The sequence below is a fragment of the Ixodes scapularis genome, unplaced genomic scaffold (assembly GCF_016920785.2).
Source record: "Ixodes scapularis isolate PalLabHiFi unplaced genomic scaffold, ASM1692078v2 PGA_scaffold13__105_contigs__length_92229423, whole genome shotgun sequence".
Taxonomy (NCBI): domain Eukaryota; kingdom Metazoa; phylum Arthropoda; class Arachnida; order Ixodida; family Ixodidae; genus Ixodes; species Ixodes scapularis.
In genome coordinates, this window is record NW_024609839.1 from 77,938,802 (window position 1) to 78,009,544 (window position 70,743).

The 70,743-nt window shown below is 48.0% G+C and overlaps 5 protein-coding genes and 1 pseudogene across 5 annotated transcripts in view; 3 read left to right on the forward strand and 3 right to left on the reverse strand.

Annotated features, from left to right (window-relative positions):
* LOC8036938 (protein Fe65 homolog) overlaps positions 1-226 on the forward strand; it is an 18,239-nt gene extending 18,013 nt beyond the window's left edge. The window contains exon 11 of the mRNA XM_029984352.4: positions 1-226. This exon is cut by the window's left edge and continues 1,094 nt beyond it. The gene's annotated coding sequence lies outside the window, so the exon portion shown is untranslated.
* Positions 227-9,487: 9,261 nt separating this feature from the next.
* LOC8036936 (ankyrin repeat domain-containing protein 37) lies at positions 9,488-22,195 on the reverse strand. The gene is made up of 5 exons (XM_029984350.4): positions 22,006-22,195; positions 16,200-16,296; positions 14,618-14,709; positions 12,552-12,751; positions 9,488-9,773 (listed from the first exon to the last, which is right to left on the reverse strand). Exons 2-5 carry the CDS (start codon positions 16,287-16,289, stop codon positions 9,628-9,630), a joined length of 528 nt encoding a protein of 175 aa, XP_029840210.3. The 5' UTR covers positions 16,290-16,296; positions 22,006-22,195; the 3' UTR covers positions 9,488-9,627.
* A 633-nt stretch (positions 22,196-22,828) lies between these two features.
* On the forward strand, positions 22,829-24,410 carry LOC8027209 (NIF3-like protein 1). Its single transcript, XM_002407525.5, has one exon. The coding sequence runs from the start codon at positions 23,422-23,424 to the stop codon at positions 24,304-24,306; it is 885 nt and encodes a 294-aa protein (XP_002407569.4). The 5' UTR covers positions 22,829-23,421; the 3' UTR covers positions 24,307-24,410.
* A 23,750-nt stretch (positions 24,411-48,160) lies between these two features.
* Positions 48,161-49,728, reverse strand: LOC121045683. The gene is made up of 2 exons (XM_042289688.1): positions 49,021-49,728; positions 48,161-48,322 (listed from the first exon to the last, which is right to left on the reverse strand). The coding sequence occupies exons 1-2, from the start codon at positions 49,726-49,728 to the stop codon at positions 48,161-48,163; spliced, it is 870 nt and encodes a 289-aa protein (XP_042145622.1).
* Positions 49,729-52,486: 2,758 nt separating this feature from the next.
* Positions 52,487-53,439, reverse strand: LOC120850671 (annotated as a pseudogene).
* Positions 53,440-60,949: 7,510 nt separating this feature from the next.
* Positions 60,950-62,473, forward strand: LOC121835571 (piggyBac transposable element-derived protein 4-like). Its single transcript, XM_042289982.1, has one exon. It carries the CDS (start codon positions 61,102-61,104, stop codon positions 62,458-62,460), a length of 1,359 nt encoding a protein of 452 aa, XP_042145916.1. The 5' UTR covers positions 60,950-61,101; the 3' UTR covers positions 62,461-62,473.
* Positions 62,474-70,743: the final 8,270 nt, after the last annotated feature.

The following is a 70,743-nucleotide window of genomic DNA, read 5'->3' on the forward strand; positions in this document are numbered from 1 at the left end:
CTTCCCAATGTCGGCGCACGCCGACGAACCCTTTGGCGGCCCAGTGACGGGTCCCACGATTTGTCGCTCGCCGTCTCTCGCAATGAGTGTCTTGAATGACATGTTTGCTAAACGTTACAGGCTTTGACGAAAAAGCGTGTTGGTAACTGGACTCGGTGAATTTTATCGTGGACGCCAGTGCAACCGCTGACAAAGAAAGTGTTTTCGTGCTTTCGTGGTTCCGCCCGGGCTTACCCCGGAAGCAACGCGTCACTAACTATTTATTACCGTTTGCGCCGAACCCGCGTCGTCCGCTGCTGGACTTGCGTCGTCTTCGTCGTCCCGGTGCGTGCAAACGACCGACGGCTGCTTAAACTGTCCGTGTGTACCTCTTAGGTTGCGACTTGAGCGCAAGGTTGTTTCTCATGTTGTTGTAAAGACAGATTATTTTGTTAAACGGAGACATTTGTTGCTGTTTCCCCGGTCACAGCTGCGAATTGGAATGAACCATATTTATGCGAGTCATGGATGCGCCGTTTGTGAACGACGCCTGCCCGTGGGATTTTTTTTTTTTGAGACTATGAGGGTGGCCAGTCGTGGTTGACAGAACGACATTTTTGCAACAATTTACTTGACAGAAAAGAATGTCAACTCGTAAAAGTCGCATGTACAAATCGCATTAAAGGGGTTATGACACGAAAATTAAACGGATAGATTATTCTTGAAATGGAATGCTCATAGGCTACTTAGTATATACACCAAGTTACGCAATTTTTCGAGCTCTGATAATTGCAAAATTCAATTTACAAATTTTTATAATTTTCATCTGGCGACCAGGCAACACTGCTCAAGTTAGTCACACCATGGTGTCCATAAACCACGTGACCATGAACACTCTCTCATTCTAGGCGCCCCATGATCGCCCAAGCTCTTTTCGTCGCGGTACGAACAAGACCGCTCAAACAGCTCGGTAAACTGAAAGCTATTCTCGTACTCGCCCCCTGGCCGGTTGACCTTCCACCCTGCATGCGCCTGCGAGATATTCCCGCACGACGGTGACCACGGCGAACTCGTCGTCGTTGGAGCTCTTCGCCAGTGGGTCGCAGTCAAAATGAACAGCTTCCAACATCTCTGGATAGCAATCACTCTCATCGCTGCTGCGATCAATGTCGAACACTTCGACAAGGCGATCGATGCCGTAGACGTAATCGTCACAGACCGGATGCTGGAAACGTGGAAGGTAAACAAGGGAGCTGAGAGTTGATATGCCAAGAAGAGCCGAGTCTGTGAGTGCGTGCAAGTAGACACCACGCTGGAGGCCGGCTACGTCATCAGCCTCCAGGTCCGCCTGGATCTGCCCCTCCGAGGGGCCCGCATATAAATCGATTTATCCACGAAATTATCGCGCCTTTTTTAAAACAAATTTAGCAGGATTATAGGAACATACAATGGGTCCTAGCTGAATAGTTATGTAATATTTTATTTTTGGCATGTCGTAACCCCTTTAATGCCGAATTGCATTTTTACGGCAGCTATCTCAAATTTTATGACCGTCGCATAGATGCGTGCTGCGGCAACATTGAGAGTGAAGTCGTAGTGTAGCATGATGTCATGATGTCACGTGACACTGCCACAAGATGCAATGTTGCTTGATGAATCAGTGTGCCGCTTCAAAATTAAAACTCGCCGTTTCTCATACATTGCAGCTCCACATATGACAGTCTGATCGATACATCAAAATACGGCTGCTAGTTTGTTTGTTACAGAGTATCCATTCTTAGCCTTCATTGTGCGCTACGATTTTTACATTGAGCGTGGTGATTGTCTGTACGTGTGTTTTGTGGAAGGTGTAGATGCACGGGCCTTGTCTCCAAACGGTGCGTCCACTACTCGACTAAGTACGGTATGGCACGCCCCGATCGACACTGTATGGGACGGCAGGTTGGGGCGTCTTGGATGCACTTCTACTCGTTCGTCGGGGTTTCTAAGTTTGCACTGTCCGGTCGAAGGCGTTGAAGTGCAATAACGTTTTGGTGGCCTTACGAGCAAGTTCCCACTCGAAATCTTATCCAGGCTGGTGGCAAGCACCCTTGGCATCGGTGCGACTACTTCCATCTACGGGTGGCAGAAGACCAATTGTCCCATATTTGTCTTCTTTCTGTTTGCACCTAATCACTTTTAAAACGGGTCGTTCGTGCCATCGCCGACGACCCTGGGGTCCGATTTTAACCAAGGTCAATGTGGCCAACTGCGTCAGAATCCCACCATGTATATGCAAAATCCCTAGTGTGCGTTGGCAGTCCCAGGTTAGCAGTTGTACTGTACTGGCCATGCTGTCTGTGTACAATGGGAAATCGAGCCAGAGCTCTTTAACAATGTTATATTTCTGCAAAGTCCATATTCCAGTCGTTAATACTATCCTCGTAAAACGTTTGACCTCGTTTTGTTTTAAAGAATTGTCTGCAAATGTTTGAAAGCAGAATGTTTGAAAACTATGCTGTGCTCGCCATTTAATTGCAAAGATTTTTTTCTTTTTTTTGTATCGGTGTTTTAGACATCCGGAAAAATTCTGTTTCGTAACACAAAATGAATGCGCATGTGCGGTATGCGCGCGGATAAATTGAGAAGAAAGAACAACAATTCGAGCGTTTCCCAAGGGGAACTGAACCTAGGACCTTGGTGCTGCGGGTCCGACCCTCAACCAGTGCGAGAGGGGATAGACCAAGGGCCAAGTAATAAACAATGTTTGTCTCAATTTAATCGGCGGAATATGGTCTTCGTAGAAGAGACGTTGAAATGCAATAGCAGCGAAGCACCGCAGAATTGCAGCCCCGGTTTCTCTTAGATTTCTCTCGCCAACAGTTAGATTCCGAGCTCCACGCGCCACTTTCAAAACAACGGGACAGTTGAAATTGCCACTTACCGCTTATCAACGGAGGAAGTCGCCGCCGTGCCGTTAAGAGTGGTGTCTTGCCATTTGTTCCTGGTTTTACGTGCAACAAGATCTGAGCAGAGCTAAAATGCCAATAATTGCGAGTACTGCAGGCATATGCATAATTTTTGTCTCTGCTTGGTCTCTTTTATGTCGGTGATGTTTTAATGCCTCGTCATCTTGTCCGACTTCTGTTGGGACCCTCGAGTGACATTAATTTCATGTGGCTGCTGACGTAGGCAATGGTAGAGGCGTCAAACAAACTGTGTAAATATGCCCTCATTTATAGTGGCTTTGTGTTTCCCTGTCTGTTTGCTGTTCCCTGTGTCCTGCTCCTTGCATGTCAAACGTTCACCGAAACATTTCCAGTGGCTCGTTCATTTTGTTTTATTCGTAATGTGCTTGACCAGATCTTTTTATGCTTGACCAGAACCATGTTAACTCTTACTAAACGTGTCTTTTGTCTACGGACTCTTTTTAAAGAAGAACAAAAAAAGCAGAATGAAAAATGTACTCCCTCCGGAAAGTGATTTTTTTAGGTTTCTTCATTGTCCTTCCGCATGCCTGGCAATTCTCAATGTCGGACTTTTAAACATTGATATTAGTCTGGTGATCCCACTCATGTATCTTTCATCTAGCGACTCTTTGTAAAGATAAACAAAAAAATGCATAATGAAAAATGTACTGTCTCTGGAAAGGGAAATTTTATGTTCTTTTTTTTGTTCCGCGTGCCTGTAAAATCTCCATTTGGGACTTCTAAATAATGCTATTAGTCTGGTGAAGTGTGTTGTAGTTAATTATTTACCATAATTTTCAACTTTTTCATTCCTTTTTAAATATCCAGTCAAGTTGTCTTTTTTTTTTTTTTTTTATAAGAAGGTTTCGTTTTTTCTTTTGTTTATCGCAGTTCACTTTCCACAATCTTCACATGACAAAAAAACATGCCCTGCCAAAGTGCAGCCAGTTGGATGCAAACCAGCTGGAGACCTTCCTCAGTGGCTCCATTTGTTGAAGCGAGCACACAATCAGGATATGTAAGGGGTGTATCACATTCACAGAAATGTGTCGCTCACTACAAATATCCGAGGCAGAAATAACGCAAGATCAGGTGAACGGGTGAGCTTGCAACACTGTGGAAACCCGACACCAAAGAAAAGCACAAAGAAACGACACGTTAGTGGAACCGGGAATTGTTTTGAGGTGGTGCTTCAGGTTGACACCTGTTCGTCGGGAAGGCACACATTATTGCCAGATCAACTGATCCCAAACTGACGGGAACCTAACTCTTCTGGAATCGACTTTGGTGCCTCCCTCATTCGAACGGTCTATTTTTGCTGTCAAACAGTCGTTGTCACCGGCTAAGTCTGCGCGCAAAGATTGACAGGCCCCGTGATTGGCTGACTGAGCGTCACCTAGCCCCGTGGTTTTCTCCTTCCGAAATGCATTGTCGCGACTAACGGCACCATACACATCTTTTAAACTGTTTTTAGGTCTTGTCGGTTTACTTCTGTTGCGGTTCACTCTCCACTAGACCACTTCAGCCTGCGCATGCACATATTCATTTTTAAAAGGGAAAATGGGAAGTGACCTGGCAGCCGAAGCTTGGTCTACCACCATGTTTTCTCGGCCCCGTGCGCCCGCGTGGCAGTCTCATCCGATTTTCTCACCTTACTTCCCTATCCGCCGACTCCAAGTCCGCCGACGTCTGCTTCGTGCGAACGCAGCTGCCGTCGCGTTCCGCAGACTAGGTCACGCCCGTTAACGGTGTGGTCTCGTAATTCGTAGTCGTACCGCTAGTTCGAACGATGATACCCAAAAACTCCGCGTCGTCCGCGCTTTTGTCGCCTTGAAGCTCGCCGTTGAGATCCCGATGCCACTGTATGTGTCGCCGTAACTCGTGACTTCGCAACCTGACTCGGCTTGCCGGGTTCGTGCGACTACCATATCGCTCCGTGTGTTTTGAATCCAGCCTTTCGGAACCCTGCATCCTGTCGGCCGCCGTAGATAGGAAAAGCCCGGGCTCGCTACGTCGCATGCCACCATCGCCGGCACGAGCATGTGTTGCACGTCGTAGGGTAGCCACCAATATTTTGGCAGACGGTCGAAATGCGAAGTATAGTACGCGCTCGGCGACGAGGTAGAGGCGCTTGGAGCAATAAACTAGCAGCGGAAAGTGACCCCCACTGGCCACTGCTATGTTGCACATTTTTGACCCACTAGACACATGACCTTAAAGTTTTATGTCTAGACTTCAACAAAATACCACGCACAGATAATTGCTTATTGATGTTCCGTAAGGGTACCAACGAGATAAGTTATGTTTTGTTTGTTTTATGTCCAAATGTGGTTTTACGACAAAAACTGGCAGCTTCGCATTGTCTCCACTAGATGCCGTCAGCCGCGGTGCTGTATTTTGGGTTCTTATCGGAGCTAGGCGCTGATCTCTGAGGCTAACAGTATTGAAAAATAGCTTAACATGTTTTTTCACGGCGATCGCAACACAAATCTTGGCTCAGTTTTGCGTAAAACCCTCAGGATTTGGTACAGTCACGTGTCCAGTGGTCAAAATTGTGCAACATGGTGGCAGCCAGGTGGGGGGCACTTTTGACTAAATGAAACGGGATACCAGTTTATCGCTCTAAGCCCACCCTACCTCGTTGGCGCTCGGCCGGTGCTCTTGAGGTCGTTCACGTTGTGGCCATGTCAGGCGTGGAAGGTTTCGCCGTTGTCTGTACACTGTTAAAGGAAGACTGAACTCCACAAAATTGTGTTTTTCGAGCTTCTGGGATAAGATATGTGTAGTGAAATGCACCCTACCCCACTCTAAAAATTGATGGATGTATTCACTGGATGCCATATTTGAGGTGACTGCTCGCAGCGCATGCGAAACTACTTACTAGGACTTTCTTTTGTGTGTCCCAGACTTTCCCAGTCGTCGCTATTTTCCTTCTAGAGGATTATAGAAGATTAATCCGTCACCCAAAATTCATACCAAAGAGTTTTCCCTATTTCTCTTCTGTTGTAGTGCGGCAACAGTGCAAGGCATGTGGGCGTGTTGGCAGCATTGGGGAAGCTTGCCACCGACGCATGCTCAGCAGCAGCGAGCTAGTCTGTGGCTGCCAGTGAATACCGCCTGTTAATACAATATTTTTGCCAAGAGGCGCCATTTTACAGAGCCGTGCGAGTGAGTACTCCTATCCGTTCTCGTAGCTACTCTTCTACCACGCCCTCTCCCACCAAAGTGGCTTTTGTTCCGATTTTACTGCGACATCAGAACTTCTAAATAGGTGCCACCTTTGTGCCAGCATGCGTTAGCAGACGAAATCGCTGCGACCCGAAAATTGGTCTCGCAAAGTGAGTACCGCATTAGTAAAAAAAATATTTCTTCTGGGGAAGTGCATTTTTTTTACACGTGGCCTATCCAGGCTGTTTTTAAAATAAGACCTTTTGGGAGTGGTGTCCCTTTAGAAGGATAGCAGCGTTTGCCCGCACAGCTACGGTGCTTAGAACACGTCTAGGTGCCGTATTTTAACTGCGGCTCTCATGGCTTGTTTCGTTCTCAATAAAGGACCCTGCATGTCACTGTCAGGGGGTCGTGGTAGCGCCGCCGGGGCCTGCTCCTAGAAGTGGTGCAAACCGAGGAGGGTCCGACGTATACGCGAGCAGCGTCTGCTCCGGCGACAGTGCAGTCGTTCTCGCTGTCTGTCGCAGAAAGAGTGCCGTCGTAAGGCGGAGGCATTGGAGGAGGTTGTGTACTAGCAGGTTGCTCTGCTTGCGTCTCAGGACGTTTCGTTTATGCTTTCGGGAGCGGTCGACGAGTTTTTGGGAGGCTTATCTCAATGTGCAAGTCGATCAGTTGGGCCTTACCATAATTATTTCTTCACTCGAAAGTCTTCAAATCTTCCCCAGAAACTCCGCCGAATGGCGGGCACACGTTTATTGAGTTTAGGCACACGCAGTTCTCTGGGTGAAGATATCAAAATACTAAGTCGTTACATTTCCTACAGGCAAGTCCTCTCGGAATAAGCAAAAATGGTGCCTGGGCTGGAGTAGCAATTGCGGGTATGGCCCACGTTTCCACGGTCCTTCAGCCCTATAGATACCCGAGACTTGTTTTAGTTATACTGGAAGTAGGCTTAGCTGGGAACAGGAAACTGTCTATTTTTGTTTTGTTTCCATCGTCTGACCAAGCTAAATGCGTGCGCCAAACTTTAACGAATGTGTAATCCCCTGTTATTAAAGGGACATTTTTTTTTATCTCAAGCTAGGCAGCACTTCTAATAAACGCTTGGGGTGCATAAAGCATTGGACCAATGTTGGCGTCCTTTCGTTCGTGGCAGTTTTTGCAACGCGCATCTTTAGTGAGCACTGAACTATCAAAAGTTGGGGTGTAGCAAAGCATCGCTGAAGTGTGCTCGTGTAAAACTGGCGAAAACCTAGGAGGGTACGCGTGGCTTGCGCCGACGTCGCAATGGTGGCCATTCTGGCGGCCTTGCTGCCGAGCACGTACATTCTGAAGAACAAGTTGGAGTGACCACCGTCGTGCTGCGATGACGTCATGTGCAAACCACGTACCGATACTGCAGAGATGCTAAATTTAGTGAGGACCCTTTTTCTATAGCTTCTTTTACGGTCCCTCCTCGGAGAAAACGAAAACAAGCGCAACGACTCGCGCCGTCCGACGAATTGATGGCACACTGAAGTGACCCTCCCCCCAGCTGCCACGTGTCTTCTGTTTGCATTCCACCATGCCTGCGTTTTTGAAGTGTCCTTCGCTGTGCCGACACGACCGCCCTACCGCAAACGGCTGGAACTCTCGACTCAAGCTTTTGCTGATGCTTTTAATGTTCAGGTTAGTTTAGTGCGGGTCCGTGGCTGTGCAAAGAATAGGGTTGTCTTTCCCGACCGGTTTTGTGATTGCTGCGTTTTCTACTCGATTTAATTGTGCTGCCTCGGTTTTCAAATTCAGTTTGTGACTAAAGTTTAGAGCTGTGGATTGGTGTGCAAGATTTGCAGCCCATTGTTGCAAAATGCAACAATGGGCCAGTCGTTACTTTTGTGCTGGACACACTTTTTTTTTTGCTCCTAAAAACTATTTGTTGCAGCCTCAGAAGGCGAAACATTACGTAAATTAATAAAGCTTAAAAAAAACCGATGGCAGCAGACTCATTTGCCCATATATTTAGCCTAGCTGCATTTGACTGGAACTGAATGCCGATAAAACGAAGGGCTCGTTTTCCTATTTTGTCCGACATGTTTGTAGCAGATCCCTTGCCGCTGTCATTGCTTTCATTTCCAATTTTTCTGGTCGGCGAGCCATCGGATTGGTTCGTGATGCAGACAACAGAGCTGATGTGACCATACTTGTTGGCCTGGGTTTGAATCGAAGCCACTTAGTGCAAGAAGGAAAGCTTGTTTGCTACATGTTCGAGTGAGATTAGTGAGCTTTCACTGGTTTATACAAACACTGCGACGTCTATAGTAGCAAGTGCTGCGGAACTCCGAGGTTGCCGCAGGCTGGTTCATGTGCACGCCCTATCGTCGCCTCTTTTTTCTCTGTTTGAACATACATGTAGGAGTGTGCAGATGTTCAAAACTTTCAATAAATATTGAAATACACGAGCACAAAGTATAGATGCTCTTTTTTGGGATGCCTTCGACACAGTACTGAAGATGAGTTCTGTAGTCTTCAAGCGGTTGCTTATGGCCATCGTGTGTCTGTGTTAACTTGTTTTGAAACTAGTTCTTTTCTTGGGTAGCACTGCACGGTACTTACGGTGAAAGCTTAATGCAGTCGTGCGAGTCTCGTTGAATTGTGGAACACCATTTTCTTGAACTGTGAAGTTTGTAGTTTATTTATAATACCGAGTAGCTGGTTTGAGGGAAGCCTCTAATGTTTGTTGTCGCCAAAAGATTAATTGTAAAGTCAAAATGAGAAACGTTGCGCAGAAAAATGGCTTCGCAGGCAAGATGGCGTATAGTGCCGACTTGCTTTCTATTGCAATCTGATATTTTAAGATGAGCAATAGAAACATGGCTTGGCTGCCGGCTTAATCACCGATCAACATTCGCTGGTAAGGCAAATTTGAAGTCGGTTGAAGGCCAGAACATCTGCTTCCCGACCCTTGCTAGTTGCAAGTGGGACTGCTACAGTTTGTTTACAAGAATCGCAATCTTTCAATGGCCTTGGCACTTTTCACGGCTGCTGTTATAATGGGGTTTGACTAATGTACTCTTACGGTCGATCAAAGTAGTCTTGACCTTGTGGATGTAAGTCCTCTCCTAATTTCATTTTCTTCAATTATAAATACAATATAAATATCCTACGACAGTCGACATTATGTGGTGCCAGCGCCGGGCAAGTCACTGAAGAATGGTGGTCCCCTAAATTTGTAAATGCAAAAACAAGATCAGATTCTAAGTAGAAGTAAGTGCCAGAGATAGAATTGCTGCAATATCCTGCGAAAGCTCCAATTTTCCCCTCTCTTGGGCACCTCTGAGAAGAATTTCAGGAATGGACACTAGCAAGTCTGGTAGGCATATACAGGTAACAGAAAACAGACTAGAGGCAGTGTGTATAACGTAACCAATAGATAACAGCAACATTTATTTGATTTGTAAGACCGCCCCGTAGTCATTATGTACAAAGTGTGCGCCAACAGCAGCCATGCACCACCGCTGAATTCTTCAGCGACCCTGCACCTCCGCTGAATCCTTCAGCAGCCGTGCACCTCGCTGAGCCAGCTCTCGATGAAGACTCGGTTGTAGCCCTGCTCCACCCGGTGGAGCAGCGTCTCCTCGCCGTGGAGCAGAGGCACGGGCTTGCAGTCCAGAAGGCAGTCCTCGCTCATGGCCTCATCGTCTGCGGGCAACATTGGGCACGGTGAGTAATCGGCCTGGGGTCGCTGCGCCGACTGCAATGCGCCGAAGAACGGCCGTCGTCGCCGATGCAACGAAACAGCCACAAAAGCTCCGTCGCTCTTGCACCGACTATATGGCAAGCAAATTCGTCTGCTCCTTGTACAAAGGGTACGACGAACTTCACGGTGCTGAGCTTCGGTCGGAGGATGTGCTGGCGGATTTCGCAAACACGTCGCCTACTATTATTCGTTTCAACATAACTTGGTGAAGAGCACCCTACGGCCTCTCGAGTCAATCAGCGCGACTGAGCCAAAGCATGTGACAGCCCATAAGGAGGGCACAGGGGCAAGAGCATAATCAAGCAGTTGAGCAAGGGGGAACAAGAAACTCCCCGCTTATTCGGACCCTCTTTTGTCTCTTCTAGATGTTGCTTCTGTCCCCCTTGAAGATTAGCCCATCGCTCAAAATTCGTAAAAAGGCAGCTCTCTCCTTAGGTTGTGTAGGGGGAGGGGGGGGGGAGATATTGGAGATTGAACTGGTAAAAAGAAAGACGCAGGGTTGACAGCCTTAATTGATACAGAGATGCAGTTTACTTTGACATGAGTTTTCCAAAGTGAAATCCATGAACAAAGATCTATTAATAGCGCATGTAAGTATGTACACAATAGTGAACTCAATAACATACATAAATGTGTACCATTTATTTAAAATTAAACCTTCAAAATCAAATCTTGCACACTCATCCTGTGTAGCAGGTGGAGAACCGATCATTGCTGTTTACATAAAAATGGCTGCGAATGAAATGCCGCTTCAAGTAAAAATGGCCCCAAGACACTGAGCATGATACTCGGCGAGCAGATTTCGAACGTAAATTTATTGTTTTAAAAAATTGCTGGTTCTGGACGTTTTGGTAGTGAACGCGGTTTTAGATCACAAGCACAGGCACGAGCCTATGGCTTGAAAGTTCATGGTCACTTGTTAATTCATGTAATGCGAGCATGTTTGCATACATCTTGAATTGCAAAAGGATTGTGCCCTCGAACCCAAAGTGATGTCTTGCTCGCCACTCTCTGATCCCTTTCGGTAAATCGCAGACTCTACGTGCCACACTGAATCATAAACATGCGAGCTTTTTACCAAAAATTGCGTCTTTGCGGCCAAGTAAACAATTTCAGAGACCAGGCCATTTTATACGAAATTAGCTTAAAAATAGACAATGCATATGCCCATATGCCCAATAACGTTGATGGTATATGCTGTAATTAAAAATGCCTTCCTCCCCCGCAAGGAAAAAAAAAAATAAGACAGAAAATTCTGCTAAGGGAGTTGGAAAAACCGGCAAATGACAGCCGGTTTTAGATACAGACCAGCAACCAGCCTTTTATCCGAAAAACCGACCGTGCTGGTCAAGAACCGGGCAGGTAACAACCCTAATCAGAATTGACGAAAAATCTACCGGCAAGTGTTTATTAAATTTTTTTAGATTTATCCGACAACGCAGAACCCTACTTAAGTGCGATATAAGCTTCTTTGTAAGCTACTGAAGCGGACATTTCTTTTAAGGTGTACTTTGTATTAGAAGCTCTTTATGCATGGACTTTGCACCAGGTGCAAACCAGGGCCGTTACCAGGGGGGGGGGGGGGGGGGGGGGGGACGGGTTAGGGGGTTCTGACTTTTCCCGAAATGTTTTTCTGGGTACGGCCCTGGTCGGTGCACTTGCAGCCAGATTTTAATCTCCACCTCTGCGAACGCGCAGTGGCGCAGTTGACTACCGGGTACCAAACCGGTACCGGTTCTCCTATAACTCTCCATTATATGCCACCGATACACATGATTCATAGGCGAAAATAAGACAATAGACATTTTCAAAATGGCCGCCGTTGTCCCCGAAACCCCCCCCCCCGAAATTTTTTTCTGGGTACGGCCCTAGTGCAGACCATCTAATAAAGAAAACGTTTGAATTAGGGTTAGCAGCCCAAGTGCCTGCCATTCAAGCGTTTCTGCTCGGCATTCACGGGAAACGAAGGAAGAAAAGAGGTGCGATTTAACGAAGAATGACAATTGTTCTCCCCACTTCCAGAGATAATCCCCAGAAAGTCTTTATCCTCCTTTGCCAAAAATAGGTGTTGGGGTTGGAGTGGAGAATGGACCAATCGCATTCGTTCCCTTGCCTCTGTGCTAAAAAAAAAAAAAAAAAAAAAAAAATGCTTTTCGAAACGTGTTTTAAAACGAAGTCCTCTTCGATTCTGCCCTATCGCCGAGAAGTGACTGTCGTTGACAGTGTGGACAGGATTTGCTGCGTTGTTTGAGTTCCTTCTCAAATAAACCCACTCGGATAATGCTGCACTGTGTGGTACGTACAATTTAATATTAGAATGTTGATGCTCACTGAATGTCATGTCCGTGTCATGTAATTCCGGTAGTCGCGTCATTTGTGCACGGAGAATATGCAAGCCTTTCGGCCATCTTCTGTCGTAAATTATTTTCGACGACTAAGCACTTTGTCGACTGACGCGGCTGAGCGGGCGGCGCCATCAAAACTCGTCGCAATATAAAACAAACGTTCCAGTCACATTCGTTCTGTAGCACATGTACAAAAGTGGTACAATCCTTTTTCAATGTCCTCGGAAAAAACAAGTACACCTCGAAACACAAAAAAGACGGTGGGAGAAGGCAAGAATTCAGCCGCCAGCAGTGCGAAGTTGCGCACAAGTTGCGCCTATCAAAATCGGCAATGCAAACCATAGACCAGAAAATAAGGTATCCTAGGGGCCTCACCGGCAATGCGGCACCTCTTGGCCTCCTGGGCGCAGCGGAATCCGGCGTGGCACCTCTTGCGGCTCGAGAGGATGGGCGCCCTGTGGGCCTGGGGTGGTTCGACCCCGAGCTGGTGGGCTGAGTTGAGCAGGGTGGCAGCAGACAGCTGGCCCAGGCACAGGGCCAGCTGGCCGGACGTCTGGCCCCAGCGGTTGCAGAGCCTGCAGACGCCAAAGTTTCAGAGCTTTCCTATATTGCAGGTAATTTTTGGAAATTTTCAATGAGAATATGGGAGCAAACGAAACCTATGAATACATGGAGTTACTGGGAACAGGCTCCATTTTCTCTTTGAAATTTTCCAAAAATTGTTTGTAGCTTTCAACAATGTTTTTAGATTAGGGTCAGTTGGGAAGGAGTGCAGGCGCGCCATGGCAACGGAGTGTGCCCCGCAGGAAATACTGGGTAAAGCGGTGGCGCTGCGGTTCCGATAGGATCGGTCCCTTGCGCGTCGTCTGCTAGCCTCCTGCTCTGAAAGGCGTCTGCACGCGGCCAAGTAAAGCAAATAATTGCCGCTGAACGAGGTGTATTTAAAGAGAATGTGCGCACAAAAGCAAACAGTAAAATGCTAGTACAGTATTATGCAATAGGCTCGTTCGATTTACTTGCACCTCCAGCACCGGTGCAAAGAAAATGTAGGGCGGTGTCCTTCCGGTTGTATCTCGATACACATACCGGAAGTACACTGCCCCACACTTTTCAGCACCGGTGCAAGAGGTGCAAGTAAATCGCACAAACCTAATGTTTTCTCGCCACAATGTGCACCTATCCGTGGTTTTAGCTCTTTTTTTCTGGGGTACGCCTGAAAGCATCGGTCATATAACAAATTTTTGTGCTCGAGCGTCCGGTTAGTAGAGTAGGTCACTGATAAGGAACAATGGGCACTTTTAGCAAATCGTTACCATGTTCCGCGTACTGCCCTATCGGATCCTTTGAAGCATGCTTTTAATCGCGCGCCTGGGTGATACCGTGACCGCAGGACGCGCACTCGAATCGCAACAGGACGCCAGCGCCGCCTCTCAGAAGTGCTACAAAATGGATCCGCCGCCTCCCGGGAGTTTCCCAACTAACCCTACCCTAAAAAATTGCGGTGCCTTTGCTCGGCTATGCCAGGATATACGTAGCGTGAGCTTAGGTTCAGCTGGTTATTCTTAGCTTTCCTGGTTGTCTAGGATTAGCTTGATTATCATGCTTACTGCTGCTTCAATGACACACACACACGGTATACGCATTATATGACGGCAGCAATTTCGTTCTCCTTCTCCATGGCTATACCACACTGGCAAACGCCCTGCTACATGTATACCCCCACTGATACCTCTGCGCATGCGTGCAAAATGAGAGGCGCTATCAAGCGGCTCCAATGCAGCGTCAGACTTGGCTACTGCGCAGCGGAGGCGCACAGTTGGGCACACGGCGACGCCAGTGCGTCTGCCGCGGCTATGACGTCACTCCTCTGGAATGCGCAGACCGGTGAGGCGCGTGCGGCAACGGCTCTGGCACGCCAGCTGTGCGCCGTGTGACGTCACTGCTCCTCAAGCATGCGCTGACTGGCGAGGCGCGCGCGGCGGCTCCGGCCAAATGCTTTGGCGCGCCAGCTGTGTGCCGTGTGATGTCACTGCCCCTCCTGCATGCGCTGCACGGCTCTCTGGGAGCCACGCGAAACTGTTTAACCTCAGCCAGTGTTGCTCACGCTACAAAATGTTGCTTTTTAAGTCGGATAATGGCAAGCTCTGACACTTCAATTGGCATCAGATCCCAACTGCTAGCACCACACTTGGGCAAAAATTGATGGTTCGGTGATGCATAGCTTATTTTCGTGGCAAGAAAAAAAAAAAAAAAAGACTAAATGTTTTTTAAAGAGCAGCTTTTAGACACTAGCTTGTGACTATTTGTATATCTTTAATATCATTATTTTTTTCTTTTGATCGCTATGAAATAAACTTGCATCATGCTAATAGTTAAAAGCAGGCAGTGACCGAAAACATTCGGGACATAACTAGCTTGCGCTCGTAGGTAGTGTGGCTCACCTTGGATTTCCGCCTGCAGTGAGCAGCATCTGCAGGCATTCAATGTTGCCAGCTCGGGCCGCCTTGTGCAAAGGACTCTCGCCATCTGCGTCCTGCAAGAGACACCCCTCTCAAAACCCGTTTCTGCACTGCATCCAAGGGAAAGCTGAATTTGCTGCAAATGTCAAAACCGTTTTGGGTGCAACTGCTTTGCTCCGTCTACTGAAGCTCATAATTTATGATTACACATAATGAATCCGGCTAGGTATGCCAAAAAATTATTTTTCACAAAAAAAAATTGTGTTAGCACACTTTTAAGCCAAAACTAACTTCATTTTGAAATTGATGTCCCACAATATAAATCAATCGTGCTTTCGCTGTTATAAAAAAAAAATATATATATTGTGTTACACGAAATACACATCGCACTGGTTTTTTTTTTCTTTTTAATGCCTGGACAGGACATGTATTCTGAATTACCAGTTTTGTCGGAAAATTATTTTTAGTTGTTTTTATGCCTAAAACAAAGATGATAAACTAAGAAAAAAAAAATGAAAGCCCTGTAACGCAAATTAGAGCACAGCTCTTGAGGAGGAGAGGGGTACTGAGGGGAAGGTATATCCTTCCTCCCTCCTCCTCACCCCCTCATCCTGTCTGCTACTCTTCCCTCCGAGCGGCGTCGCCGTCGCCTCATGAGGGTCACGTGACTCCTATGAGGTCACGTGACGCTGACGTCATCAGTGACGTCACTAATGACGTCATCGTCAATAGTGACGTCATTAGTGACAATGCCAATGACGTCATCAGTGACGATGCGGATGCCAATGATGTCATGAGTGACGTCACGCGTCCCATAATGCACCGCGCGGTTACGGCGACGCCGCTCAAGCCAGAAACGGGCGCCTAAGAGCTGCACTCTAAAAAAATATATTGCACTCTTTTTTGTTTAATGTTTGAGCAGGTCATGTTTGTCAAAATACGTCAATGATATACTTCCAATTCAAAGTTGTCCACCTTTTTTTCTTATTAAACCTACGTCTTTTTTTAGTGATATAACGTCTTATGTACTCTTTAACAATACTCCTGTATGTAAAGGGTGTCGAAAAGTAAGAACTAAAACAATTTTTTTTTTTTTTGTTACGGAACGCATTTTGTAACCGAAACTAACTATCTCGGAATAGAATTCAATGTTGGTTTCGAAACATGCATCTCGCGGCCTAGTATTCTCAGGGTTTTTCTTTTAATGCCTGGATATAGACCATTCCAATGTTTGCAAGTCCTCAGCCCAGCACGCACATGTTCGTCGCTTCGGAGAGGGAGCAAATCACGCGCCATACGCACGAACACCGAAAATGGAACCGGCCAAAAAGAAAAAAAAGGTCGTTTGGGAGTAGTTGAGCGTTCCTTTCGAGGAACCACTGCTCACCGGCAGTGGTTCCATCCGAACCACCGCCGGTGAGCGGAGTACCTGTAGTGCGCATGCACAAACCCAGAGGACAGACACGAAGGAGTGGAGACTGGCAAGCGCTCGTGTTAGTTCTCGGTATTTGTGCATACGAGTTCACCGAGTAGTTGAGCTTAGCAACAAGTCTTGCTAGAGTACCTGTAGATTGGGATCGGCGCCTGTCTGCAGGGAGCGGAGCAGAAAGTCCGGTCGGCCGGCCTGGGCGGCGCTGTGCAGTGGCGAGAACATCCTCTGCCTGGCGGAGAGATAGAACGGACCATGTAGCCGCGTCCCGTCGTCACAGGCACTTTAAAGCATGAAAAGCGTTTGTAAAAGCTCGCTAGTCTAATGGTCTTGTTAAAGGAATACTGAATCGAAATTTGAATTTCGCAAAATAAGGCTCTAGAAGCGTTGAACGGGACTCTACGAACTCCGAAACATTGCTCGTACATCGATATCTCAAACGGATGACCGCACGTTTCGAAAAGAAGGGCGCGATCAAGCGAGGCCTCTGACATCACTGTCCTCCGGGAGAATTTGAGAATGAGGGGGAGCGGCCTCGCTTCTCTCCTCCTCGCTTCGGTTCACCAGCTCGACACGGGACGTAGTGAGGAGGAGAGGGAATAAGAATCGTGACGTGCCTTGCCTTGTCGGCCTCGTCGGCCGGGTTTAGTCGGGCGCTTCTTTTCTAAAAATATGGCGATCCGTTAGAGATATCGCTGTATAAGTGATGTTTTTGGGTTTTGCATCGTCCCGCCTATCTGTCCAGCCTTGTTTTGTAAGTTCGAAATTTCGGTTCAGTATCCTTTTAAGCTCACTTCTTATTAGGGACCCTGGATATCCCCCAAAAGCTTTGTTTTACTTTTCTTTTTTTTTTTTTTGGCCAGGCGATTTATTACGGTGTTAGAGCAGACCACTTGAGTCTGTCTGCATATTTTTTGCTTGTATCAGTTTGCATATATATTATTTCTTTATCTCTCACTGCGTTTGAATTTTTCTGCTGAGTCATTCCATGCCAAACGAGACGTGGCAATTTTTTTACATGTTTTGGGATATGTACGAAAAAAAAAAAAAGAATAATTGGGATAAGCAAGCCTCTAAACTCCCAAATTTTTTTTTTTTTTTTTTTTTTTTTTTTTTTGCGGAAAAAAAGTTTGTATTTCTGCTGATGTCATGCTCTGGATTTCTGGATTTTGTATAAAACCTATGTAGTTGAGAAAAACATTGTAAAAACACGGATACGTACCACATCAATCTAGGTGTGGTCCTAATTACTTAAAAATATGCGCTATCTTAAATTAAATTGCAAACATTGAAAAACGCCATTTCGGGTTCAGTTGTGCTAGAAGCTCCAAATGGAATAAAAAAAAATATTGTCAACTTGAATTTGGGTGTTAGCTACAGGACTTTTTTCCTCTTTCCTCTTAAACACTAATAATTGGATAGCTTGTATTAAATTTTCAAAGGCTCGTTTTGTTACGTTTTAATGAAATGACAAAATCTCCCGTTTACGCAGAAAAACCATATCGAGAGCCATAAAAAGCAATGTGGGCAGCGATGCCCGGAAATTCCTCATCTGTTCAACATAAAAATAAAAAAAAGTACTTGATGTTGCTGGGAAATTATTATTATTATTATTATTATTATTATTATTATTATTATTATTATTTTTAAAGGTGAACCTTTACGACGAATCGACGGTGCTTCCAGGCACCTGGCCTCGTGCGCGACGCATGCCGGCGTTCGACAGCGTCTTCAGCACTTTCCTGAAAACACGTTTGATTCAATTGAAGCGGACGCTATCCTCACTTCCATGGATCCGTATCTTCTTTGCGTTACGTAATGATACCGACGTCTTAATTTGACTCTACTTCTATCCAGGTAACTGCCGACGAACGCAGGCCTAGCTGCATCGTCTGCTTCCCGAGTTTGAGAATGCATAGTGCGCGTTGGCCTCGTCTGTCGTATATGTCCAGATATGAAAACAATTCAGACCGGATAGCTCTTCACCGATTGCGAAATGATAACGGTGATGTCGCTTCTCTATCGCACTTAAGTGCATTTTGATAGAATATGCAGTGTTACCAAAAATAGTAATGTAGAAATAACCGTCATGGTATTTGGGTTTATTAAACAAATTATTAAAAAAACAATATATATATATATATATATATATATATATATAATTGTTTTTTTAGACATAACATAACCGCTTAGACTTCCCAGCTTATTTGTTCTATTCAAATACCAACCATGAAACATGCAGAGGAAGTAAATACTGATTGCAAGAAGAAAATCAATATATGTGATAAGGTCTATTTGGAAGACATACTTTATGTTTCTGATAGCCAAAAAGAAGAGTTCACCATTTTATTCACTCCGTCTAGAATGGATTAAGCTCGACTCAAAGAACACCTTGTGTGTCTTAACCTGCCGGAATATCCCGAAAGATAACCCAGATCTATTTTTGGCAGGATTGCCTATTTTTTTCCGAAACACCGAAAGATAGCCCACTTCTAGTAATTGCAAGGCCAATGGTGACATCGGCACAAATGGTGTTACTTAGCCACGACGGGAAATAAGCGAACATTGCTGACTGGGAAAGACAGTCGTCTGGTTCATCATCGCCCCTCCCTGCAATCACAAGTTTCGCAGGCCACCTAACGTAAAACTAGGATTTTTTTTTTTTTTTTGGTCGCACATTAAAAGTTAGTTTTCCGCACCCGATTTGCTTTCGCTTATAGGTGGGCTGTCTCTCGGGATATTGCGGTACATGTGCTGTACCAATTTCTGTCATTGTTTTCGTACTCGTTCAAAGATGAAATTGCAAAGCAAAGACCAATCTCCATAAGTTTTTTTTTTTTTTTTTACAAAGTTGATTTTGCAGGTCCATTTGAGGTGAATCATAATGAGAAAACGTAAATTCTGACATATTTGCTTTTTGGAGACCTTACCAAACACATCAACGTCAGTCACTGTTACAACTGGACACAGGTAAGCTCGAGTGTAAAAAGATGGAGCAGCTGGGGTACTGGAATGCCAGCGACAACACTACGTCTGCCGTTTGAAAATACTTCCTTTTTTTAATTGTTAGGACTAAGTCGGTGCACTTTTCGGGAGGAAAATAACAGGACAAACCTAAGAACACAAACAATATGAGGGCTAAAAAGTATTGTGTATTAAACCGAGAAAAACACCAATATGCACTGCAACTCAAGTGCTCAAACTTAATAATAATAATAAAAATAATAATATAAGTGTGCATTGCCAGTAACGTCAGCACGGCGGAAAGGTAGGGGCAGGCATTTTTTTTTCCCAGGGGGTATTTTACGTATCCTCTTCCTCCTCTCCACCACCATTAAAAAAAAAAAAAAAGAAAGACTGAGGACGCTAGACGAGTGGGCCCCACCCAGAGGCTCAACAGAATACAAGAAAGCCATCCTCGATTTACCGGTGGATTACATAAGAAGGTCTAGTACCTATCACCTCGTCTAGTCCTGACGTAATATAACGAAAACAGGGACAACTTTGATTATGCCCACAGAAAGTTAACAGTATGGAGAGAAAAAAAGAAGTAATAAAAAAAGAATTGTCTTTTTTTTAAATAAGCAGGGTTCAAACTATGGTTAGTGAATTAATTTTCACAAAATTTAAAAATGTATATAAATTATTTCGTGAAAATATATGAAACTAAAACGGTACCACTCGATAGGATACGTATAAGCCCACATGCGTATAGCATTTAATAAGCAAAATGTTAGATGAATCCTACGATACAAGGCTCCAAATATGTCACCAAGACGTCAAAAATGCAATGTTTGGAATATCTTGAAAAATTTTTGGTTCTGGTTTGAAATATGCCATAATAGTTTAGTCTAAAAAAAAAAGAGAGAGAGAGAGATAGGCCATGCGTCACACATTTACAAAAAGAACTTACAGCGAGTTTTTTTTGTGTTTTTTTTCGTTTTTACCTATTTATAACAACTGCCAGAACTGGGTACAAAAATCAAACAGCCTAAATATGTAGCATTCAACTTTCACATATTTTTTTAGAAGAAAAATAAAATTAAAATGTTTTGTTCATGGCGCTATAATATATACAGCTTTTAGGCAATTAAAAATATCCACCCTGACACGCGTGTTTGGTTTCAAATAAAACCGCCCGTATGTATCCTGCACAGCCTACAAATCTTTCCATCTTCGTTAGTTTTGCTCCAGGGTCTAAGGGAAGATGGCGTCTCCAACGTTGCGCGTGCTTATCCGTTTCTTTCTCCCTTCATGTTCACCCTTCCCTCGTCTCGAAGCGATCGTCCCAGTAACAGCAACAAGACGCAGGCAATGGCACTTTTTGTAAGGAGGCCTCAAGACAGTGTCGATGCTTTGAGGTACCTTCCATGTTTAGCCACTCAGAGATGTGCGTCTGCACTGAAAATACAAAATGTCCCCTAAAAATTGTTTAAAAAATTTATATATTTGCGCATTGTCGTCTCCGCAAAATGTAGCGCTAGTGGGCCGGACGAGACGCCAAACTTTCAAAGTTTGCTGCTACCGAATTCAAAAGTTGTAAGCAATTTCGGTAAATTGCCAGTGGGAAAATGACGGCCGAAGAAGCCACAAATTCATGGCGATGTATGGCGACAGCCTCAGGAATGGGCCCCATTTACCCGATGAAACTTTCACAAAATCACTTTTGAATAAGATAACGGCTAGTTGTGAAACCCTCGAGGTTTTCGTAGACCGCGTTTTCCCCTCCGCTAAGCCCTCCGCAACGAAGAAGCCGCTACGGCGCGTTCGCGCCGATAGCCTGTACTGCAGAGTTCCGGGTATCGTAGCAAGTTGCGGAGAGCATTGCGGGACGGCGAAAACGGTCTACGAAAACTCCCGGACCGCTTGCGCCATGTTTGGGCGGAATGTGCAATTTAATTTTACAATAAAACATTGTTTTGAGGACAAGCTGTACAATGATCGACTCTCCTATAATGCAGGCAAATGCATCTGAAAACAATGCGTTTAACCGCAAATGCAGGCGCTAAAAAAAGAGAGAGAAAAAAAAAAAAAAAAAAGAAAGAGTTCCTGCGCGTCGTCTGCTTGAGCAATATTGGCTCGAGACGCGCGGCGCTCGAGCAGACGACGCCAGCGAAGCGCATCTGTGGTTGCCGTCGCTACCGACAGGTGGCGAGCACGACGGTGCGCGGAAATTTTCCACAGTCGATGTGGGAGAGGTGCGCGAGGAGAACGAGCTGCCATTGTGTTTGTTTTATTTCTTTTTTTTTGTCTCCCCTCGCCTTCACTTTCTCCTCTTCCCCCGGTGGAAAGGAGGGTGCGCGAAAGTGCCGAGCAGCAACTAAAAAACAAAAGCCGACCCGGACGGATTGAATAAAAAAATGGCCGAGTTTTTGTTGGTGCCGCAACATGCGCGGGGGGGTCATCCTTCGCTGCATCTTCCGAGCGAATCCAAGAAACACCTTTCGAACTTGGGCCTTTTCCAAAAGAAAAGAAAGAGAGGAAAAAAAAAAAAAAAAAGCGAAAAAAAAAAAAAAAACATTTATAGAAACTGGTCGTTTTCCGCGTATGCTCTCTTCCTTCGAGAAGTTATCTAATCCTACGAAGCCGATGAACGGCTTCGTAAAATTTGAATCGAAGCCGATGAACGACTTCGATTAGCTGTACTCATTGTCGCGGTGAGACAGTGGGCAACGTTATTCTCAACGGATACATACGCGCGGGAAGGAAGACTCGACTAAAATATATATAGGTCAGCACTCCTCGGTTTTTATTACAATAACGTACCTCGCCTCGAGCCCCAACCCGCGCGTAATGTTCGGATATTCTTCCGAATAGCCATTTTGACTAGGGGAAATTATACTTTAGTACAAGGAATGAACACTGCGTGCTGCAAGTAATGTATTGATTCTTGGTCGGTCAAGGTTGAGAGGGAAACTATAGAAGAGATGATCGATCTTACCTCGCGGATGATGTCTTGCGAAGATGGAGAGGCAAGACGAATACGGGACTTTTGCTGTTTTTGTTTTTTCTTCCGTACCTGGAAAATTACCGCGTTGATAACTTAGCGCCAGAAACGTGCTCCCTCGAGACCACCTCCGTCGGCGGAACCGCTTTCTCTTCCGAGGCCGGCGATGTGATAACACGGACGGAGTGACCGATATTCCACCAGCCGTCGCGCTCCTGGTGTACGAAGCGTGAACCGCTCCTCCAATTTGCTCGCTGCGTTTTCAGCGGCTTGCTTTACTTGTATTTTTTCCAAACGATAAATAAATACGCAGAGTTCCGCACAAGTAGCGCAGTAAAATTGGTTTGCCTTACGTTTTGTGAGAAAGTGGCGAAGCTGCAATGCAGCAACGCTCAAAGTTACGGGCTGAGCTTTCGTTTACTTATCCACCGCCAGGCTACGGGCGCGTAAAGGTTTGCGAGCTTCGTCGCCTTTTGTGACGCGCTTGTCGTCTGCTAACATCTGCTTCTGTGCATTGAATTGTAACCGAGGGTACACCTACGCGGTTAGTTGCCACGTGTTGCTTTAGTGCGTCGAACAAGCTACAACTATTAAACCTCAATGTCGCCGCGCTTTTGATTGTGGACCCTATCAAATGCGCTCAAAGTGGAGAAACGAAAACGGCGCCATTGAATGAGACTGAAAAATAAAACCGAGCAGGGAAACATCTGTTTGGTAAAGGGATACACTCTTGGTGCGTTTTCAGGGGAGTGGTGGATGTCAATTACCCGTTACGCAAGATTCTTTCTTATTCTTATTATTATTATTATTATTTTTTTTTTTCAATGCTTTGGGAATTTAATTTACGCAGGCACTTTTCGTACGGAATGTAAGATCGCAAGCGAGCTGGTGTACTTTTTGTACTTTTAATACATCGCACTAGAAAAAGACTACGTCTACGCGCTTGCGAACTTGAATGGTGCTGACGAAGCAGCTCTGTTGGCAAACTGCTCGCTGCCGTTTCTAAATATATGGAGACCTTCAAAGCAGATTTCGTACGAAAGGTTTCGGTGTTCTCCGAATTCTATTTCCTAGCTCCTTTGGAGGCTATGACACTGCATGACAAAAATACACGATGTCCGCAAAAATACAACAAAATACGCGATGAAGCAATTTTTGCACATTGGCATCCGACGAAATTTTGGCAGATTTGTAAACGCGCTCGAGCGATCGTACGAAAAGGGCGACAGAATCCGCCAGATATGTCGAAAACTTCGAAAACGGTACAGGCTTTATGGTTTCGAGTCAAAAAAATCCAATCCAGACCAAGCCGTAAATGGCGGCCTTCGCCGGTTTGTTTGGTGTCTGTTTTTGTTTCGATAATATTTTGGTCTTGGTGCATATCTCGAGCTGACGAATTTAACGAGGTTAATGCGAGTTCTTGAGCTCCGCCGGCTCGCCTTGCACACGTCTCTTCTAGTTCGCCAGCCCGTATCACGACTCTGTCACCGGCTCTCGAGCATGGACCTCTGCGGCGTCCTAAAGACCCTCGAGCGCATGGCGCCGCTACGCCTGGCCGCTCCCTGGGACAACGTGGGCCTTCTCGTCGAGCCGAGTTCGTGCCGCGTCAGGACGGTCCTCCTCACCAACGACCTCGTCCCCGAAGTCGTCGACGAAGCCGTGAGCCTCGGCGCAGACCTCATCGTCTCCTACCACCCTCCCATCTTCGTGCCTCTCAAGGCGCTGCGGCAGAGCTCGTGGAAGGAGCGCCTGCTCGTGCGCTGCATCGAACGCCAGATCGCCGTGTTCTCTCCGCACACGTCGTGGGACGCCGTCCGCGGGGGCGTCAACGACTGGCTGGCGTCGTGCTTTGACGGGGCGGCGGACTCCGAGCCCGTCGAGAAGGACTCCGTCGACCCCGACGCCGGAATGGGCCGCCTTCTACGGCTGAGGGCGCCGGTTACCGTCGGAGAGGCCGCGGCTCGCGTCAAGGCGCACCTCAAGCTGCCGAGCGTGCGGCTAGCGCTGGGTTCCGGGCGGACGGCTGAATCGACGGTGCAGGCCGTGGCCGTGTGCGCCGGTTCCGGCGGCAGCGTGCTCAAGGGTGTGGCCGGGGCGGAGCTGTACCTGACGGGCGAGATGTCCCACCACGAGGTGCTGGACGCCCAGCAGCGAGGCGTCTCGGTGCTGCTCACCGAACACTCGTACTCGGAGCGAGGCTACCTCGAGCTGTTCGCCGAGAAGCTCCGGCACGAGCTGGACGCGGTCGCCGTGCGGGTGTCGACTGCGGACACCGGACCGCTGGTCGCGCTTTAGGCGGCCGTGTCTCCGTCGTGGTGCTCCGTTGCCACCGCGGCCGACGCTACGGTTCGCGGAAACCAATCCACTAAAGCCAAAAGTGTGACGTCGCGGCTCTCGTCGCCCCCCTTGTCTGCTCGCTCTCACTGCCTAAACGGGTGGCACTCGGTTTGTCGAACGACGTTTTAGCGAACGCCGACTGTTCGTCGAAAGACGCTTTAGCGAATGGTCGGCCGCGTCGAGGTTAACGTTTTTGTAATAAGCCGCCGCAAACTGTCGCCACAAAGTGACATGAACGCAAACGAGGGGGGGGGGGGGGGGGGGGGGGGGGGGGGGGGGGGGGGGGGAAGGGAAGGGATTAACGTATTCCATTTATTAACTAAAACGCCGATTCGCTCAGGTGACTGCTGTTCGCCAAAAACGTTCGCTTGTGTGGTATGGACCCCTGGCTATACCGAGTGCACGCAGAAAAAAAAAACGCAGGATCCCAGCGTGTTCACCCTGTGTGATTAATTTAGTTGGTGATGGCAAGCATGCAAAAGCGCCACGACGGCATGCTCTTGGCTCGGCTTTATGGGCTCCATTGAATCGTTGCGTCGGCTGTAGTCGAACTTGAAGTGAAACGGAGTACGGTACTGTTCTAATTGTCGTGGGCGGTAACACGAAAGCGCGTGACATCGGGTGCCGTCCGAGCTTTCCAATGGCCAGGTGTGCAACTGCAGCGACACAAATGCACTGCTGTTGCACGCCAGGCCGTCAGAGTATCCGATGCCACGTGCTCCCGCTAACTGCGATTAAGGTACCTGGTGATGTGGCAGGGCTCGGGAACAACGAGCGTCGTCCTCGACGACTTGCTTCCGTCAACGTCTGTCTCGGAACTTTTCTAACTATGAAATGCCAAAGAAAGCTCGCCGAGTGGTCTTTGTGTGAAATGCCAAGTGGGGCTGGGTAAAACCGCCTAGGTACTGAGGCCGCATGGCTTGCGTTTCGACCTCGCCCAAAAAGGAAAACGCGAGGCGCGGATCGAGTGCGAGTGCTACGTCAGCCTTCGGCCGAGACTTGTTCGGCAAGGACCCGAGCCTTGACTGAATGCCAACAAGACGCTCGTGTCTACCCGTCCCCTGCATTTGCTTCTTTTGTGCAGATGTTGAAAATTGAGCCTTGCCTGCTTAATTTCATTTCATTTAATATACTCTTAAGCCCAGGGCTTATACACAACAAATATTTAAGAAATGAAAAACACAAAAATGTGAGGTTGATAAGTTTTAAAAAAGTGGCAAGTGCAGCTCTGAAACCGGATGATTCCTGAATATTGACAATATTTTCTGGAAGTGAGTTCCAATCTGAAAGGGATAACTGAAGCGGCGAAAATGTGAAATGGTTTGGTCAAATGAAGTTTTTAAAAGTGGTCTGTACGTCGTGAAGTGTGATGTGCAGGCGGGCAATACAACTCTCTCTTTGATGAGCTGTGGTAATACAAAGCGTGCAGGGAGACTAGTTTTGCAGATTTTCTTCTGTCTGCTACTAGCGGAATTCTGAGTTTTTTTTTTTTAGTGTGGTAATGCTAGTATGCATATAGTTTTTAAGGATGAAGCGAGTGGCTCTAATTTGTACTTATTCTAATTTCTGTACTAGGTAAGCCTGGTGGGGGTTCCATATTGTAGATGCATGCTCTGGCTGCGGGCGAACAAGGGCAATGTAAGCTACGAGTACTGTTTCCCAATTGGTCATGCGTAATGTTTTTCTTATAAGACCAAGACTTTGGTTTGCCTTTGCAGTGATATGATTGATATATGCCTCCCAGTATATGTTTGATGTGAAATGAGCCCCAAAGTATTTGTATGTGCACGCACTCAATAGGTGCATCAAAGAGAGTATAGTTGAACACTGTGGCGCTTCGCTTATTGCTAAAATTTAAGAATTTTGCATTTGCCACATTCCACACCATTCTTCTAGAGTAAAGTAATTTTTAAAGTTGGATACAATTGTCAACACACATTATTTTTTTATACACCACAGAGTCAGCGGCGTATAAACAGATTGTGGAATACATAGCGGTCACCTGGTCGTTTACATAGAAAAGAAACAGCAGTGGACCCAGCACGCTTCCTTGTGGCACTCCAGATTCTACTTTCGGGTGTGAAAAACATTTCTGATCATAACATATACTTCGTGAGTGGTTGAAGGGAAAATTTGAAATCCATTCTATTGCAGATGGCTCTACTCGAAAAGTGCGCAGTTAAAGCATAAGTCGATGATAGGCACTTTGTCGAAGGCTTTCTGAAAGTCAATAAAAATTGCACGAGTCTCCATTTTACGGTGAAAGTTATTATGTATGTCGGTTATAAATTCAAAAAGCTGGGTATGACGAGAAGGAGACCGCCGGAAACCGTGCTGGTTAACAAAGAGGAGGTTTTTCGCAGACAAGTGATCCATAATATTTGAAAATAAGACATGTTCTGTTAGTATGCTTGGAATGCTCATTGGAGAGATTTGTAGGTAGTTGTTGTAAAACGCATTCCTTTGACCGCTTTTAAAAATGGGTGACATTTGCCACTTTCCAGTCGGCAGGTATTTGCCCAGTATGTGGGGATTGATGATAAATAGAACAGATAAGAGCGGAAAACGGCGTACAACTCGTCGAAAGGAAGTTTCTCCGGTGGTGCGGTATGAGCAAAGGTTCCTTGGCACGCCGAAGTGCTTTGCACTTGCAAAACACACACAGCGTCGGGGTCCATTTTACATGAGCGAATGACGTTTTAGCGAATAACGCGAGGGGGGGGGGGGGGGGGGGGGGGGCGTGAACCCATCCGCCGCGCGGCGACAGTCTGCGGCGGCTTATTATAAAAATGTGAACCCATTTGGCCCGCCCGAACACGCCGCTGCGCGGCGTCCGCCTATTCGCTAAAGTGTCATTTCTATGAAACCTGGGCGTTCGCTAAAACGTCATTCGATCAAGTGAGTGCCTCCCCTCCAGGGTTACTACGACGAAGCTTTGATCATGCCGCGAGACTGGCGAAGCTTCCTATCGACGAGTTGTGCCTTTTTTCTGTGGCACTGCACTTTCGTGAAAATTTCCACGTGTTCTCAACGCTTACACAGGGTCTTAAAAAAACATCTTCGGCGAATGACGACGAACGAGTGGCTTCAGCACGCTGCCGCCAGCCTCTGCAGTGCTAGCAAAAGCACGATTTTGCTACGAGCAAGATGGCCCTCCCGCGATTGAAGCCACCGGAGGGCCAGTGCTTTACTGCCAGTGCTTTACTTTACTCTACCTCGTTGCGCTGCAGCGATCAAGCGGGTATGAGTGAGACCGAGTTGGGGCACTTGCTAAACTGCGAGGCGCACGGTGACGGAACGCGTACGTTGCGAAGATGTTGCGAAGAAACGCTCCTATCACACAGAGCAACAGTGGCTAGGTGGCGCAAGGCACCGCCCGATTGAATAAATTTGTTTATGCACTATCCATTTAGGGATGAGGGACAATCCAATCCAATGCACTATTTTAATGGCTGGCGTTGCGCGTGTTTTCCTTGACAGGCCGCGCAAGAACGGCGAGAATTCTTGTTTTATTTACTTTTGTCCGAGTTCGGGTGTTCGTTCCTCTCGGACTGTGTCGGTTGTGTCGGTGCCAGGGGTGTCTGGTGTCATGGAACGTTCGCGACGTACGCCGGTGCGCCCGCTGTTCAACAGCAGCGTAGGACCGTCGCCTGCCGTCGCCGTGGGCTGTCGTTTTTCCGAGAGTCGCTCCAGTCCTTCCCAAAGGCAAGTACGAAGCACACTGCCATTTCTCTCTTAGCACTTTAGGGCTCTTTACGGGGCAAGTTCTGGCGCCATTTGGTGATGGTGTAGGCATCGAACGGGGGTTGCTGCGACTGGAGCTCAAGGATTTGATGTTTTTATAATAATAATAATAATAATATTATTTATTTGCACTAACAGGTGTTTTCCTGGGGGCGTGCGAGGCGAAACAGAAAGGCGGAAGCCCGTACGCTGGTGCGTCTGTTTGCCCAACCCTCAGGAAACGAAAACGAAGCTAGCTATACACCAACTCATGTTTACAAACAAACCGGAGCGTCCCTAGCGGACGCCATCGGCGCCGCGCATGCGCGGTGGATGGTGGGCAAGAAGCCCGCCGTCGCCCATAAACAAACCATTGAATTGCGTTGTTGTCGGCGTCGGTGGGAGTCCCAGTGTTCTTTTTCGCGTTGGAATTGTTGATTCTACGTCCTCCTAACAATGTCTGACTACTTGAGCGGCTTCAGCAAAACTATCGAGGCAAAACTTTGCATGAATAATGTGACGTGCGGCGATTCATTTCACGTGGACGCCGCAGAATTGGCGCTAAAGCCTGACTCCCACGATGAGATTCTGCTCGCTATTTTCAGTCGCGACGTCGCTCGGACTGCAAAAGCGTGGACCGTAGCCGAGATGGTGGACATCGATACTGAAAACCGCAAGTAGAATCGGGCATTACAAGTCGTTGATGGCCACTGGTAACAATGATCAACAACTTCTTGTATCTGTTTACACCTTAGCCGACTTACCCCAACCAACCTTCAAAAGTGTTTTGAGGCCTGCACTTAGTTCTTATCGCAATTACCGGGTCAACGTTTGGTTTACGGGCCGCTGTCGTTTGAACGAGCTGACGACAAAAAGCAGTCAAGTTTGAAAGAGCAGACGACAGTTCGAACCCACGCGCAATGGAGTACGGGCAAGAAGCACCGCGTCCCGCGTCAACAAACCACTCGAATGTCACGTTGTCGGCGTCCTGTGTGAGTCTGCATACTCTTTTCCGCGTTGGGGTTGTCGATTCTACGTCCTCATCGCAGTGTCTTACCACTTTAATCGCCTGAGCGAAATTATCATGGCTCGTTACGCCGCTAAACTTTCCGTAAATAATTTGACGTGCGGCGATTCATTCGCATGAACGCCGCAGAATGGACGCCAAAACCATGATGAGATTCTTGTAGCTATTTTCGGTCGCGACGTCGCTCGTGCTGCAAAAGTGTAAAAGGTAGCGGCGATGATCGACGTCGACTGAAACTCGAAAGCGGGAACAGACCAAGCGTAACAAGTAGGTGATGGCCACCGGTACCAATAATTAACATCTTGTATCTATTGTTTACACCGAGCCTAATTAAGCCTTTGGAGGCCTGCAATTACTTCTTATCGCAATCACCGGGTCAAAGTTTGGTCTACGGGCCGCTTTTGTTTGAACGAGCAGACGACAAAAAGCAGACAACTTTGAAAGAGCAGACGAAAGTTCGAACGATCAGGCGACCGTGTGAATTTAAAGACGCACTGAACCCGTGGGTGGTCCGGACAACTCGGGGGTTTTCTCTCGTTCATGTTGGAACAAAGCAAATACATCTGGCGACCACAAATTGTGGCCCGCACACGCAATCGTAGTTCGACAGCGTCTGGTTTGCCCTTTTCACGGCTACTATCCACGTTCTCGGACGAACGGAGGGTGCAAAAACACATGAAAACTGATCTTCAAACCTTTACAGACTCTCTTGGTAAAGCCCCCATCGCAGCATTTTGACGAGAAGGCAGGTTTTTTGTCTCGTTTCTTCCAAAGGAACACAGGAATGCATGTCTGGCACGGCGACTTCTGCCCACCGCCCCAGACCGGAAGTGCGTCCGGCGCGCCACCACCGCGGCGTGACGTAGGAGAGTTGAGTTGGTGTATAGGCTCCTTGCACAGGACGTCATTTCCGTTGCCCTCCAAAGAAGAGGGGAAGAAGGAGCTCCCGTCTTATCAGGACCCTCCTTTGTACCTCCCGGATTTGTACAGGCGTCGCTATTCTCCCCCCAGAAGATTATAGAAGATTAACCTGTCACTCAAAATTCTTACAAAAGCAGCTTCCCTCTCCTCCTCTTACTTGGTGTTCAAAAGTGTGCGATGTGACGTCAGTGCAAGGAGCCTATTGGGGAGGATGGATGGATGGATGGATGGATGGATGAATACGGCTGAGCCCTTTGGATCGGGCGGTAGCTTACGCCACCTAGCCATGCTGATAGGATGGATGGATGGATGGATGGATGGATGGATGAATACGGCTGAGCCCTTTGGATCGGGCGGTAGCTTACGCCACCTAGCCATTTTGTTTTACCATTTAAGCTTAGAATATTTAAATGTGAAATCTATATTCACTCCGCAGTGCAAAGAAAGTGAGGCTATGAAACCCCCTTGCCATCAGTGGATAAGAAAATACCTAGTTTTCTCTCGATTTCTGCCACCATTCACGCCCCAAGCGGTTAACCTAACAACTACACGGATGGGGGCAACAAATACAATGACTCAGCGCTCGGCCGACATAACCGAACGCGGCGTCAGCGTTCGGCTGGAGTTCGTGTTCTCCGGCGAGGGGGAGGAGGGCTCTTTTCTTTTCGCTACGGCCTGCATGAACAATGCAGCATGCACGATCCCAGCTCAGCACAAAAGCCGAAGTGGGTCAAGCTCGCATTCTCTGAGGATAGATCCGGCACTTAACGTCGCTTCGTCGATTGTTAGTATTTTTTTTATTAAACTGCGCCCCGCGCTCTATTGTAGAGGATGACATGGCCATGCCCATAAGGCCTGTCGGCATGTGCACAGGCCTTGTGTTGAGTAAACACCAAGCGTGGGGAAAGCAAACGGGTCAGAGCGCCCCCTGTAGTTCGATCTCCTGCCCAATACTCCGTCTCATCCTACGATGAACTAAAGCCCAATGATACAGGCCGCCGGGTCCAATGACGAGCCTGTTTGAAACCACGTGCTATGTTTGCTCCGTCGTACGTATCAGTGCGCCAGGACGCGTCATGCGGAGGCGAGTTTTTCGTCTGCTTATCGAAAACTCGAAGCGGCGGCTCCGGCTGCTGGCTGAGTTTTCTTCCAATTCTTTGTCACAGAGCGAATAGTTACGACACTCAAGGAATCTCGACTGCTGATCCATATGCGTGTGCTTCGTCCGTATCGCTGTCAGCCTCGTACGTGCCTCGGTTGCCGCTAGGGCTAAAAGCCTTCCTTGCATGATACTCGTCGGTAGGTCGTTTGGTTACTTTTATCATTTGCTGGAGGCGAAGCCTCCGTATCTCCCTGAACCATAGCCTACGGCATGCGTGTTCCCGCTGCGCCGGTACAATCGGCGTCAGTAGTCAAGCGTAATCTGTGGGGACAGCGTGGGTGAAAGTTCCTGTCTCTCCCAGCCTAGCGCCGCCGTCACATTTGGTATCCCAACGTCCGATCGATTAAAAAAAGGCTGCATGAGCTGAACACAGTGTTTGAGTCGATAGACGACAGTGTTTTCCCTCGGCGAAACATGCTTCAGCCCGACGACGTGTGCAGTCTCCTACGGGATACACCTCCACTTCACGTGAATGTGGGGATGCCGTCCTCGCGCAATTTTCACCTCGCTTTGGCTTCGCCGAACCTTGAAGTGAGTTCCCGAAAGGTGATATGTTTATTCATGCACTTCCCGCACAAACTTGTTTCTCGTGAGTGTTTGCATTCTCCTCAAAGCACGCGCTCAGTGCTGCTTAAAACATCCATCGATAAGATTTTTGGAAAATCCTTCACACAGCGCTCACAAAACATTACAAGCTACAAAAAGCAATAAACTGTCATTATTCCTCCCATACGCATTTTACTTCGTTATATTCCTGCGATTTTGTAACAGGAATCTCATTTACAGTGACACATGCTATCATGCATCGTTTGTTTCAGTTTTAAGATGTTCTTACTCACCAGACTGAAATCTTGCTTACTTCAGAGTTTTCTAATACTACATTTTATATTTTTAGGTGCTGGAATTAAACAATACAGATTTACAATGTATCTCACGAAACAGGTTTTATTATCATACAAGACATGGTGTCACATATTGCACCAGCAAGGAACAAATGCGACTTGCTCGATTCGGTTCTTGTGTGAGCAAGAATCAGTCGTCGATAATGCCACCTGATCCTGAACCTGCAGCTTGATTCGGTTCTTGAGTGAGCAAGAGATGCCACCAGTCAGTCGTCGATAATGCTGCCTGATCCTGAATTTGCAGCTTGATTCGGTTCTTTAGTGAGCAAGAGACGCACCACCCAGTCGTCGATAATGCTGCCTGATCCTGAACCTGTAGCTTGATTCGGTATTTGAGTGAGCAAGGGACGCACCAGCCAGTCGTCGATAATGCTGCCTGATCCTGAATTTGCAGCTTGATTCGGTTCTTGAGTGAGCAAGAGATGCACCAGTCAGTCGTTGATAATGCTGCCTGATCCTGAACCTGTAGCTTGATTCGGTTCTTGAGTGAGCAAGAGACGCACCAGCCAGTCGTCGATAATGCTGCCTGATCCTGAATTTGCAGCTTGATTCGGTTCTTGAGTGAGCAAGAGACACACCAGTCAGTCGTCGATAATGCTGCCTGATCCTGAACCTGCAGCTTGATTCGGTTCTTGAGTGAGCAAGAGACGCACCAGCCGGCCCTGGAGAATGCTGCCACAGGGTGAGTCTGCTACTGGTGCCACATTGCGTCATAGGGGAATCGAAACGCAAGCGTTCCAACCATTCAAGTGGTTCACAACCCATCTCCTCATCTTCATCACATGTATCAGTGTCAGAGTCCCCATTTGTGTCGATTACAATACTGTCGAGGACAGTGTCAACAAGGCCATCTGCTTCCCACATCTGTTCTTCAACTTGAATGGCGTGTTTCGCATAGCTTTCCCAGTTCTCGGGGCTCACATTTTGCTAGGCAGTCGGAGTCAGCTTCTCCACCTCCGCAATCTTGAACGATTGGCTCTTGCTTGCAACCTCTCCTTTCACTTGGCTCCATACCAACTCAATTGGATTAAGTTCACAGTGATAGGGAGGCAAACGGAGGACGCTGTGGCCGTGGTGCTCCGCTATCGTATCAATGCGGTACTTTTCCAGTTCGGATCTTGCAGCCTTCGCTTTGCTGACAAGGTTCAGGAGCTCCACCTTCAGCATGGACATGTCCGATGCAATCCCGTTGTTGCTGAGCCACTGGTGAATCTCGAGCTTCTTTTTGCTGGTGGTTGGCAGGGTGTGTAGTTTTACGGAGTGATACGAGGCATTGTCCATGACTACAGTTATGAAAGCGTTTATTAACGACTAGTTAATACAACTGAGAAGACGTAGTACTGAGGCTTCTCAGTTGTATTAACTAGTCGTTAATAAACGACTAGTTAGACCCCTCCCGGCATGGGAAGTTGGACATTCGAACTCCCGCCCGACTGCTGCGTAGTAGCGGTGCCGCTTTCTTCCTCCATTTTCTGCGCTGCCAGTCTTCGCTTGCCTTCACTCTTGCGCCGTGCGACTCACATCGGTCTTGACTTCACGTGCGAGCGTTTTCGTGTTCCGTTTCTGACACCATGTTATGAAAGCGTTTATTAACGACTAGTTAATACAACTGAGAAAACGGAGTACTGAGTTCGAGTTCGACGAGCTTGCCTCGACATGGCGGGTAACGTTGCTTGCCGTGTGTGTGTCTCTCATTGGTCAACGGTCCCAAGTCGCTTACGCGATACTCGTGCTCCCCCTCGGTGAGGTGGCTCCCTCCCGTGTTGAAGATGCGAACTTGTCTACAACTACAACACTCCTGGGCTTAAGGTTTGGCAGCAGCTTCTTGGTAAACCACTCTTCAAAGCGTTGCCCGTCCATTTCTTGGTGGTAGTCACCGCTGCCTTTCTTGGCCCGGAACACTTCGGCCGCCCCCACAACAAAGCCCTCCTTGCTCCCCGCATGAACAATGATGAGCCTCTTGCCTTTTCCAGAGGGGTTCTCAAGCCGGTTGTAAGCCCCTTCTTTTGGGCATCACTTGAAGATTTGACTGACTGGTCCTTCCATACCTTGGAGCGTTTATGTCCGGCATTGACCCACGTCTCATCTAAGTAGTAAATGGGCCTGTGATCTTGGCGGTACTTCTTGATAGACCTCAGGTAGGATGCTCGCCAGAGCACGAGATCGTTGCGCTCAAGCAACAACGAGTTCCTCTTGCGTGTCGTGAACGCGATCCCAAGCTTATTCAGGACTCTGCAGAGAGTGGCACGGCTGATACTGGGGAAATCGTCATTTTTCTTGATTTCATCCAGAATCTGTAATTTAAGAAAAGCATGTTTTAGCACAATTGCAGCCAATACGCTCACATCTACTTATCTGGAACTGATTTGTGTTATTTCAATTACTAGGTCAGTGTTGTCGGGCAATGTCTCGAATACACGAAGTGGAAACAAACAGAAAGAAAACGGACTAAACACAGCATCCGGGCTTTTAAATGTTCAAAGTGACAGCCAACTGACTCCTTCGTTTCTCAAGGGGACACTCCAATTTTTTTTTATTGTTGAGCAATTTTTAATAAAATGCAATAATTAATTTTAGAATTATTTTTATTTCAGCGTATGTGCTGAAATTAATTGAATAACAGAATATCCATCAATTACACTGTGACCGCAACAAGTTAGTTGTTGCAATGAAAATGTCCTGTCATGACAACAAACCATAAAAAATTTTGAGCTCAAGGCAGACATTTGGCCTGTCAGACAAAATTGTGCTGCAATTATGTGCAAATGTCATTGAAAATTTCGTCAGGGTGCCCACAAAGTTGTGGCGGCATTTGTCGGATACTGGGATACTCTACTCCACATTATAAATGCAGCGTATGTACCTCACACTGAAATGAACATATCAGCATATTCTAATTACATTTTGTTTTATTACAATATTAAATCTTGCGCTCATGTTTGACCCCGTTTGGTGCCAGCAGCCTTTATTATACAGACAGCAAATATGCGCCAACATCATTTAATCTGCAATATTTGGGCTTTGTTCATGAGCGTCTTCATATGTGCAAGCGGTGGGCTCATTTCGGAGGCAGTTGAATCCGATTTCAGATGTCACGGGGTAATCATATCTGTATTTTTATGCAATCCCTCATCTTTTTTCTAGTTAGCAGTTGAATAAATTGCGTAAGATAAGTGGAGGCATTGAGATGTGGACTTGCCTTCAGCAGCTTCGGACACTCGTTCCGCCGGAAGAAACCATGCACAATCAGCTGGAGTGCCTGGTGATGGAACGAGTTCAGCACACTTGGCGTGGCCGGAGGCCTTTCCCGTCTCGTAGGTATGGGTGATGGCACTGACGGCGCGCCAGTTAAGGCACTCTTTTCAACAAGCTTTTTCCATCTAAAGATTGTGGCGTACCCTACACCCGTTAAGTCCGCCACTCTCCGAACGGTCTCGTGATACGGCGCAGCCGGATTTTCGACACGAAGCTTAAAGGGACACTCAAGCGGTTTTTGGAGAAGCTACTTTTTGGTGCGATGGTGTTAAGGAAGTGTTAGTGAGTGAGTATCTTCAGTTTTAGAAGGCAGAAACGCCTATTAATCACGCAGGAATAAAATACGTGCGGACTCTTTTCTGTGCTTGCGAGGACCAATGAAATTATCGTATGTTTGAAAATTTTGGCGGTCTTTTTAAAGTTTCGCTAAAAAAACAATTTTCAGTTTATTTAAATATGTTGTGCATGATAATTTCACAAGACGTAAAATATTTCTAGTTTAGAATACGCGATAGCGCAATTATCGTTTTACAAACAAGGGACTACGTTTTCTATTTGCCTTCCTCCGCGGGGGGTGAATTTCCCGTTCCCCAGGGATGCGCGGAAGCGCACGTATCTCTGCGCGTTGCAGGCCGGTCGTGCCGGTCGCGGGCCGGCCGGCTCCTTCTATCCGCAAACGTGGCGTCGGTGGTGATCGTTGGAATGGACGGCCTGGTGAAAGCTCATCGTTCCGCGTAAAAGCGCTATCCTTGACTGTGAATTTTCGTTGTGTTTTGCTATGATAACCCAGCACGTACTAGAAGGGAACATCCACCTACTCGTGCGGCGATGTCGTGGCGGCACTCTCAAGATAGCAGAAACGCCCGTGCCGTCGTGTTTGTTTACTTCGACTACAGTGGTGCTTTCTAAGCATTTGTGTCCTCGAACATCGCCCGGATTTCTGATTTGGCGCATTTCATGCGTGTGCTCAAGTTCAAGGTATTGCTGGCGCGTACCGTATAAAGGATACGAATTTTCACGCGTTTTCATCACCGGAGAAAAGTGATTAGTGTTAGCAATCCTGAACGCTCGCAACGTCTATCTGATCACGAAATCATATTTCTATGTTTGCTATATCGCTGCCAAGATTACATTGTCTTTTATAATCGTACAAAAGGCGTGTGGCGATATTTGTACTATTGCAATGTCGTGTATTAGAGTCGTGATCGTCCAAGACGGCGCTGCATCTTTTTATTTTATTTTTTTCATTCGCTGTACCCTGCAAGCCTATCAAGAAAAAATAATAAAGCTTTAGACTACAAAACTGTCTGTCTATATTCTGTTACGGCATTGAGTAGCAGTGCGTCCCCTTTTTTAGAGGGGCCGCTGACACAGCTGACGGCGGCGTACAGAAGCGGTCGCCGTGCTGACGACCCGCTGCGCTTGTTGTAGTGGTTACAGGTGTGTGTACGCGCGGCGCAGTGCGGTCGTTCCGGTAGCTCCGGTTGCAACGGACGCAGTCGTAGGTACGCGCTCGTTACACATGTCTGAACCAGCCTTCCCCCCGTTCTCCCGAGGCGAAAGTCAACGTGGCGACATCGTTTGACATCACGTACCAGGGGTAACGCTGCGATGTCAAACGTTGGTTTGGTTACGACTTGCCCTAACCGCAAATCGAAGAACGCCCGAAAAGGTGTGCGTTTCGTCGTCCTCGGAACCCGAACATGACTCCGAAGCGCTGCTATCGTCCACATCGCACGTCGGAGTGGCGTCATAGGAAATCATCCCCAGGTCGGCTGTCCGCCGAAGAACTTCAACCTCTAACGGCGTCAGGTCCTCGAGCGTAGAGAACTCCGCCATGATCGAAGCTCGAATAACAAAGAGGTTCGGCCGATGCGGCTACCTCGGGATCACTGCGCGACGGAACGTCGTCCAACGCCATTGGCCCGAGATCCTTTTGATAAGCGTGCGGCGACCAATGAGAGTGGTTTCGTTTTCGGATGGATCCGAGGTTTGGCGGTTTTCAATTACATTTTTATTAAAGAAATAATCACCATATGACTATACTTTTTGGTTTTTAGGGATACTTAAGGCGTCTAAATTCAGCTGTCATTATCAAAACACGAACTCATAAACCACTTGACTGCCCCTTTAAAATACACGTTAAGTACAATCTGCCGCGCCAGACTACTGAAGGGAGCTTTCTTAAATACCGTCTGGAAACGATGTGGCGAAGAGAACCCGGGATCAGAACCAGTGGCCATTAGATAATGAAGATCAGTCTGATAGAGTGGTCGCGTGTTCGACACACGAACGTACGTGCAAAACGTGCACGAAGATTGGATTGGATTGTTTTGGCTAAGGCGAAACGACTTCACATCAGTGTTGCCTGCGCGCCCTCCAACTTCTCAAAATAGTTGACATGTGTGCGAAATATGGCACCAATATTTATCAACCCAAATACAATTTACATTTACTTCACCAATATAAAATAGCGTGTTATAACAACAGAGAACCATACGTGTAATATTGGTGCTCTTCGTACTCGGCGTATCGGAATTTCTTTTGCACACTTTTTTGCAATGCGGATGCACGCTTTTCTGAGGTGGTGCTCCGCCCGCCAGCCTTTGGGCCCTAGTCGATCGTAGGGTGAGACGGAGTATAAACATAACAAGATGCACGTAACATGCAAAAAAGACCTCGCGCTCGGGCACGTTCGCGAGGCCCTAGCACGGCCCGAGTGTCCTCAAAGGGCGTCCGAACCGAAATCGCGAAGCGTGCGCGACTCCCACAGCCGCGACAGGAGGCCCCGCCCTTTGCAGAATGTCGGGCGACACTGTACTCCTCATGGTGGCAAGACTGAGCACATCCCATGTATACGCCATTAGAAAGGAAGCTCTCTTCTGCTTTGCGAGCTGCTCATGCAGTTTCGAAACTGAATCAATATGCCTACCCACTGCTGCGTTCCGCTCTGTAAGCGGTACCGATACACGGACGAGTCCGGACGAAAGGTACAGTGCGCCTCAAACTTAACGCCGCCACGGCATTTGTCATTTCTAACAGTCCCTGCGGCAGCCGAGTGAACTATATAAAGATGGTTTGGGTTCCCAATTTCTATCCCATCCTCAGAAGGCATCCCAAACGTTTTGGTGACAAATTTATTACTAAGTAGCCGAGACGAGCTTGATGTTTCGGAACACAGTGGCGGCCCAATCTTTATTCGCTATAAACACACCTTTTCGCTAAACACTATTCGGCTCCTGACCAGACTACCGCGGGTCAAGGGCAAGTCGCGCACGAGTCTAGTCACTCTCTATAACGAACTTTGTCTCTTGACAAAGTAATCACCACACGTACACAAAGAGGTCCGGTATATATGCAATCGTTTATTTACACTTCATAATCTAAATCATCTAGATATTCTCTTGTTTCATCATAAAGAGACATGGTGTTGCTTCGCCGCTTCTGCAACGATGGAATCTTATGACCTGTAAATAAAGGAAATATATAAATTGAAGACCGGTCTCTTTCCTCGTTCTAGACGGTCTTACTCGTTGAGGCGGTCTAGGACGTTCTTTTAATAGCATCCCGATTTTTACGAGACGCGCCGGATCTTCCATCCCATCGGATACACTGTGCTAGAAAAACGATACAACAAGGAGTTATATATGTGCACTCACTTTTTGGAGGAAGGATGACCTCCTCGTCGACCTCTTCAGTCGCCGTCACAACTGCCGCCACCACCTTGTTCACCACGTCCACAAGCAGGCGTTTGACCTCCTCCTCTTCTTCGTGTTGACATGTGTCATCGTATTCACACATGGCCTGTTGTAGAGCCGTTTCGAAGAAATCTTCTACTTTATTGCTTTTAGAGTCTTTTTTGTAGACTGAATCAATCAGGTCGGCCACCATTGCCACGTCCTCGTCTGTCGTATTTTCACCCGTCACGCTAGGAGGAGTGACTGGAACGTGGTCGTTTACGGTAATAGCCACTAGTTCTTTTAAAGTGGCGACAGACTCGTATTCTCTTTCCAGCTGCTCCTCCGAGGAAACGGATGGGGTAGAGCACGGGTCCGGTTCCGACAATTTTGACAAAGCTTTAAATGCGCTCTGCATCGGTGAAAAATACGTACTCTTTTTAAGCGGTGTTGTCTACAATTGACGTAATAACGAATTAGAGTCTTCAGTCGCCTCGGACCATGTCGAGGAGGAGTCATCCCGAAAAGGTGCTTTGCAAACGTGATGAGCCATCGGCGGACTAAATGCCGATTGAAGCGATGGTGGACGAAATTCAGAGTGAAGCGATGGTGGATGAAGATGTGTCGGCATCGTCTGCCGATGGTCATTTGGTAATACAGGATGAGTGGCGGGTACCGCCACCGCCATCACTTGTACTTGTCCCTGATGCCACGTGAACGGGGCGTACACTTGATCGTATTGCCGTAGCGCCGACATTGACGAGGGCAGAAATCGCACAGGCTGTGGTGCCACTAGCGCCTCTTGACCATGCACCCACGTCGACAGCAGTGGCAATGTTGGAAGCACAGTCTGTGGCGCCGGCAGTGGCAATGTTGTATGCAGAGTCTGTGGCGCCGGCACTGGCGATGTTGTATGCAGAGTCTATGGCACCGACACTGGCACTGTTGGAAAGACAGTCTGTGGCGCCGGCACTGGCGATGTTGGAAAGACAGTCTGTGGCACCGACACTGGCACTGTTGGAAAGACAGTCTGTGGCACCGGCACTGGCGATGTTGTATGCAGAGTCTGTGGCACCGACACTGGCACTGTTGGAAAGACAGTCTGTGGCACCGACACTGGCACTGTTGGAAAGACAGTCTGTGGCACCGACACGGGCACTGTTGGAAAGACAGTCTGTGGCACCGACACTGGCACTGTTGGAAAGACAGTCTGTGGCGTCGACACTGGCATTGTCGGGAAGACAGTCTGTGGCGCCGACAGTGGCAATGTTGGATGCAGAGTCTCTGGCACAGGCACTGGCAATGTTGGATGCAGAGTCTGTGGCGCCGACACTGGCGATCTTGTATGCACAGTCTGTGGCACCGGCACTGGCAATGTTGGATGCACAGTCTGTGGCGCCGGCACTGGCGATGTTGTATGTACAGTCTGTGACACCAGCACTGATGGAAGCACAGTCTCTGGTGCCGGCACCGGCGATGTTGGATGCAGAGTCTCTGGCGCCGGCACCGGCGATGTTGGATGCACAGTCTCTGGTGACGGCGGCAGTATGAGCTGCGACGGCGACGTCCTGAACTGTGATGGAGAAAATGCGAGCTCGAGCTGCGGTGTTGATGGTGATGAAGTTGGAGAGTCTGGATGTGGCAGCTCGGACTCAAGCTCTTGCAGGAGCGGTTCGGCGTTGGGCGATGCCTCCGGCACGATCGGAGGCTCGGGTGAAGGGGGTAATACTTCCGAGTTGACCGTGGAAGGAGATACCGCCAGTCCGGTTAACGATGAACACTCCGACTCTGACAGCCACGGACTCTCTGGTAGTGGCGTTGACGGCGGCACGATCGGAGGCTCGGGTGAAGGGGGTAATACTTCAGAGTTGACCGTGGAAGGAGATACCGCCAGTCCGGTTAACGATGAACACTCAGACTCTGACAGCCACGGACTGTTTGGTAGTGGCGTTGACGGCGGCACGATCGGAGGCTCGGGTGAAGGGGGTAATACTTCCGAGTTGACCGTGGAAGGAGATACCGCCAGTCCGGTTAACGATGAACACTCAGACTCTGACAGCCACGGACTCTCTGGTAGTGGCGTTGACGGCGGCACGATCGGAGGCTTGGGTGAAGGGGGTAATACTTCCGAGTTGACCGTGGAAGGAGATACCGCCAGTCCGGTTATTGACGAACACTCCGATTCTGACAGCCACGGACTCTGGTAGTGGCGTTGACGGCGGCACGATCGGAGGCTCGGGTGAAGGGGGTAATACTTCCGAGTTGACCGTGGAAGGAGATACCGCCAGTCCGGTTAACGATGAACACTCAGACTCTGACAGCCACGGACTCTCTGGTAGTGGCGTTGACGGCGGCACGATCGGAGGCTCGGGTGAAGGAGGTAATAATTCCGAGTTGACCGTGGAAGGAGATACCGCCAGTCCGGTTAACGATGAACACTCCGACTTTGACAGCCACGGACTCTCTGGTAGTGGCGTTGACGGCGGCACGATCGGAGGCTCGGGTGAAGGAGGTAATAATTTCGAGTTGACCGTGGAAGAAGATACCGCCGGTCCGGTGAACGATGAACACTCCGACTTTAACAGCCACGGACTTCCTGGTAGTGGCGTTGACGGCTCGTCCGACCAGAGCGGACTTTTACGTTTTCGGGCTTCGACCATTTCGTCATCCGTCGAATCCGATAGAATTTGTCTCCGACGTTTCAAAATGGGCCTAATTACAGAATGTGACGATGATGTCGATGAAGACCCGTTCTGGTCGTCTTCCGAGTCGATATCGATAATTTCTTTTTCGGAATCATATGCACGTTTCTTTGGTATCGTTCCGCTGTCGGAATCGGAGTCTAGCCAATTCTTCCGTTTTTTCAAAGAAGAGGTGTACCGTACGATTTGTTCTTCCTCGCTGTCCGAAGAATAAATTTTGGATTTTGGCACTTGTGCGTTCTTTAATACCATCTTGGTCGCAATATCCAATTCGTCATCGTCCGAATAAGAGTCTTTGTTGCCAGACTGTAAGCTTTCACAGTTTTTCGCGGAGCCCGGGCTACTAATCGAGTCGTCCTCGATCCCTTCAAACACCTCTTGGCTAGACAACGTGGCAAATACCAATCGCTGCTCGTCGCCGGTAGACGTCGACTCAGCAACAGGTTGCTGGAGGTGAATCGTGGTCCGAACCGCGTCCATGAGAGAAGCGTTTTCGAAAAACCTGCTCGGCATCATGGTATTGGCCACGTTCATCGACGTGGCCAGGAGGGTCGGACATTGCTTCGACCATAGGTCGAGCAATTCCTCGGTCAGCACCTCGTCGTGCCTCGTACTGAAATAGATGAAGAGACCGAGGACGAATGGCCACAGAGTGGTCGCATCGAAATATTTCCCCACAAATGCTTCGACGGTCGCCTCATTTTCGAAATTGCACAGGTGCATAACGAAGACGCGGCGACTAGACTTTTGAGAAATTTTGGTCACTACTTTGGTATATTCGGTCACGCAGGAGAAACCGAGAAAGGTTTTCAAAGCCTTAATGTTTTTTTTGAGTTTTAAGAGTATCATAATTATCCAGGCGACCATAATTCAGGTCCTCGTGCGACGCCATATTATGACATACTAGTACGGATGAACATGTGGCGGCAGCGTTACAATTGAATGGTCGCACGAGGTCCGATATTAAATTATAAAAGGCCGCCAGGATAGATTCGTTTGTAGACTTGACAACGAGGCGACAATCCCACACCCGCCGTTTTTCAATGATAATATACAATACATAAAAAAATAAAGATGTCATCAATTCCGATGTCTTCCGAGCGACAGACTCATACTCCGTGGAATAAAAAAGTCCTCTAGAGAAGTCTGCAACATCAAAGTCCCCAGTTGATAGGCCGACCCCGGAGATGTAAAACCATGGATCGGCCAAAATGCTCGGATACTGTACGAGCTGCGCCAATTTAGATTTTTTTCTATCCGTCATTTTCCGAATTTCAATATTTGCAATTGCATTCACGCATTGACTAAATTCCGCCGAATAAAAAAACACAGATTTATACACCAATGTTTTAATGGATTCGCAAATGTAATTTACCATGAGGGCCCTATCCTTTTGAGTATTAATACTTCAGACGATGCGTCAATGACGCATCGTCAACGACGTTAGCGCTGGTAAGAAGAAATATTCCAGGAGCATGATCTTATGATTTTTATCTTTGGTATCGTGACTGAACGTGTAGCTATAAGGGTAAAATACTTTACCCTTATAGCCGTTAAACATATTTAAAACAACGTGGGCGCGATTGTATTCATACGCTTGATAGTGAGTGAGCACAAAAGGTTGCACCACGTGTTTAGGTTTTACACGTCCGCCGCGATAAAATACCAAATTCTCTCTGGAGTCTCCGTCTACCGGCAGCCAAACTGAATAGGGGACCGACGCTACGGAATCCTCGAGAAGCTTTAACAATTCCTTCGTTACATGTCTCTCGCTCAGGATGCGGGCCACCTCTTTGTTAAGGTAATCGATGAATAAATGCCTTAAAGAATCAACGGGAGAATTGTCCAGATTAGCTATGGACCACATGGCGAAATGAATTAATAAAATGATAAGAGGAGGAGATGGTTGTTTCACCGGTACCGTTAGGACGTCGTAGTCTTGCGGCATCTCCTTCCACGTCCTCGGAACGACGCCGGGAGTAAATTTAACTTTGTCCTTAGTCATTTTCTTTCGTTTTAAACTTTCAAATACTTTCATGCTGGTCGAGGCTGGTATGGTCGAATGATTGAAGGTAGATTTCACCGGCGTCTTGAGGTGATGGCCCGGAGCTTCTCGGCGTGCAGACGGCATTAGAAATCGCCTGGATTCCATGTCCAATAGAATCTGCGCAAAAGGCAAGTGCTGTCTGCCAGTGTAGTAGTCGTGTCGAGCGTGATGACCTGACAGTTTCAAAGCGTTTGGTTTGTCTTTCTGCGACGTCGAGTTGGCGCGTGATCCTGTTTTCCAGCGATGTCAACATTGCTCAAATTATAGCCTCGATCGTAGCTCCTTTTTGTGGACGATTTTCCAGAATAAAAATCGAGAATGCTCTGCTCACTGAGTTACGGCGCAACGGCAAGGTTACCCAACCGGTTATAGGAAAGACGACCTGGAGCGAAGCGCAGGCATGTCGTCGAGTGCGGAGATTCCGTTCTCTAAGCCTTCCTTTCTCATGGCGGCTAGGGAGCGGCTGCACAGCGTTGCCAGACTGGAGCACCACAGACCTGAGGCCTGTGGTGCCGCAGCATAACACAGCAGTAACAAGAACATCAACAGTAATTAATATTTAACGCAAAGGTCATATGGGATGGTATGTGTCAGTTTAAAAAGGTGTCTGTCACTGCCGGAGGAAGTGTAATGCCTTCGTGCATCAGCTTTCATGTCCTCTTTCTCTTTGGGGGGGGCACTTGGTGAGCTGCCTTGGTAGTGAGCGCCACAGTGCTACAGTCCCGATGAGGAATGAATTCCGGTGTCGCGTAGTGCGGCCGAAGAGTGGCTGCAATCCACCGGATCGTGTATGGCGTAGGCTTTCCACCAGCAGGAATGTTGAATTGCTTGGGAGGAGGGTGCTCGCAAGAAGCCGGAGTGACGCAACTTGGCGGCGGAGAAACAATGGGCTCCATCCAACCATTTTTAGGAGTTCCTGCGTGGGTAGGTCGCGGTAACGCGGCAGGCCTGGGGAAGTCTGCCGACGTAGAACTGAGTAGGCTGCACGCCGTTGTACGCTTTTGAGGGACGCTATTAGTGCAGTCTGGTAGGGGTCCCAGACCGAAGCACAGTTCTCTAAGTGTGGTAGCACGAGTGCGGTGTACAGATGCCGCAGTGTGCTAAAACCAGTTCCCCAAGTGACTTGGAGCACAAACCCCAGCAGCCTATGGGCCCTTGAGATCACCTCACCGATTGGAACAGCAAAAGTTAATTTAGGGTCTAACGTTACACCGAGGAGTCTTGTGCGATCGCTAGCAAGAAGTGCTGCTCCGTTCAGCAGGAAGCTGCATTGTTTGGTGATGAGGCCTCTAGATGTACTGAGGAACGTAGATGTGCACTTGTTGACGTTTAGTGGGAGCCTGTTTTCTATTGACCGGTCATGAACAGCGTTAAGGTCAGGTTGGAGTTTCTGATTGTGTACAGGGCACTGAACTGGATGAATTATGGTCAGATCGTCTGCATAAAAGAGGGATGTGAGAGACCGAGGAAAGGTCCAGCACCCTGGAAGGGCGAGCATGGTACCGACCCCAATCGCCCTCTCGCAACGGGCCCCCCATCACGGCAAAAAATGGAGGGCCACGTGCGCCCCGCGATACAATCAGTTCCGCGCTCGCGAAAAGGCCCGGCACAGAAGCGCGGATCCCGCCCGGTCTTCTGGGATGGGCAAGCATACGTCCAGGGGTGTTGAGAGGAAGGCTTCGATCGCAGCTGGGAGAAACATAGAGCTATGGCGATCTGTGCAAGCCCGTAGCTGCTCAGATTGTCCGGACCGCTTACTAATACGGAGGACCGAGTTAAGATAAGTGTTCTCTAGCGAACCGTCCAGGAGGCGACACAACAGTCTCACACGTGCAACGACCCATTGATGGTCTAGTGTATGCCAGCTGAGGCACCTCAGTCGATCTTCGTAGGTCTGAAGGGGGGCCAGCGTCCAGTGCATCCGGAACAGGAGAGTTTGTGTTGCGCGACACTAAACCCCCTCCAGACGCTGAGAGAGGTGGGCTTGGTGGGGGCTCCAGATGGGAGCACAGTACTCTAAGCGCAGGAGCACCAGAGCCGTGTAAAGGACGTGAAAGGCCTCTGGACCGCAGGAATGTGACACCCTTGTCACAAATCCGAGGGTTCGACGTGCCTTTGCCACAATGTTAGAGATGTATAGGGCAAAATCCAAAGTCGGCACAAGCAAAGGTCACCCCCAGAATCTGAAGATGTGTGGCGACCGACACAGGAGTGCCAGAAAAAGGATACAATAGCAAGGCGGGTTCACACTTTTCTGCTTACTAAAGCGCATAGTAGCACTTTTGAGGTGCAACATCACATCCTGGGTAGACAATCAAGGTCTGAAACCTATCATAGGGCGGGGGGGGGGGGGGGGGGGGGGGGGGAGGGGAGGGGAGGGGAGGGGAGGGAGGGAGGGAGGGAGGGAGGGAGGGAGGGAGGGAGGGGTCCTTTATCATCGACGTAGGCATGTAATTTGTTGAGGATCACGTGTTCCTTCAGTTTACCGACACACGACGTGAGTGAAATGGGTCTCAAGTTTTCCGATTGTAATTTATTCCCGGGCTTCGGGATCAGGAACACGCGTGTGTCTGTTACACGTGTAATCGTAGCATTCCCCTGGTTGCGGTGGCTTCGCGGCACATACTTCTGAAAGAAATAGGAAGCTTTTTCAACCGCATCCTGGAAGTAGCCCTCGTCAAATTCTACTTTGATGCGGAGATTATCGTCCGTACTAATGTAGACAAACACGCTGTGCCTGACCCCTGTGAGATTCATCTGCATTTGCACCTGATATAAAATGGTCCTCGTGTGCTTCAGTTTCTGTGGAACTGAAGCAAACCTCTTTGGTTTTCTCCATATTTTCCTGCAGGAACTTTTTCATGGTTTCGGGGCATTTAACCTCAAGGATGCGCTTCTGACAGCACTCGTACTCCACCAGACCATCCGGCCTGGCACCAATGTAGGGTCGTTCCAATGTAGGGTCCCAGAAAATCCGGTACAGTTCAAAACCTTTGCAGGACATATAATACAAATTAATTTTTTCTGAAGAGTATGTATTGTAAGGGAAGCGTAACAGTAGTAAGGAGCATACTTCAATATTTATATATAATACCCACTGCACTCGACAGTTCACTACATATATGTATCACGATTTCGTCCCAGACCAAGTACTGATTAAATGTCATCATTGATACTTTTATACTATCCACCTATATCTACATTTATTCCACAAAGAAAAAGATTGGATACATACATACTGTGGTTTAATTAGAGCAGCCTTTGTTTTGTGGACATTGATTTGCAAAGAATTTTGCTTATGTAATGCCCTAGAAAGAGGACCCTTAAGGATTAGTAAATGAATGAATGAATGAATTTGATATTGACCTAGCATTGAGTTTACTGAAAAACTGATTTGCCCTGCGCATAATTTAATCAGCATCATTGCCTGAAAAAAATACATTGGTTGTCTGCATATACAATATGCGGCGTTCCGACTCCCCGTCGTCCGCCGCAGGTAATCGACCAGACGACTCGTCTTCTTCAGTCGAAAGGGTTTATTACCATCCAGAGAATGGCTTCGGCAGAGAAACTTAGCTGGGCTGCCGGGCTAGAGGAACGCTGGGACCCCAAAGTTACTTTTATATTGGAAATGTTTTATTGAACAAGAAAGAGAATGTTTAAACGAATTCCCATAGTTCTGCAACAAACTTCTGAGCCGCAGTTGGTGGGACCACATTTGATGGGATAGGAGAAGAGAGTGCTCTCTCCCATCCCACCCTTGCTTGAGAAGACCAAGTTTCTTGGTTGGCACTATGAACTTCAGATGTCGAAACACAGTATTTAGTATTTGGAACAAAAGAATTACACAAGTTGCGCACAAAAGTGGCAACCAGCTAATAGGGATGCTGGAGACTGGCACACTGGCACATCCAAACACATTACACTGGAGAGTTCAGTCCAAAATGTAATTTCTCGGATGGAGAGGGCAATGTTGCTTTTGTCTTGGGCGCTGGCCATCCAGCATTGGAGGTGCCGATGGGAGAGTTTCCTTGGCTCTTTGACTGGGGAACTCTGCAGCTTGAGTGGACGGCTCTGCTGGGTGCCTGGGTTCGTGGATAACTAACGGAGAGACGGGGAACATACCTCTTTATCTGTGGTACGTGCACAGTTTGAAGTTGATTGAGTAGGCGTGGCCCAGTGCCTGACACACGAAGGGCCCTGAATGTGGTGGGTGTGGACTGTTCGACAAGTCTGTACACTCCGTTGAAGCGTGGGGCCATTTCCCCTTGGGGCAACGGAGTTGGTCACTTTACCCAGACTAGGTCACCCACTGTGAAGCCGGGGGGGCGGTGGGTGTTGTCATAACGCTCTTCCGCAGTCCTTGCGCAGCTTCCGAATTGACTGCTGCCTACTGTCAGGTTGTTGCGTCTGTCATTCGTTCCTTGAGATTGTACTGCTGGCACTGGCAATGTTTCTGCAGCGGGATCCTCGGCACATAGCTGAACAGCAGTTGGAAGGGGGAAAAGTTGATGCTGGCATTCACAGACGTGTTGATGGCGAAGGCGGTCTCTAGAAGCTTGTTGGAGTGTTGTGAACGGGTCAGGCTTAGGCGGACGGGCAATGCTTGGGGAACGCTAGGCGTAGTGTCGAAACCATGTGGGCAAAACAGGCGAGGGTTAAGGTTAGCTGTTGTGGCTGGGCTGGCTCGTTGTCAACTGCGCCAAATGTGAGGCTTTGCAAGTTCAAACAAGAACCGTTTAAAAATAAAAATGAACTCGTACCATACATGGTGAGAGAGCGCATCCATGTTCGTGCTCAACTACGACATAACGTGCCAAGGGATCAACTAACTGCAGCATTATTCACTCAGATGAGTCCTGGCCAAAGGTCTGACGCTTGGACACGGGGTGCCCTCTCTTGGGGCACCTCGTGACTGATGCGACGGATAGAAGGGAATTTTACGGGTAAAACAGCACAAACTAGGACACAGAATGGAGAAGATGCACACAGACGGAGCGCTGACTATCAACTGTTTATTTTGAAAGAAACGCCTAACGGCGTGGTCACACCAAACAAAAATTGTATCGTGACACATGACTGTCACAAGTTAAAGCCCCTTAAAAATGCCACCTCACAATCATAAAGATCTATAGAAGGCGCACTGACACAGTTGTCTTCGAACTTGGAAATGTAAGAGGCCTCAGTTACCTCCCTAGTTCGTTGGTGACTGTGTCTTCCCAGGACTGTGGTGGTGTCTTCCCAGGACCACCAAACCTTGATCGTTTCGTACGCTGCCGATACACAGTTTGGTTCGTTCCAAATCGGCACTCGCTTACCTACCGCGTCCTGGAGCGGAACGTTTGAACAGCGATTAAAGTTGTGAATGGTGCCGCGGTTAATGTAAAAGCTCACGAGGGCATAAAAAAAAAAGTTTTTACCTGCACTGGGGTGTGACATTACTTCCATGCAGTTTTTCTTGGGCATGCGACGTTCTAGTAAATTGTACAAGTCGTGTACGAACTCGGGCACCTCCTCTCCGAGTTGATACTCGAGCAAACGCACCATGGCGTCGTACGATGCGCTCATGTCCATGTAATAAGCACTAATGTTGCCGCGAGGCGCGTCAAAAAGCGGGTTAGTTGTGGAATAGAGCTGAATGTAATCTAGGGTAGTCCAGTTGCACAGCTGCTCGTTAAGCACCTGAATCGCGCGTTGCAAGCGTTTATCGTCTAGTCGTATAAAGCGCAAGTCTGGACTGTCTAGCCATACCGGCGTTCGGATTATACTGTTTAGCGGCGAAACCGGATTTTGGAGGATGACTCGGTACAGCGATTCTTCTGTATGTGCGTTTTGACGTCTTCTGGTTTGACCTGCAGTACTCGTTCCTGGGCGGAGCAACACAGTGTCTTGATCGCCTCCTGTACTTCTGGAGCAGTCTTCGCAGGCAGTTGTACTCGGAAATGCTCCAAGTAATGTTTCCATTGTTCGTGAGCTTCCACATCCAGTATGTCCTCCGTGTTCCACAGGCGCAGCTCCAAGGCATTCGCGCCAATCGGCTCCTGACACCGCAAAGTGCTTGAGCCGACAGGGGTTTGTAGCAAGATACACGACGAGACGCCAGTAGTCCCACCCGGTGGCATTACTAGTCCAAATCGAAGCGCGATTTGGTCTATGGTAGATTACATAGAAGGCAACGCATTGGCGCGATCCGTTTGACCATGCGCAGTCGTGGACCACGTGCACGTGGCGTTTTCGGCATCCGTCGAGGTGAAAAGAGATGGCTGTGAATGCGAATCCTGACCGGGGGTCCTCAAAGCTTCGCGTGAGCAACCACATCTGTTGCAGTGAACCGCCAGATTCCCTGGCGGATGGAAGGGAGTGCTGTTTCACAACACACAAAGGGACGTTACGTTGCAGGTGCAGCACACAAATTTTGTGCAAACTCCCTTGTTCTTTGTGAAGCTGCACCAACACCTTCTCCTCTTGGCATTCTCCTTAGGAAAATGATCTTTTCCCTCAAGATAAACTTTATTTGGCACCCCAGTAATCAATTACCCACTGCGGTGTCCTTGTTTTCTTTGGAAATGCACTTGAGACTTTCTGCCAGTGCGGAAAGTCTGCCTCTTGATCAGTTGTCCGTAACTTGCAACAAGTTAAGATGGTTAGCCTGCCAAAACGCTTCATTCCCTTGTATCCCATTATGCAGAACATCTGTGCTACGTTATCCAACATGTAGTGATGCAAAACCCGCAAAATAAGGCACGGCGATGGAAAGTGCAGACTTCTATAGTTAGTTTAGCGGATAGACGAAGTGGTTGGTGAAGGCTTGATGGATGCGAGGATTTCCCTAGCTTGCAGACCGATGCAGTACAGCATGGAGTGCACCTGAATCTCGGGTGAAGCTGCATACAATCCGGCATCGAACAAATAGTCTTCATACTGCAGAAGCCACCTGGGCCAAGTGCTAGGGTTGTCGAACTCGAACGCCGGCAGTGGGCGTAGTTGCACTACGACTGGTGGGAACGAAGTGGCGAGCGTTTCGGACTGGTCACCGGTGGCCATGACCAAGGAATGGGGACTCTCACGGCGAAGGAGAGCGGCAGTGAGGCCTCGCCTCGCGTTGGAACCGCGGTATAGGATCAGCAGTGTTGGCGGCATTGGCGGGACCCCACTTCTGACAGCATGTTGTGAGATGCAGTGACAACACCAGCTGAATAGCAGCCCAAAAGTGCAGTCCAGGTTTTAATCAGGTTTTTTTTGTAGATGCCTAGTGGGCAGATGCAGTAACGCCATCTTGTAGTGTTAACATACACTACAGTGCATAGGACCTTACCTAGATAATCAAGCAGCTGCTTCTACACCTGACAGGGGTTATTACGCTCAATTTCAAGTTCCTGCCCTAGATGGAAGACCTTAATTTTTTTGGCCTTCAATTTCTCTATTTCCCAGTACATTCTTCAACAGTTATATTGTTTTCATGTTCAATATTTTCTTAGAGCACTTTGGGATTTTTTTTTTGCCTTTGGATGTTTTCATGAATTCTTCCTCTTGAAGATTTTCCGGCGCAGTTATCAAAGAATTCTACGTTTTACAATGGAAGTCGTAGAAATAGTCCCTTGTTGCAATCAGGCACAGGAAAACATCACACTTCCTACAACAAATTCGGAACTTAAATGTGCATCCATCGTTCCTGCGTCGTTTAGCGAAGCTGGAGCTGATGTGCTTTGGCCACTGCTTGATGCCATCAAATCTTGTAGAGTTTGTGAGCTTTGGCTCAGCGTTCTGGGCCTTCATAGAAGTGCTCGATGCGTCGATGCTCGGCCTTTTCCTCCTGGGCCTTTCACTCTTGCCGTTGGCAATGAGCCTTTACGCTATGTCCAACTGGAATTTCGTAATATCTTTTTACATCCTTCTTGGGAAGTCCCTCCTTGTTTGCATCGCGAATGTATTCAATCCATTCATTGCAGGTGGCAAAGGTTATGAAGTGAGACATCACTTTAACTGTCCACTTTCTGGTTCTAGCTTTGAGGAGGATACGAGGACATAAAGAAAAATCCAAGTGATCAACACCCCCCCATGAAGCAGTTGTATTGGGCAATAACTTGCGGGCACTCGATTTCAACTTCCGTTTTCTGAGCCTCGCTCCACCTCTTCACCTTTGAGACTTGTCCAAGTCCCACAAAGGTATATAGCATGTTTACGGTGCCGTTGTCCTACCACCGGACTAGAAGAATGTCCTCTTCTTCCGTTACCTTCGTGTCGTGGCTTCTGCGTCCCTTCTGTTTGAGTTCTTTGTCGGTTTTCAAAGGACATCACAGCATTCTGTTAACCCGGATAGTTCACGATGCCAGGATTTCAAGCTGCATTAGCTCCCGAGAAAGTGGCACATATGAGAAATAATTGTCCATGTAGAGGGTAGAAAGGGTTGGAGAGCGGTACTCTCAATCTCATGAATGGGCATTTTTCGAGCACTTGGCCTTCACAGTTCCCACGTGAACGCGACGTCCCATGATGTCACCCACAAAAGCATGCAGTTTGATCACTACTCATACACCAGCCACCGCAAACGTTTCAATTCAATCAAAATACGTTAAAGTTCCCTCCCATTAGCGCCTTCGCTACCTGTGAGCTTTTTGTCACAGAAAATTTTAATAACCTTCATGTTTTCGGCATGTCTTTTTAGAAAATACAGTGTTATTCAATAACCTGTTTGTTTACATTGAAATTCCAAATTTTCCTTTTATTGGAGTCGATGAAGTGTCATTGTTTTGTCGGTCTTGTCCCACGTCCAGTGGTGTCCCAAGCTGTAAAAGGAGGAACATTTGTATACACTCACTTCACCAAGAGCTGCTATAACGCAATAGATTGGGTTCTAAGTCTAGGTCATTGTAACCGCCTTAAAGATAAACATAGTGTACCTAAGCTGTTAGTACTTGTCATCCAGGGCCCCTAAACTCGTCAAATACAAAGTTTGAGGCAAAGTTGACGGAGCACGCCGATTGGACAATCACGGCAATGACTTTGCGTTTTTCTCGTCGATATCCAATCGGCGCGCTCCACGAACTTTCGGCTACAACTTTGTATCTGACGAGTTTAGGGCCCCAGGAGAGTCATCCATCACAACGTTGGCATCATTGAGGGCAGCAGCTTGCAGTACCAACTCACAAATGTTTAGAATGAAGCTGAAAAAAAAAAAAGGCGCATGATGAGTTCCGAACGAGATTGCTGCACGATGCAACATAACTTACTTGTACGTCTTTTTCACATATTTCTTTTTTCTGCCCTTCCGATCTGGATGCCGGCAGTGCTCAATCAATTAGGTGGAAGTGTGTCCTCTTCCAATGTGCTCATTCCAGTCAAGGAGAGCTAAGCTCTGTCTCAAGTTGTGCGACTTGTCCTGATAGTGAATGTGCTTGTCAAGGTAGATAGCATGAATTTGTGAAATAATTCTATATAAAATGTGTCCTTTGACTTTTCATAGTCTTCGGCATTCTTAAATGCGGTCATAATCCTCGAGACTGTGCTTAGGATCTCGAACGCAGCAGGATTTTTTACTAGCAAGGTTGTAGGAATATATCTGTTGTATTTGCGAGGTTAGTCCGCACTGCATTTTCTGTGTTTTCTGTTGAAATGGTTGATACAGTTCATCAAAGTATTTCTGAGCTTGGATTCATCTCCCTCAGAAGTGGCCATTGCATAGTATGCGTGGTTGCGAACCGCTCGACACTTGTCTGACAGTTCGGCATGCCACGTTTTTCTCTCATTCTTGGGTCCAGAGGATATCGCAAGAACCCCTTTTATAAGGCTCTTTGCAACGTGCCGGCTGTCATTTGAATTTGATAGTATGTTCTTTTCTTTAATAGTTTTATTGACGCTTGTGTTGCGGTCATGGGCATGGTCTAGGACACAAATGGTTCTCGACTCAGTGTGATAGTATAGCCTCTTTGTCCCACATGCTTCGTGTTTTGTGAAGATATTTCGTCTTTTTTGTTCACGTTGTGGCGTTCGCGTTCCGCCGTCCGTCGCAGGTGATCAACTAGACGACTCGTTCCTCGGGGTCAAACAGGGTTTATTACCATGACTCGGCCTGGCCAAGACTCGGGGCAGCAACTGCTCTCGGCCACACGGGCCATCCCTTTCCTAGCCTGTCGGCGTCGGGAGCCGCCCCCCCGCTAGTCGCCGGTTTGGCCGCTGTGTGGCAGGCCGAGCGCCCCACAACGTGTTCAATTTCGATAACTTTGTGAGATTTCTGGCCAAGTGCCACAACATCTGTGTGGTGCGAGTTTCTTGCTCCTGGCATGTCGGGCATCAGTTTGAATGTTGACCACTGTCGTAGAGGGGTCATCTTGCTCGGTGAGCTCTGATTCTTGCCTTGCGCATTTGACATGCTTTCAGGCTTCACCAGCCCTATTGCCGCTTCGATTTGGCTAATCACTTTTTCCAGAGTTCTTGGCCAGTACGGTAACGTAGCAAAACGGCAAACCTTCTCAAATTGTGTCGGGAGGATTCCGCTACAGACATAGGCCACTGTATACAGACACCAATGACCATGCTCGTACTAGAAACCAATGAATGGTTTTTGCAGTTGCAGTGCAGGCGTGATGCCAATTCCTAGGGGGTTACCATGTCCAGAACAAGGGTTTCTGACCACTGTACTGTGTCTCTCTACAATCTGAATAAGCTTACAAAGGGCGGTTCTGTCGTAGAGAACCCGAGACAGTTCAGGTGTCGAATTTGTTAGAATACTTTTTCTATGCCCTGAGGTTCCAGAAGTTGCTGCAACTAAGGTCCCTATATACTGAAAGGTAGTGCAATTCCTCCTCTCCCCACGTTTTCCTCCTTTCCATCGAGGGCAATCCTCCTTGCCCTCCTTCGCGCCACGCTCCCCGCCGCCATGTTTGTGCGAGACCCACACGGCGCATGCACCTGCGTGCCGTACCATACTTGTTTGCCATTGCATACAGCAAACTACAGACTGTTTTATTTTTTTTATTATGAAGACAGTTTTTTTTTTTAACTGAATAAACTAGTGTTTGTGCACCTTTATTGGGGTTGTAAAGTATGGGAAGGTGTTTCTATCGGCAAATGTAATAACGCTGGTAGAGTTGGAATCGCCCAAATGTGAAAACAAGCTTTCTCTATAAACTGCTAAATGCAGACGAAAAAAAAAAAAAATCGCAATGTAGATTTGGGTATTTTGAGACATCTGCTTGCGCTGCAAAAATATATTCCGTTTACCCGCTTATTGCAGCAAGAGCTGAGAGCAGGCAGACATTAGAGCGCACCTCTCCCTGCGTTTAAATAAGAGTTTCGTAGGCAAGGACTACGTTGCTAGTGGGAGCTCGTGCCGTTGCTTTGAGCATGGATTGAGCACGTGCCCGCAAGGCATGCAGTCCTTATCGTACTCTTTATTCAAACTTTCTAGTATGTGGGAGCTTTAAACACCGTTCGCGGAACAATAAGACCCGGGGCTCACTGAGAGCCCGTGTTCTAACACCTACCCTGCAGCATACTCACGTTCAACCGCCGCGGCAGGTTTGTTTGTTTGCTGCACAGCGCCGCTCTAATAGAAGAGACATACGTACCGCACAGTGTGCCGGGTGACCAAACAGTTTAATCAACGCAAGAAGCTATACAGGGCATATAATAACGCGACACACTGAGCACCAGTGACGAGAATTGACTCGCCGCTCGATGCATTCCCGAGAGCCAACGGGCGCCAACCTACTGGAGACGGGTCCGACGCACAACCACACGCTCCCATCGCCACCCGGAGAGAGTCCCCCTTCTCGGCGTCCGGCACCCCCTCGTCGCCTCCTTCGCGCACCCTCGACCACAGGGGTCCCAGGATTTGGGGACAATCGCGTCCCCTTTCGGAGGGGGTGACGAGGGTACAGCTTCTAAGATGGCGCTGTCCCCCTTGCCACCGACGGATGCGTGCGGCTGAACAAATGAATCCAGCGGCTCGCTCCGCGGCCGCTTTAGGGCCTCTCAAGGAAAGGAAATGACCGCATTTCCACATTCTCCCCCCCTTAAAGTGCGCGGTCGGTCAAAAAAAAGTAGACCTGGCTCTGGCTCTCTTCCCCCAAAAATGACAAAACTAAAAAAAACAGTGCTACCGAGGTGCACAGGCACTCACAGCAGCATCACAGCAGCATCGCGACGTCGAAGGTGAACGATGGGGCCCCCGGGTTCAAAGGTCCCACCACTGGCCCGGGCTCGTCTGCCGGCGCAGGCGACAGCGCTGCCGGTGGCGCTGCCGCTGCTGCCGCTGCTGCCGCCGCCCTTGGGAGGTCCGCTGGAGCCCCTGGACATGACGCCGGAATCGCCGCCCCTCCGTCTGGATGGTCAGGGTCGGCCAGAACACCGGCCAGCACCGTGTCCTGGAATGCTGGATCGCGCTGGAAGCTCTCCAGCACCCAGGCCACGGCTTCAGGTCGCTCGAGAAAGGTGACGTCTCCAACGTGGCCGCCGCCGCCGTCTTCGTCGACTCGGCTTCGGTGGAGGAGGGAAGCTCGGTGCTGGGCCTCTGTCGTAGAGGTGAGCACGAGGCCGCTGCAGTCGGAGCAGTAGGTTGCCCCGTCCGCTGGGGTCAGGCATGCCTCGGCGGCCATTCTGTCCGCGTCCTCGGTGGTCTGGCCGTGGAACACAGATGGAATATGCTCCGATGACTGGCCCCGCTCGGGTCTCCGCTGCAGCTTCCATCGGGCCCAGCCGACGAAAACCCGCGGTGCCTCCGAGCCCACCTGCGACGTCCACGTGGGGACCGTTCTGGACGACGCAGCCCGGGCCCTTGACTCTGCGGAGACCCTTGGCCGCCGGTAGGACCAGGTTGACGGTTCCTCGCTCCCGTGCCGGCGGCTGGTTTCCGGGAGGGCGCCTCAGGTCCGTGAGGAGCCGGGGCAGGACGACGGCCGGATCGGCGCTGGCGATGATTCCGCTGAGGGCTCATGGTGACGGAGGGGGTGATGAGGGTACAGCCTCTAAGATGGCGCTGTCCCCCTCGCCACTGACGGATGCGTGCGGCTGAACAAATGAATCCAGCGGCTCACTCCGCAGCCACTTTAGGGCCTCTTGAGGAAAGGAAAAGACCGCATTTCCACAAGTATTCTGAATGCAGTGAATTGGCCGGCTTGGCATCACTTGAGTTAGGCAAATAAAAGACACCACAACGCGTGCAAAACTAGGATGTTTTGCTGATTTTTGGCATTACCTATCTTATCGCCAGACCAGCAGCTTGATTTACTTCATACATATTTAGTAAACTGAATGCTACGTGCAACTGCAGACATTCGCACGGGAGAATATGCGATGTCTACTATATATGCGCCTCATACATTTAACTACCTATCAAATACTCATTTATTTCCCCTCAGTCGAAAAAAAAGAAGAGAAAAAAAGCATGTGCTCGGTTGACTTGTCAGCACATTCCTCATTTATCCCATTTATTAACAAGGCCTTCTTTCATCTGTACTCTATTTTGAGATATTATTTTGACATTCTCACAGGTACGCCATTGAGTTCTCACTTGCAAAGTGTATAAGCCTTGCTGCAGACCCGCGGGCATACCTTACTGCATGATTTACAAATGAGGACAGAGAGATCCTTCAGCAAAGCCTTCAAAACGGAGTCATTGTACAGCAGATTTTGCGCATCCCCCGAGACCAAGGAATGGTTGTTCGGGTGCATCGTGACAGTAAACTTCTTACCACCTGGGGCTACGTCACAGTGCTAACCGAGATTAGCTATGCCCACAACTACAGGTACAAGGGCTATCAGACTTCCATAAGCAGACTACCCGTCGAATACATATACCTCTACATGACTCCGGCGCACTTTAACATGCTATCTGACAATACGAAGGCCATCAAGTGCAGTGCCAAAATTACACCGCACGGCATTCACACTCCGTGGAAGACTGGGAGCAGCGTGGTACAACCCGTCAATTCGGACATGATGGTATATGGCGTGAGTGCAGTGGGCCTTAATCTATCTCTGGACACTGGCATGTGCGTTCCCGGTCCTGGCACCGCAGACAATGCCATGTATGCATCCAACCCCACAAAATTTAAGGACTCTGATCACAGAAACCTCATTGAAAGTAGTAAGGCATGACTATGGACGACCATTTGAATATGACCAAGTCAGGCAAGATACCTACGTACATAGGCGTTCCACGCCACAACAAGTGCTACGATTTTATCCACTGCGCCAACTTTTCTCCTCGCACCAACAAGTTTGTCAATGTCTTCACCAGCAAAACACAAAACAACAGATTTCTCCGTTTCACCTCAGATTTTATTAACCTCAGATTTTATTAGGCTTGACGTCAGATTTTATTAGGCCGACAATGCAAGTTTGCAGACGAGCTGTCTCGATGAAAACACACTTGTTCCTATTCAGTTAAATCGCACGAGCTAACACGATTTCACACACACACACTTTTTGCTTGGAGCAAGTTCTCAGTTGCCATTCAAACGGTCTTGATTAAGCACAAATCATCCGCAGCTGAAGAAGACTCGGGTCAGGAGGTCACTGGTTTCTTGAAACGGAGGGCCAGCCGTGCAACACGCTCGTGCTGCACAAAAGACAATCTTTAGCGCCCTACATTAAAGATGCACCGAACGTTCTTACGCCATACATATATATATATATATATTTTTCTTTTCTTCCGTGCGTCAGAGAGTGAAACGTTTGAGTTCGCAGAGGCCGGCTTCGCGCTCCGCGCCGCGATTCGGTGTTTCGCGTGAAAATAATAACAAAAAAATATTCGTGCAACAAATCGGCTGCAACGGTCGCCCAAGAGACAAAGGAGCTGTAGCAGACGACAGCCACAGAGTTTCGGGGAAACCGTATTTGGACCCTACCAACCCAATTACAGCAAGAAATAGTCGAGAAATTAAGAAATACGAGCAAAACAATATTGCGCAATCCAGAATCGGACGTTCGAATCGCGGCTGACTTCGGCGGCGTGTCGTTTTGCGGCTTTGCGGCTTTCCCCGCAAGAGGCTTTGCGGGCATTCCCCGCAAAGCCTCTTCCACTTCTTCAGGTGTCAATATCGTCAACTCCTCGAAACTTGGAAGTGCACTGTCGTGCACCTCCGAGTGTATGCCCTTTTGTAGCTTGTTTTCCGTCTTCACCTCACTCGGATGATTTTGCGGTTGGTGCGAAGTGTCCCAGCTCGGAGCATGACTTGCTCAGAGAGCTTCTTTGTGAGCGCTGTTGTAGTGAAGAAGTTATCAAAGTACAACTGCATACCCTCTTCAACGCCCTCGGACAGTACTAGCACCACATGTCTGCCAAGTCCTAGATCGGGAGGTCGTCTTGATTCTTTTCCTTCATAGATTTAAAATTGAACAAGATATCCAGTTTCAGTCTACACGGGACCACACTATGTACCCTCTCTTGAAGGTGCTTGATGGTTGTGTACTGTTTGAGAGCAGATCTTCCCTTGAATGCAATCATACTCTCATCCACCGACTGGTGTGTTGAGGGCCTGTAGTGCTCAGCGAATTGCTTGTTTAGAGCTGAAATCAGAGGGCGAACCTTGGCCACCTTGTCGTGGCCCTCCTCTCTCTTCTTTTTTTTTTTCGTCTCGGTCATTGATGTGCAGAGAGCTTAGAATGGCCTGGAACTGATTAAACATCACTACATGAGATATCTCGGTGACATTGAAAAAGGGGTCGCTACTCTGGTAGATGTAGACGTGATGAGCTGGATTGGCTCTCATCAAGACGAGCACCCCAAGAAAGCACTGAGCTCTTCTTTCATGACGTCGTACCACTTTCTTTTCATTTTTTTTTACCAACACTATGCGTGATCAAAACAGTTTACTGTGACCCGCATTGCTCGTTATCGCTATGTGGTCGTTGTCGTCCCGCTTGCTCCGTGACTTGTTGCCGCCCCAAAGTCAGCAGCAAGAGAGAGCCTTTCTTTGTCCCGCTTCCCCTTTTAAGGCCTTCCTAGCTTTGTCCCTCCAACCGTCCAATTGGGCGATTAGGGGAGAGGGGATTGGGAGGATAGGTGTGTGAGAGAGAGAACAGTCGCTCTTCGTCACCACTCCATGGCGCGGCGAGTGGCGCTGGCATTTTCAGTTCAGTTTGGGCAAGGCATGCCAGCCAATGTATCAGCACTGCACTACAAGCGCCACCAGCACTCTATGTCAATGTATCAGCACTGCACTGCAAGCACCGCCAGCACACTATGTCACTTTGAGGCACACACTAGGGCACTAGGGCTAGTTCGTGGGCAGCCCTGGGCATTCATATCACGTCCCTAATGCTGGTGTCACTCAAGAAGGTGGCCAGCCCGTGGAGCGCGCGCTCTGTCTTGGCCCGGGGCAGCCTGGGTCGCAGTACCCACAAATACCCTGTTCAGCCATAAGATAGGTGCCGGGATCGTCAATTAGCTGCAGTTTTAGTCCTCTTCACTGACCTCACTTACACTCAACTTGTTAAAAAAAAAGGCCTCTTGCGGGGGAAGACTGCTCCCCGTAACTCTTAAAGCTTCCAATGAAATTATAACAAAACGCACCTTTGCGGGCAAGGAGGTAGATGCGTTTGGCAAAGGATTGTCGAAGGCAACGAAAATGCTCTAGCCCTTTGGAATGGAGATCTTGAACGAGCGTCTCCAGGCTTGCATGAAGAAACGCAAGACTGTCGATAAAGCGGAGGTTGCCTATTTCTAGCAGCTCAAAACTCTGGGAAGTTTTAACCCCTTGCCTACTAATAACGAGTGTCACTCGTGCCGCCATTTACGGACCATAAAACCCGACAACGAGTGTGACTCGTGTTTCGGTTTCAGAGCTTGTTTTGTGAGCTCTGCGGCAGATGGCAGCACTACCCCTGTTGCTCCTGTTTACCTTGGGTTCTTTTCTTGTTTGCTTTGCCTTTTGACAGAGAGAGGGCGCTCCATTGACAAAAAATAAGCGCGCTATTGTAAGCAAGCGCGCCAAAAACATGTCTTCGGCGCGGAGGTCTGCTTTGGCGGACGAAGATATACAAAGACTTCTTTTTGAAAGTGATGAATGCGCCAGTATTTCTGACGACGAATCCTGCTGCCTTTCCGATTACTCGGAATCCGATGAGAGTTCAACGGACAGTGAGAAAAGTGTTGAAAACGATGCGAATCCTGGAAGCATTTCATCGACTTCGGCGTCTGCACGTCAGTGGAAGTGGGAGAAGAGGGACAACCAGCCTGCTCAGTTCACCTTTGGAGAAACCCCAGGTGTGTCAGCAAGGGTTCAACGCAGTCTTGGTGAGAAGACAAGCGCCTTGTCGACCTTTTCCGTGTTTGCAAGTCATGATTTTTGGGCGTCTGTCTCTGCTGAGACAAATCGCTACGCCGAACAAGAGATGGGCGACGAGGATCGTCCCAAGAAATGCTATGAGGAGCAATGGTTTGACACCACTCCGGATGAGATAAAAGCATACTTTGCCTTGTGCATCATTATGACGCAAGTGAAAAAACACACAGTCAAAATGAACTGGTCCAAGAGGTCCATAGTGGAGACCCCAATTTTCGGCAAAACGATGTCCTATGTGAGGTTTCTGCTAATCTCTCGATTTCTTCACTTCGTTGATAATGAAACGGCCGACAAGAGTGACCGTCTTAGGAAGGTGAAGCCCGTGCTTGAGCACATGAACGAGAAGTTTGCATCTGTGTACACACTCGACCAAAAGGTTTCCATCGACGAAAGTTTGATGAAGTTTCGAGGGCGCCTGTGCTTCGTGCAGTTCAATCCCAGCAAGCGAGCTCGATTTGGAATAAAATTCTACAAGCTGTGTGAGTCGTCCTCGGGATATTGTTCTGCATTCAAGATCTACACTGGGAAAGATGAAGGAAGAGACAAAACTACCTGCGCAAGTGAAAGCGTGGTCCTTGAACTTGGAAAGCCGCTGCTGGAGAAGGGCTACATATTATACCTTGACAATTGGTACACATCTCCAAATTTGTTCCTCAAGCTCAAGGAAGGCAAAACTCATGCTGTAGGAACTGTTAGACCAAACAGGGCAAACATGCCAAAGGACCTGGTGGCAAAGAAACTCAAAAAAGGAGAAGTCGAGTCCAGGTCTAGTCACGGCATACTTGCAGTAAAATGGCACGACAGAAAGGATGTCTACATCTTGTCTACAATGCATTCTAACTCCGACATGACCGCAACAGGGAAGAAAAGATGGATCAAGAGGAAGGGACAAAGCGATGCCGAAGACGTCATCAAGCCAAGCTGTGTTCTCGACTACAACATAGGAATGGGCGGCGTCGACAAGCAAGATCAAATGGTGGCTTGCTTTCCGCTGATGCGCAAATTGGTCAAAGGCTACCAGAAAATCTTTTTTTATGTGATGGATATTGCTGTGTTCAACTCGTATGTAATCTACAAGAAGTTGAGTGGAGACTGCAGAACAAAGAACTTTGTTGACTTCCGCCTGGATCTTGCTGAAGAAATTCTGGAGAGTGTGAAACTTCCGGACTATAAAACTCGCGGAAGGCCATCCAACGGCGACACTCCGCTTCGCTTACAAGCAAAGTGTTGGGGTCACTTTGTGCAACACATCGCACCCACTGAGAAGAAGAAGAACCCGACGCGGGCGTGCAAAGTGTGCACAGCCAACAAGAAACGGAGTGAAACAACATGGGAATGTGGACAATGCAAGGTGGCTCTTCATGTTCCTGAATGTTTTCAGCGCTATCATACTTTGAAGAACTACTGAAGAAGAGGACACGACCAGAAGTCCTGGTATAGAGCACGAGACTACGCCTGAAAGCCAAGGAAATATTTTTGTTTATTTTGACGCAAATTGCTTGATTTAAATAAAGCTTTCTGTACGATCTTTAAAGAAAAAAAATGAGTAGGCAAGGGGTTAAGGATGTTAATGTCATCCGAGTCCCACAAGTGAAGCTTTTTTAGAATGAAACTGAGGTCGTAGGAATGGTTATGTGCGATGAGTGGGACGGTACCTTTGTCGATCTGGGGGTTTAGGTTGCACTTTGAACAAAGTGCACGTCTGCAAGTAAATGCTGCAGTGGGAAGACTCTGCATGGATAGCCTCATTATCTGGACTCATTTGAAGAGGCACTTCACTCGACCTAATCAAGCGGGGAATTTCTTCGCTAGAAAGTTAAGAATTGAAACGAATCTTTCGACACAGTCAGGTTCGCGATAGAGGTACTCCTCAGCAACGGAGGAGTCTTTTGACTGGATGATGAGAAGACAGAACGAGCTTGGGACATGATTCTCGCACACAGTTCCCGTCGACCGAGTCGGTTCCAGAATCGCTTCAAAGTCGTAAGCGCAATAAAATGGAAACTCTTCCATAACATGCGTGCTCCTGAAGTTTAATTCCTCACCCTTCAGCGGGGAAGGCCCGGCCTCTCGTTCACACACATCGAGAGATGTGGACCTACAGAAATTCTTGTTTTCTAAACCCAGTCAGACACTTCTTGCAGCAAATGCGTAAGCTATTGGAGTTTGAAAAAAGTCTCGCAAAGATTGTTACGCCAATGAAGTGTTTTTCAATGAGAAGATAAATTTGATTTCACTGTTATAACCAAAACGTTAACTGAGGCTCCATTTTTTCGTTCAAATGTATCTAAATCTTGAGGGAAGGTTACAAGGGACGTTTCTGGGAACACATACTTGCACTTAAGTTCGTGGTACGAGCATGCTCTTTCTCTATAAGCTCCTTTCGCAGGATGTAAAACGGCAAGCACCGCAAACACAAAGCACATGTCACGTTCACATTCGTGAAGACCCCAACTGACATTAATGAGGCACTGCTTTGAGGTAAGCTCTTTTGGTAGCGAAAAAGGACTGCAACCAACAATTTGAGGAAGAAGTCGTCCCAAACTGATAATTCGAACTCCGATGTCGACCAGAAAGAACACCAAGCCTCGTTCCTGATAATGCTCTAACCGTGCAGCTATTTCAGTGCAGACTTGTTGCATGTCCCTCAGTATGTTTCCTTCCACAAACACTGTATGCACCTGACTGAAAAAAGTGCACAGTCATTTCAGTGTCGTCAGGAATGAGACGTCCGAGTTTTACAGGGAGTGTCACAAAAATACGCAGCGCTACTTCAAATTGTCTTAGCACATTTGACATTGATTGTGCATGCTGGCTGTAAAAGGTGTGCACATCATACGACTCTTCGTCTTTTTCGTGTAAGTGCAACTCGTATTGAGCCACATAATTACGAAGAACACACTCTTTCGTGGTGTGGGTGTGGGGAGGTACATTGTGTGATGCAGGGTTATGGAGCGGGCGTTTCGCCGCAATAAGGTTGCAACGCCTATTGGCCGAGAAAAAAAGAAAAAGTAAAAACAAGCAAAACAACACAGACCGAAAGTGACGTTGATTTTTGTTTTGTTTGTTTTTGCTTTTGTCAGTTTTGTTTAAGTTTCTTTTTACTTTTCGTTTTTTAACCTTTTTGAAAGTTGAATGTGCTTAGGTCTCTACGGTTGGGCGCTTTTTGGAGCTGTCGTGTCGGTTAAGCAGTCTGTCGTGTCGGTTAACCAATGCCAAGTAGACTCTCAACGCATCTACACTGGAATAATGTTGTCGTTCCTTGGGATAGCAAAGGCGACAAGTAACCATGATGATGAAGAGTTCATTTCCTAACCTTGCAACAGAATATTATTTCTGGTGAAATCCCTGTCTTCTTCATTTTTTCGAGAAACAGATTAGCGTTCTTCGAGAGCTGGTCGATGTCTTCCTCACTCAACTTTCGAAATCTTTTTGGAAGAAAATCTTTTTTTTCTTCATTTTATATAATTAATGTTACATATGTCGCCTCTCCATACTTCGTTTCATTCGTGCAGTGTTTACAACATGAAGTTTGACGTGCGAAGGAACTTTTTGCATTTTGATAAAACTTGATTGACATTTTGAAAGCACTTCAAGTTTCTTACTTCAATCGGACATTATATGATGACTACTCGCCACGATGGACTTGTTCTGAAGAGAGACAACGACGACGTCGGTCAGGTGATGAAGGGAGGCTGCGGGGACTAGACAATCTTCGTTCTTTAGGTGGTGGTCTTTATGGTCTGGTCCTTTAGGTAGTCCTGATTGCGGTGTCGACCCCTCGAATGGTGAAACAAAAGTGTTATTAGCAAGGAAAACGTTAGGCGCAGTTTGACTGCTTACCTTGTTTTTTTTAATATTTAGAAGGGATGGGTAGTTTTTCAATAGATGGAACTCCCAGATGTGTGACTAGATAATGTATGCTTGCCCTATTTCTCCAAGGAAGGTAATTCGGAGCACGGCGGGCTGGAAACAGATCAGTGCGAAGTCCGCGTGCTCCATAATGCAGCCCTCCGGCTGGGCATGAACTCTCATCTTTTAGGAGAGCGCCTGTTATTAGAATAAAGGAGACGCCACGCGCAGCACTTACCATGCCGTGTTGATGAGACGCCGTGCATCTGGGTTTGGGCACGGATCGGGCAGAGCTGGCACGTCCTCTTTGTCGAGGGACCGTTTTGTATGTTTTTCAGGTGTGCGAGTGTAAGGGGATAGTCCTAGGGACTCGCCGTACACGAGCATCTCGCGCTCTGGGTCATTCAAACTGTCCCTTCACGTTACCATGTTGAACGGGAGAGAGCCTCTCGCTGCAGCACAATGCTGCTCGCTGGAGGTGCTAAATATAGAACAAAACCGGAAGTTCTGCGACTCCAAACTGTCGTCACGACGCACGTGACTTGGAAAGTGCTGTACAAGTTGTGGGGTTTCACAAACCGCAATTTATTCTAATTATTTTAAAAAAGGAATGAGCTCACCTGAACAGTAATTTTTTCTGACCATCATTTTACCGGAAATCATTTCATGGGCCCTTTAACTAGCCAATGTCAGCATTAGTGCTAGATGCTGGGTTAACCTAGGGAACGTCAACACAAACAGGCTACCACCACCCCTACATATACCACCCCTTGTAGTTATGGTAGTTGCCTGCATTCTCTTGTGGTCGCGACACCGGGAAGTGGCAGCCACCCAGCGCCCCAACTTCTTGGGGAAACTCCAGCGCAGCTCAAGACTCTTGGATATGTTCTGGCAGCTCCTTTGGGGTCATCAGTTTGACCCATCCGGGCTCGAGGACAGCCACATTCATCTTGCAGAACTCTCGGTACAGTTCGTTGACGGTCAATTGGCCGATACCAAACAGGGTGGCCACTGGCCTGTCCTCGGCCGTGGAGCACAGTTTAAAGAGGGCCACGCCCACCCGCTTGCAAACCTTACCTTATACAAAAGCAAGAAGCTCTGTTCTCTTTAAAGACAAAAGAAAACATTATGCTGAGAAAGGGAAAGACTGGACTAACTGAACAGTATCGGTTAAAAGTATTAAATGAAAGTAAAATTAGAAAATGCAAAGAAGAGATGAGCTAAAACACTTGTGAAAATATCGCCTAAGCGACAAGAAATCCAGTTTAACACGCATGACATCTCATAAGGCCAAAACCTTAAGGGCAAAATAAAACGAAAATTGGACAAGAGAAATTGGGCAGATTGAAACAACAAATTGGGCAAAGCATTGGGCAAGTAGCCAGTAACACACTTCTTACTGCCTATTGCGAGAAAGAAAACCGAGCACTTCACATAAAAAAATGTTTGTTGACATGTAGAAACACTGAAAATTGTAGTCTCCTCAAATGTCATTGTTTGCACCACAAAACAAAATTCACTGGGGTTAGCTACGAGTAGTGTCCAGTAGTTCATGTATGCATTAAAGTTATATGTCCTGTATATCCCCGAAACTTGAGCTGCTGTCATGTAGATTCGCAAATAGCCTTTAGGGCGTTCTGGCAGCCGCTGAGCTTGATGTGGGCGACTCTCTTGCCGGGGAGTAGACGTGTCTGGACCCTGGCCCTGGGTCTCTGGAGGCTCCGGTCTGGTTGTAGATTTTCTGAATGATGCTGACGGCACTCCCACAGGGAATGGCACCGGTACTGGTACCGGCACACTGTCAAAGGGGTGTTAGAAGTTGCATCTTTAGTAGCAGTTTCTGTGCAGCTGGATAACCAACTGGCTGCCGATCAGCTGCCATCTGGCGACGTCCCAGGGGCATGACAACCACTCAAACACAAACGAGAAGGAAGGTGTCCGTGAAGATTCAACACGATGTAGCACGAGCTGTCCTTTGTAGAACCGAACACTAAACGCATCACAAAAAATTTTTGGGCTTTGAAGAAATCGCTTGTTGCCGATATACGGGTAGGACTTTTCGAATTTACTGCAGAAGCAGAATCCGCAGCAGCCACGCAAGGCGCAACACACGCCAAACTAGGCTGCAGCAGGAATCCCGAGATTGTCAACGGCTAATGCGTCATCCGTCGCACCACGCGACCACGCTTCTGCCATTTTCCGTGCACAGAGCGGAGTCAAGCGGTAAAAAGTCTGTGACTGATTGGTTTGGCAAGGGCGCACGTTCTACCACGCTTTCAGCTTAGGGAGAGAGAGAAAAAGGAGAGAAGGAAAGGCCAAAACGGGAGTGCACACGCAAAAGGGAGTGCACACACAAATCCCAACCAGGACCTGGTCCTGATCCCAACAATGACCACAACAAGAGGATTTGTCACTTGTACCCAGGGTTGATAGTGCAGTGAATGCTATGTGGCCTTGGGCCTGAGGCAGGTGCCGTGTTCTGCCTAATCACCAGCTCCTAGACTGAAGGCACATGATCCTAGCCGGAGCCACGATTGGCCTAAAACACGCATAGCATCTTCCCTGCTGTCAATACCGAGTGAACAGGACAGCTCTATGAAGTTTAGCTTTTGAACTTCCAAAGAAGCTGTCCAACCCAAAATATAATTTTAAATGAAAAACTAAGTGCGACTATTTTTCGCGCACAATGTCCACAAATAAATAGATAAAGAAATATATATATATTCTCAAATCGCAAAAGGCCGGGCGTTCCGACCGGCAGATGGTGCGGCAACCAACGGGGAAGGGCGACAAACGGTCCCCACACCTGCCTCTCCTTAACACACTTGCTGCACCGACAGTGGCAGGTCTCCTGTGTGCAAGCTCTGCGATTTACTCAATTTGGACGAGGAACATGGTACGTGTGACCACTAAGCGACGACCAAAAGCAAGGGTTGGCTGACCGGGCCCCAAGTTGTGATTGTTTGATCAGGCCCCTGTTTCGACCTCGTCCAGAGTAGATTATGCAGCGCGTGGTACGAAGGGGCTTTACTGTCTCATGGTGACGGACATCCTGGAGACTATGCTCGTTCCAGAGTCGTCCGTTGCAGACTCCCCGATCTCAAGCTTGCCACGCGACTTCTGCCCCATCCCACCTTCATTCTCTCCTTTCTTTGCCCCAGCGGGCCCACGTTCTGCAGTCCCGTTGCCCTGATCCCCACAAATCTGAAGCCCGAAACAGCCTTGAATGAAAGTCTCATTCTTGTCATTATCGCTCCGTAAGAAACCACCTGCAAGGTCACTTGTAATTAGCACTGTTCTCTGGCATCGCAAAATAACTGATTACATGTCGAGAGCAGGTGGCAGTTTAAGGTCCGTTGCCACTAACCCAAGTTAGTTAACAACAAGGGCAAAACAGAGTAATATGCAAGAAAGCAGGCAAGCGGGAACAACAGACCTGTTGGTCTTGGAGGAATGGAAAGGCTGAATTCAGTCACCCTGAATGGGGGATTTCTCTAAAACCTTGGGTCCTCAACCATTTGGGGTTAGCTTAGCGAGAGGTGCCAAGTGAAGCCAAAACACCGTCCGTGGCTGCTGATGCTGGGTTTACTATATTCTGCTCCATCTACTGCAGAACATGTTACCAAAGTCACTTTGGTGATAGGATTGCTCCGTAAGAAAATATCCAGTATTACCGCGAAATATCCAGTCTCGGCTGCTGCCGTAAAACTCCTTCGGCGAAATAGGCTAACCTTTCGTCTCCATGACCCTCATGTTGTCGGCAAAGTCTCGTACTCCGGTCCGGCGATCGTGAGCCTTGTGTTTTTCTCACGAAGCTCTTGCTCATACTTTCATGGTCGTTCCATGTTTGGATTTTTGTCCACCATCTCATTGGTTGTTGGGATAGTAAAACAGAGTCTCCTTCCCATTAGTAGTTCACCTGGGCTGTACCCATTGCTCAGTGGTGTGGTCCTGTATGACAGTAGAGTTTTGTAAGGGTCTCCAGTCTTTCCCATTGACTTTTTGATTATCTTCACTGCTGCTTCCGCTAGGCCATTGCTATGCGGGTAATGGGGATTGGATGTGACATGCTGGAACCCATACTCCTGGGCAAATCTAGAGAATGCTGAAGTGTTCACACACGAGAACTGCGGGCCATCTGGCCGTTGTTAAACATGACAACCTCAGGTATCCCGTGGCGGGCAAAAATGCTCTTGCAGTGGTTGATTACTGCTTGAGAGGCGAGACTGCTGAGCTATACTGGGACACTGAACATTCTCTGACGACCGGGTTATTCGCCCAGGAGGTATGGCCATCTTCTGGGTCCACGCATTGGCTCTGACTCAAAGGGCACCTGTGTCCTGTCGGGAGCATGACTTTGTCTGATGTGAGGTCCACTGTTGCAAGGCCGTTTCTGTTTCTGATTTTTAGGTGTGCCCAAATGACTGCATTCTGGTATTGCAGGCCCCCATAAGTGAAACTGCCACCCTTGCAAGATCCTGAGGCATTGACATTGCCTACAAGCACTACACTTGCAGTTGTGGTGCTGTTTGGCCTGAACTCTCTGATGGGTGGGCTCGTCTGGAACTGATACATCCCGGTGGTCCGAAGGGACTTGCAGCCGTCTTCCGATATATAGGCTACATAGCTGGACACACCATTGGCAACATACCGCAATAGCTAATAGTTTGCAAAACATTTATCAAACACTGATCAGAAGCAACTGAACCATATTTACATATCTGGACCAGCTGGATTGTCCTGCTTTCGTTCTTCATCCGTGGAGAAAACACAGGGCAATCGACAATTCCCTCCAGGGAGATGGTGGTCACGTTCGTTAAAGGGTGTTCGCAGTTGCAGGCTATGATAGCAGTGCAGGAGGGCACCAAGAGGAGCGTGACGAGCACTACGAGCTGGGGAGAGATTGTCATAATGACGGTCGGGATCTCTCGCCGGGGTCCCAGAAATCAGGCATCAGGACAGTGACGCAGGGAGCACACAAGGCCCTTCTGAGGTGGGTGAAGGTTTTGTCTGATCCAAGAACTGTGGGGTGTCGGCCCTTGAAGACTATGCTACGACAAATATGGCGTTGAAGGAGAGCTCCATTGAGAGGTGCAAGATCTGCAGCTATATGGAAGCGTCCAGTGTTTGCTTTTCTGAAGGGAAAGGAGTAGAGGGCTCAATGGGGGGAGCTTGCCTGCTTTTTCTTATGTTGCAACAGGGTATTGTATTTCAAGTACACACTTGGGCTTCAACCTAAGGGAGAACATCTTTGGGGTTTAACCTAAGGGAGAACATCTTTGGGCTCGTCATTGCTTTTTTTGAGTAAAATGTGTAATAGCATAGATGTCGTGTTCGCACTGTGGTGTTCATGTAATATGTGCAAGCGTTTTTGGTTTGGTTTGCCGTCTAGTCATCACCGCGACGGGATAAGAGCAAGGTGTCGTCGCCCGAGTATGCACGCGTACACGGTGCAGTTCTTGACACATAGTCTGTGCGGAGCGAGGCTGCTATCCCCATGGTGTGCAGCGTCGGATCCCGTGCACTGAATGATAAAACATAACACCGAGAATCAGCATAGCGCAGCTTGCGGGACGCGTCCCAGAGAGTGGCGGGTTGCGTGTTTGAGACCCCTGAATTATAGCAACTCGTTTGAGACATGAAAATATCACTTCATTAAGCTCTGCTAAAAAATACTTGAATCGGTGGCGTGTTTTCACAATGTGTACGTCCATAATGTGCAAGCATGAAACGACCCGAAACTAGCATTTGAAATAAATAAATAAAAGGAACGTTGAAAGTTATGATCATTCGTAAGGTGTGGTAAATGTGTAGCTTGATAACTGATGCGAACCGTGGG

Excerpts from the sequence above, each read along its gene's own strand:
- LOC8036936 (XM_029984350.4), bottom strand. The coding sequence starts at position 16,289 with ATGTTCTCGCCACTGCACAGCGCCGCCCAGGCCGGCCGACCGGACTTT. Across the intron at positions 14,710-16,199 it reads GCGCCGATCCCAATCTACAG|GACGCAGATGGCGAGAGTCC; the intron begins GTACTCTAGCAA and ends TGTCTCTTGCAG. Across the intron at positions 12,752-14,617 it reads ACTGCAGGCGGAAATCCAAG|GCTCTGCAACCGCTGGGGCC; the intron begins GTGAGCCACACT and ends TGGCGTCTGCAG.
- LOC8027209 (XM_002407525.5), top strand. The coding sequence starts at position 23,422 with ATGCGAGTTCTTGAGCTCCGCCGGCTCGCCTTGCACACGTCTCTTCTA.
- LOC121045683 (XM_042289688.1), bottom strand. The coding sequence starts at position 49,728 with ATGGAAACATTACTTGGAGCATTTCCGAGTACAACTGCCTGCGAAGAC. Across the intron at positions 48,323-49,020 it reads CAGCGTACGAAACGATCAAG|CTTCTAGAGACCGCCTTCGC; the intron begins GTTTGGTGGTCC and ends CACTCCAACAAG.
- LOC121835571 (XM_042289982.1), top strand. The coding sequence starts at position 61,102 with ATGGGCGACGAGGATCGTCCCAAGAAATGCTATGAGGAGCAATGGTTT.